General features: G+C 38.9%; 2 long non-coding RNA genes across 2 annotated transcripts; one reads left to right on the top strand and one right to left on the bottom strand.

Annotated features, from left to right (window-relative positions):
* Positions 1-37863: 37863 nt before the first annotated feature.
* Positions 37864-40441, top strand: LOC141543543 (uncharacterized). Its single transcript, XR_012482463.1, has 3 exons — positions 37864-38219; positions 38525-38696; positions 39757-40441. It is a non-coding gene; the product is annotated as an uncharacterized LOC141543543 (long non-coding RNA).
* On the bottom strand, positions 38557-52319 carry LOC141543544 (uncharacterized). The gene is made up of 3 exons (XR_012482464.1): positions 52137-52319; positions 49795-50032; positions 38557-38638 (listed from the first exon to the last, which is right to left on the bottom strand). It is a non-coding gene; the product is annotated as an uncharacterized LOC141543544 (long non-coding RNA).
* Between the last annotated feature and the right edge of the window lie 19770 nt (positions 52320-72089).

Genomic DNA, 72089 nt, shown 5'->3' with positions numbered 1-72089 from the left:
TAGAAGATAAAGAGATTCTTTGCTAGTCTTAAAAATGTTCTTTCTCCTAAATTTTGCCTCAGTTTTCCTCTCCTGCCTTCTTGGAGAGCTTCCCTTGGCCCTTCCTGCTAGTGATATTAAAGATTTTATCTCTAATTCTGCATTCCTTATCACATGGATATACTTCGTATGTCCTTGCTTGTTTGCTGTTTTCTCCATTAGAATATTATTGTTTTAAAACAGATTGTTTGGCTTTTCCTTTGAGAACTGAACATTTAGCACAGTGCTTTGCATGTAATATGTGTTTGATAGATGCTTGTGTATTAGTTAAGTGAAAAAATCAAGAGTGTATTATTGTTGCCTTCCCATTGTTGTCTTATTATGTTGTCTATTATTGCCTTATTTTTGATGTTGACAGAAATTCCCTTAAAATAAAGAGAGACTGGGGACCAGTAGAGTTAAGGGAAACAACTTCCCCTTCTTGATTCTAAATTAGGTCTGATGTTTCTTCATTTTCATACAAAGAGGACTTGAGCAGCTTCAAAAGTAACAAAGTTTGTAGTTGGGGTGTTCTGGTGGTAGCTTTGGCAGGACTCCACCAAAATGAGCTTGTGGTCATAGAAGATTCTCCCTAGGAGTGAAGTGGAGGAACAAAGAAGGTCAAACACTAAGTCAGAAAATCGCCTAGGATAATGGATCTGGAACCCACCATAGCTATAAATTTATGATAACTTAAATAATATTAGATTTGGTGATTATTGGCTTTACCCATCATGCAGCATGTCATTGCCTTGCTCAATAGCTGTCTCTCCTAATTTTATGTTTAAAACAAAAGCATAATAATGGAAAAGAGATAATATAAGCCAAGAGCTCAGTTTATGTAAGATTCTCCAAGTCTTTGCATCCCCATTACCTGGTGTAGTAGCATATACATAGTCACATCTTAATAAATACTTCTGGCTCATTGAAGTGAAGGGAAATAAAAAAAAAATTGGTTGCCAACTTACTGTGACCTTAGGCAACATACACTCCTCTGGCTTCCATTTTGTCATCTTATAAATAGGGTAATGAAAGCATCTGCCCCACTCCCTCCTCCATTAAATGGGATATTGTGATTATTGTAGAGCCATTCAACCACATCCAACTCTTCAAGACTCTTTCTTGGCAGAGGTACTGGAGTGGTTTGGCATTTCTTTCTCCAGCTCATTTTACAGATGAGGAAACTGAGGAAAATAGAGTTAAGTGACTTGCTTAGGATCATATAGCTAGGAAGTGTCTGAGGCCAGGAAGATGAGTCTTATTGATTCTAAGCATAGTACTTTTTCCACTGCACCACCTAGTACCCATTAAATGAGATAGCATTGGTAAAATACTTTGCAAACCATCAAATTCTAGGAGAAAGTGATTTATGATTATACTTTTTGGCTAAGACCTTTATGGAAATTTCCTTGACAATTCTCAGAATCTTTGACAAAGGGCATTTTGGAAAGTGTTTCTGGGCTCCCTGAACTCAGATACCTCAAGAAAATTCTCTGGGGAATTTTTTTTGCCTACAAAAAAATATATTTCTGCTGATGTATTTAGTATGGTTTCATGATATATTTGTTTATTTCATAAATTATTTTTTTCAATTAATTTTATTTTCTTTCTATTCTTTCACGGGGGGAAAAGAAAAACAAAACAATACTCATATGTATATGTAGTTATTCAAAACAATTTTCCTCTATGATCATGACCCAAAATGAAAATCTCATTCTATATATTCATTCCGTCACCTTTCTCTCCTATCAATCATTTAATCAATTAACATTTTGAAAGTACTTACTACGTGTTAGGTACTATATTAAGCAATGAGGATCTAATAAGAGGCAAAGACAGTCTCTGACCTTGAAGCTGTAGGTGGAAGAAAAAAAAAAGCATATAGATTCAAATTAAATAGTGAGTCTTTTCATTTTCTGGAACATCATAAACTGAAGATTTTGGTTTCCTGAAACCAGTGATTTTTTTTTTAGGACATTTGATGTCAAATGGTCCATCTGGCACTTAAAATTTAGGGAGAAAAATGTCTTCTTGGCAAAGGAAGAGATTTTTTCCAGGTGGCAAGTTGAGCACATGTCATTTCTATAGTGAGTATTCAGAGCAGGCTGGGTCCAACAATCAGTGTGGAAGGAAGTGTTTACATGACCAGGATCTTCAAAAGAGAACTATTACTAGAATAGACCAGATGATGACCATGACTACTGTTGCTACTGCTACTGTCATTACTAGAAGTGTAGCATTAGTGGTGGTAGAAATAGTAATGTAGGAGCAATGGCAGCAGTAGTAGTAGTCATAGGAATCATAGTAGTAGTTGTAGTATTATTGTTGATTAATTTCTATAATGGTCCTTTTTAATTTATTATTTGAATATATTCCAACCCTTTAACGAGAAACCTTTTTGCCAACTTAACTATCTTGATACAAGTTCTCTTATCAAACACAATTTTAGTTAAAAGAAAAAAATAACAGTGAAGGAGGCGAATGGCCAAAATGATTTCTGGTGTGAAATTTCTTTGGAAATAGCAAGTTTAAAATTTTCAATGTTGGAGTTGTGGTATTTTATAGTTAACATTAACAAAAGGAAAATAAAGAAATAGATGCACGAATGAAAACTAAATTCATTTGAAAAACTAGAAAAAAGTGAAGACAAATGTATAGATAGTGTATGCAGTAGGCACTTATTTTTGCCAGGGACTGAGTAAATCATGAGGACATAAAGACAAGCCAGACAATCCTGCCCACAGGAAGTTATACTCTAGTGTGGGAAAAGAAAATCAAGGTGAGCTGGTAAGAAAAGGAGGTATATTTGCAGTCACATGGAGCGGCAAAGAGGTCTAATGCTACATAAGTTAATGGCAAAGCTAACCTATTAGCCAAAGGTATTTCTTTCCTTTCACAGTTTCTCCTTCATTATCAGAAATCAGCTGACAGCTTTGGGATTCCCAGGGATCCTTCCAGGAACTGGGTAATATTGGCTAATTACCTGATGGTGGGGGCAATTTCTTCCCCTGGCATTATTATACAACAAAGACTGGGACCTCCTCTCATCCATTGGCTTCCTTCCCTGAATGGTTCAAGAAACTCCCACACTGCTAACTTATTGAGTTTACAATCCACTAAAACCCTCAGATCTTTTTCAAAGACTGTCTTTCCTCTTGCATTTTAGACTTATTATGATCATTATCATTTATTATTATGTGTTTATTTGTAATCTATTGTTATTTATTTATTTTCATGTTATTTCTTTATTTCAATTCATCATTTCACTTATTTTCATAGTAAAATGCAACTTTAATTCCTATCTAATTTCTCCTTTTTCTATTCAGGTTAATGTTATATAGATTGAGGCTTAATTTGCTCATGTAGTATGTTACCTATCGCTTCCAGTTCTGCATCTTCTGTAGATTGGAGGAGCACATTATCTTTGTCCTTCCAGTCACTGATAAAAATCTTCCACATCATGGGACCAAGACCAGATTTTCTCCTCGGGTTTTCTCCTGTAACTCTCCAACCACGTTGCTACAAAACCATTCGAACTAGCCTCAATCTGAACATCCAAGAAGTTCTGAGATGCTGGTCCCAGGCCTGGTGAGCAGAACATCTGTAAAGCACTCTGCTGCCCTTGATGCAGCAAATGTCTGTGGGCCTTTTCTCAAAGCGGTCAGTGGCCTGAATTACCACAGCCACCTTATTCTGCATGACTATTAATTAGGTCTTTTTAACTTAAAATGTGCAATGTAGATTATATGCAACATTTAATTCCTCTTCATCAATTCCCAGGCAGGCAGTCAAGTCATATTCCACATTTTGCTTAATGCAACCTAGCAGGGAGTTGGCAATTCTGGAGGCTGAAGCCAGCTCCCCTCCATCTCCAGTTTGTATTCTTGCTGTCTCATCCTGCCTCACTATGGCTTAGAATGACAGTGGAGAGATCCAGAATGTCTTTTCCAAAGACAGCCAAGAGAGTCTTTCCACAGGTGGTGGTCAGGACTAATGTGCCTTTGCATCACTAGCCTAGCGTCCCACTCTCTTAATTAGTTTTGTCTGTTTATGGTTCGGTAATTAAGCAAATTGTTCTAAGTAACTAAAAAATAAAAGCCAAGAAACACATTTCCACAGCTGGCAGCCTGCTACGGAAGTTTAATAGCTGAAATGCTCTGTCAGGGGCCAAATGCTTTATTATCTTTTGCCTAACAATTACAAATGAGCAGGGGGGAAGTGGCATTTGGGGCTCAATGGAAATTCGGTTACGACTGAAAGGTTTTCATTTTTCTTTGTTCCTAGAGATGTGCTTTGTAGTGACTTAGATAGAAAGTGGGTGTCCTATCGCATCTTCACAGGTTCATATGGAGCTGGGCCCTGATAAGGTTTCTGCCACAAAGTGGGGTTCAACCCGCAAGTAGTGTGCATTAGAGGCATTTCATTTTCTCCAAGGACTCATCATGGAGAGAGATCAAGGTTGCTCTAATCTCTGCAAAATTATTCTCTAGTCTCCCTGCTGGGAAGTGAGCAAGAAAGACAACCTTCCCTACAAGTGTTTGCCCTATTTTCTTCTGAAATGTTAGCAGATATTGCTTCCTTTCTGGTTTTCACTCACTCACCCAACAAACATCAACCCCCCAACATGTCGCTTCATTTCCATTCCGACTCTTGCAGCAAGGTATTTTTTGGAAATAGTTTACTATCAAGTGTCTAATTCTCTAATATTATTTACATCAAAGTTTAGTTTATTTTCTTCATTAGGTCCTAAAATCAAAGTTGCTTTTTAAATCTTCCTTAACAACATAAAGAAAACATTGCAGACTTTGATCGCTGCTTGCAATATGGTTTCCAGCAGTTCCAGACACTGCTATGAATTGCATTGACATTTGTAGAACCCTAACCCTAAAGTAAGCTTGAGTCTCCTGCAGGATCAGAGCCCTGGTATTTTTGGACTTCTTCGTGATCATATTGTTGTCAGCTGGTCATGGTGAACCCATAGTCACTGTAATCATTAGCCTGGCATTGACTTCAGTGTGTCATGTAACCAGATCAAGGGTGCTCATACATTTTCTCCCTTTTAAAAATTTTAAATAATATTTTATTTTCCCCAAATTACGTGTAATTTAAAAAAATAATATTCACAGTTTTTTTTGTTTCAAATTATTTTCCTCCAACCTCTCTCTCCTTCCTGAGATCATAAGTAATCTGATATAATTTATACATGTGCAATCACTTAAATCATTTCCAGATAAATCATTTTATGCAAGAAAACAAATGGAAAAGAAAGAAAGAAAGGATGAAAGAAAAGAAAGAAAGAAGGAAAGAAAGAAGGAAAGAAAGAAAGAAAGAAAGAAAGAAAGAAGGAAAGAAAGAAAGAAAGAAAGAAAGAAAGAAAGAAAGAAAGAGAAAAAGGGAAGAAAGAAAGAGAAAAAAGGAAGAAAGAAAGAAAAAAAGAAAGAAAAAGAAAGAAGAAAGAAAGAAAGAAAGATAGAAAGAAAAAAGAAAAAAGAAAGGAAGAAAGAAAGAATGAAAGAAAGAAACAAGAAAGAAAGAAAGAAAGAAAGAAAGAAAGAAAGAAAGAAAGAAAGAAAGAAAGAAAGAAAGAAAGAAAGAAAGAAAGAAAGAAAGAAAGAAAGAAAGAGAAAGAAAGAAAGAAAAGGAAGGAAGGAAGGAAGGAAGGGAGGAAGGAAGGAAGGAAGGAAGGAAGGAAGGAAGGAAGAAAGAAAGAAAGAAAGAAAGAGAAAGAAAGAAAGAAAGAAAGAGAAAGAAAGAAAGAAAGAAAGAAAGAAAGAAAGAAAGAAAGAAAGAAAGAAAGAAAGAAAGAAAGAAAGAAAGAAAGAAAGAAAGAAAGAAAGAAAGAAAGAAAGAAAGAAAGAAAGAAAGAAAGAAAGAAGATGAAAAAAATATGTCTTACTCTGCATTCAAAGGACATAATTTTTTTCTCTGGAGGCACCATTTTTCATCATGAGTCCTTTGAGATTGTCTTAGATTATTGTATTGATGAGAATAACTAAGTGATTTGAGTTGATCATCATATAGTATTGCTGTTACTATATGCAATGTTCCCTGGTTCTGCTAACTTCAATTTGTATCAATTCATGTTAAGTCTTTCCAATTTTCCCCCAAAAATCATTCTATTTGTCATTTCTTATAGCATAATAGTATTCAATTTCAATAACATATAACAATTTGTTCAGCCATTCCTCAATTGATGGGCATCCTCTCAATTTCCAAATCCAATTCCACAGAAAGAACTGCTATAAACACATTTTATACAAATTTCACTTTTTTATAACACAACCCTAGAAGTAGTATTGCTGAGTCAAAGAGGATTCAAGAATTTTACAGTCTTTTGGGAATCTTTTCAAATTATTCTCCCAAATGATTGGATCAGTTCACAACTCCATTAACAAAGTACATTATTGTCCTACTTTGTCCGCATCCTCTCCAACATTTATCATTTCCATTTTTGTCATCTTAGCCAACCTAATGGGTATGATGTGCTTACTTTAGAGTTGTTTCAGTTCATTAATTTTCACACCATGACTTGATAAGGGTTTGAATCTCCCAATATAAAGAAGTTTGAGAAGACAGATTTTAAAAAGAACATCTGCAATGATTATTTCTATGCATCTAAACCAAACATCAGTTTATGTTGACTTAGAATTAATTCTCATCCAGGTTCTCTCAGCCAGTATTTAAAAAGTACGATATATGTGCAAGCCATTATGCTTCAGAGCCATTTTCCCTTCATTGACTTCATTCCATCCCTCTATCATCCCTTCCCAAGGACCTCTTAGGTGATTCCATCTGTTGAGAGCCCTCATGAGATCTTCCACATAATTTAAAGTATATTTCATTGAGACAGATATGTGAACTCATTTGATATGTTACTTTAAAAATGGAAAACCAAAAAAAAACCTGTCAAGCTTCCCTCTATATTATTTCCATTTTTTGAACTCTACTTAAGCCTTCTTGGTCCTGAAATAAATTAAATTCATAAATGGAGGCAAATGGTATCTTTAATCAAAATAAAGAGGGTCAAGAATCTAGGGCACCCATATATTTTAGTACATGGCTATACACCAAGAAAACTTACAAAAAGTGTTTTACACTTTCAGAAGAAAATATGGGAAACCATTTGAGGAACCAGGTTTGGTCATGAAGTCTCAGCCCCCTATGACAATGCAAGTAAGAAAACCTATTTCCTTCTGGTTGTTTTACTCTTCATAATCTACCCACCCATAAATATCCATAAAAGAGGAAAGGTTATTTGGTAGCTGAGACTAGTCTAAGTGAGTTCTGTTAGCAGGATTAAAAAAAAATATATATATACATATATATATACATATATATTTATATATATATATATATATATATATATATATATATATATATATATATATATATATATATATATATATATATATATATATATATATATATATATCCAGGCTGGGGAACAATGAAACTTAATTTAAAGAAGTTCCCTCAAGAGCAAGCAGGAAACAACATAACTAAAATTGTTTAGAGAAGGCATTCCATACTGTCAGGATGATGTTTTAAACCGAGAAGGCAATACTACATTCAGTTTTGACAATAATAATAGTGAATGTCCCTGTAAGTCTGATTTTCTTCTCATTGACCAATAGCCTTGGTTCTGTAAGGAAATCACCCGATGGTCATGGGTCATGACCCTTTCCTGATCCTATTTATCCTCCTTTGACTTGTGCTAGATTATCTTGATGTAAAGATCAGGAGACCATGTGAAGGCAGGGCATGATGGGTAAATGGGACACTATGGTGAAAGGCATGGGGATTTCAGAGTACAATCCATACCTGAAGTAGATTTGAGGAATGGAGAGTGTTGAGGAGACCTAGCTCTCTCAGTGCTAAAATTGGCTTTAGTAATGACATCTTCAGGATACTTCTGCCCTAGGATTTCTTGAGTGAACTCTTTGACCAGGGATACCTATGTCTTCCAGAACTATTCATATTTCTGATCCTGAGCATAATGATGTTAAATTAAACAACAAAACAAATGTAGCCAAGATTAGAAGGAAAGCAGAAAATTGGAGGGGGAATTTTATAGACAGTTTTTCAGATAAAGGATTCATCTCTTAAATATATAGAGACTTTTGTCAAACCTTTTTTTTTCCCTTTGGATTGCTGGAAGTATGTTTCTCTTTTTTTCCCTACTCCCTTCAAAGTAACATCTATTTTTCAGTGTTCCACAAAGAACCTCTGATATGTATTATGCAGAAAATCAATTATCCAAACTACTAAACAAAAAGCAGTTTTTAAGTGCCTATAATACCTCAGGCACAGTGTTAAGTGCTTGATATACCAAGATCAAAACCTTTGCTATCCTTAAGGAGCTTAGGTTCTAATTAGGAAGACAAACTTCATATAGATTTTCCTGCTTTGTCCCCCAAGCTTAAGGTGTTTTGGTTTTGGTTTTAGTTTTGTTGTTTTGCCTCCCATAGAAGGGAAGCATACATCAGTGGCTTGGTGACCTCTCCCATGCAGACATCCCTATATGGACCATATTGAAGGTCAGACATGCTTGATTATCCATGGAATTCTAACATGTGATCTCCCAAACATCCTTCAGAGAGACCCCTTCCAAGGTCTTTTCCAACCATCCCTTAAGTATTCCAACATTTTATAAGCACTAACCAGTACTTTAGTGCCATTGTCCCAACTCAGTTTACTTCTCCAAACAAAGATTTAAGGCCAGCCATGTTATCTTAAAGTTTCCTTGATATCTTGACTTCCCCTTTAATATTAAATAATATGCCTTACAGATTTTTGCCCACCCACCCCTAAAATGAGTCTTCCTTGAAACATTTTATTTTTTCCTTTGGCTAATTTCACCTTATTCTTCCTTCAATTACAATCATATCTCAGACCCATTCTTCTCTCTCATTTTTATAGCCTAATCTAGTGGGATTCAGAATCACTTAGATGACCTTCAGTCATGAGTGTGGATAAATTCAGAGTTGAAGATGAATGTGATATTTGAGCTTTCCCTTTCCCTTTTCAAAGATTTCATTTGGAACTGATCAGATATTCAATGGTTTCAGTACCAGAACTCATGGACAGCTCTGTTTCAGTGGATTCATGGTCTGCTGCCCCATGATGGTTTGAAGGTGATCCTGAGTACAGTGGGATGGCCAGCAGGTCCTGTCAAGGATGAATCACTTTGGGTTTGGGCCCAGTGACAGATCGTGTATCCATGGTCCAAGGACCAGCACAACTAAGTTCGGAAAGCATACCACAAAAAGGTTGTCCAGAAGGTGGGCCATTCTTTGACGCCAAAATTTCTCTCCAAGGATAACTACTAAAGGGCAGAGTTGTGAGGGATTGTAAAGAGTTAGAGACCTAGGAGATTTGTTTTAAGGCTTACTCCCAACATTCCCTAGCTAGATGATTATGAGAAAGTAATTTAAGCTTTTGGGGACATAGTTTCCTCTATCTACAAAACGAGGGAAAATAATTGTCATTTGCATAATCTAATAAGTTTGCAAAACACTTTTTGTCACCTCCTCAAAAATGATGTGATCTTGATAAGAATCCCTGGAAATAGACACTAGAACTATTATCTCCATTTTACAGATGAGGACATCAAAGTTCAGAGAGGCTGTGACATGTCCTGGACACACAGCTAACAAAAGGCAGAAATGGGATTTTATCCAAGGTCTTTTTCATGCAAAGGTCCAAACTGCTTACCATGCTAAATTGCCTAGAGAATAATGGTTCTTACAACATTGAGAGGCATTAAGAGAAAAGTCCTCCGCAAACCTTCCAAGGCTACATAAATATTGAATTGGTGTTGGAGGCTCCCATACAAAAATAATAACACATAAAGTGACGTTTGCCCTTAGGTGGAAAGTATTGGAATGAGAGAGCAAACCTCAGGGGAAAAATCTCAAGCAAAAGCTGAGAGATTATGTAGTACAAGTAGGAAAGACTCCTAGGAATTCAGCAGTGAACTTTCAGGTCCACTTGCAAATCTCCAAAGATTCGGAAGCAGGAACTTCTCTCCCTGGACAGTTCCATTGCTCCTTTTGTGCAAGCAAAAAGTGTTTGATGCAAAACAAAGCAAAGATCCCTGACAGCTTGATGAGGAGCTTCATCTACTCAGCATTCGCTCCCTGGGATGTCAACTATTTGCCCTTCTGATCTGTGGGGAAATTGAATGTAAACCAACTAGACTGTTGATGCCTGCAATATTAACATGTAATTACATCACAAATGTCTTGAGAAGAAAGAGTTGCTTACTTGGGTGGAAAAGTTTCTGGATCAAGTTGCAGATTTATTAGTCATCGTCCAATACCTTGAGACCAATTCAATTTGTCAGAGCTGGATATCATTGCCATTTTCCACAGAATCTTAGGTTTTAAATCAAGGCCAATATAGCATCTAACCTTGGAGGGGGACTGGATTTATAGCCTTACTGGAAGGTCCATGTCTCAAAGGGATTTAAATCTTGTGAATAATCCATTCTGATTTTTTCCCCTAGAGGGGTAAAAAGAGGACAATTGCTACAACATTTAGCAGAATATTTTATAACATCCTATGAACAGCAAGTCGCCTCCAATAATGCTGACAAATCATCGGCTTATTTTTTCCTGCTTATTTTAAATTAGAATATTATGCAAGAAAAAATAAAACCAGACAGTTTTTCAAATGTTCGTTTTAAAATTTCTAACTGATTAAAATTAAATAGCTTCATTTTATTTTTCAGGAACTCAGAGATGACCACTGGTGGCCTGAGTATCAGATTCCCTGGACAGATCTGGATCATCTGTTAGAATACACAGGTGGGTGAGGGAAAGAGTCAAGGCAGAGGACAGGAATGTATCTGATGGATGTCCCATTTAAAGCCACAATGGAGGACTAATAGGGTCAGGGTTGGAATCAGGGGGACAAATTCCCCCAGTTTGACTCTATCAGCAGGGGCTGGGTGTACCCCACAATAGCTTGTTTGGACTAGGGTACAGATTTACCCTGAAGGAGGGAGAAGTGAAGACCTCATGCATTATTTTCATTTAGTCATCATACCAGGAGAGGTCCTAGGAGAGCAAGAGTCTGTGGTGTGTCTTTATTGACAGAATCAAACATGTATGCCATTGTTGTTCAGTCGAGTCCAAGTTTTCATGATTCCATGGGGGGTTTCTTGGCAAAGGTTTGCCATTTCCTTCTCTAATAAATCCTATCTATGGATTTATGTATGTTACTGTAGTCAGTCAGTCAACAAACATAAATAAGCGCTTATTATATGCCGGGTACTATTACTAATTTCTTATTGTCATGTTTATAATTTGTCTTGTTACTTTGAAAATAGATAAGATTAGTTCAGAAGGACTATGATTTTGTCAATGATTTTACCTTTACAATCTGCAATGTAAGTTTTTTTGTTGACTAACAGATTCCTAGATTCTCAGAGTTGGAAGGGACATTAGAGACATCTGACCCAAATTGGAGCAGACCAGAATTCCTTCCGCAGCCTCCCTGTGAGCTCAGTTTTTAGCATTTGCTCCAATAACAAGTAGCTCATTTTTTCCTGTGAGCAGCCCATCCCACCTTTGCCCTATTTAAATTGTTGGAACATTTTCCCTTGTGCCAAGCTGAACTCTGCTTCCCTGGTCCTCCCTACATTGTCCCAAGTTCTGCTCTCTGGGGTCAAGAACAGCACAAGTAACTCATCTTCTGCAACATAGCTTTTCAAAGCTCTGAAGTTTCCTAGCAGGCGTTTTTCCATCTTAGAAAAATTCTCTTAATATGTATGGGATTGCCTGTCATCTTGGGGAGGGAATGGAGGGAGGGAGGGGAAAATTTGGAAAAATGAATACAAGGGATAATGTTGTAAAAAAAAATCACAAATGCATATGTACTGTCAAAAATTATAATTATAAAAATTAATTAAAAAAAGAAAAAGAAAAAAGAAAAGAAAAATCCTCCCCGTTTCTCTGTCTCTCCCTCTCTCTGTCTGTCTTTGTCTCTCTATATCCCCCTCCATACACACCCATTATCTATCTATATCTATCTATCTATCTATCTATCTATCAATACTTCATCACTATTCTGGCTGCCTTTGTTCAAATTCACTTATGCCTATCAATGCCTTTTCAAAACTATAATTTTCTGATTTGAACAAAATGCTCCTAATTTGGTCCTCTCAGGGCAAGTACACTAAAGCTAATCCTCCAGATATCATCATCCTATTGATTGTGAGTCTCTGTTGTTTGCACCTCCCTCCCTCTGGAAGGTGTGGCTGGTTATTCCAACTGCCAACTTTCCTGGAAAGATGGAGTACAGCCCCTGTGCCGTGCCCAATTGTCTTTTATTGAGTATGAGAACATCTTAAGCTCTACTGATTGTGAATTATTTAACCGGCATGACTGCTTCGAACCTTTGAAAAAGACATTGTGGCAGACATTGTGCTGGACTTTTGTTTTTCCTTTCAGAAGATCCAGAAGAGATCAAAGCTAAGAGATGACATGAACACTGTGTCCAAAGAAGCAATGACACTCTGGTAGCTCGGGCCATTGACTGAGCTGGGGATTTTGATTTTGAGATTTGTTGTGCTTTTCACTTGCTCGTTTTCCTGCCAATCAAGAGCTCTCATTAGCAGCTCTTTCTTTTAGGCTTTTCAGGAGTGATCCTGCATTGATGGCCTTGCTCTCAGCTTCCAGAGCAGGATTTCACTTGTACCCAGTTGAATGGACTGAATCCCAACTGCTACTGTGAACATGCAAAATAGAATTATTGGAACAAGTAACCTGCAAATTGGATTGACTGTGCTCTTCACAAGACCTGATTTTCCCAGCGAAGTCAGAAAGCCGGTGTTATGAAGAGCACTTTCCTGTGGATACTATTATTTTAAAGCTGTTTATATGGAAAAATCATGTTCCACTCTTTGGGTTTGCAGAAATAGTTGATAGTAGTTTAAGTATTTCCCACTTTGGGGTTCCCATATGTTTTCCTTCACTGTTTTACCCTGATAGTTTATTGGGATGTATGGGAGGGGAAGGCATGGCTATGCAAGGACCATAGATTTAAGCTGGGAGAAATCTTAGAGGACAACTCAACCAACTTTTCATCTTCATAGAGCAGTTCATAGGGAATGTAAGTGATGGTATCGATGTCATACTCATGATAAGGGGAATCTAGATCCATTTATCCAATCTCAGAATCTAGGTCCATTTGTCCAATCTCAGAATCTAGATCCATTTGCCCAATCTCAGAATCTAGGTCCATTTGTCCAATCTCAGAATCTAGATCCATTTGTCCAATCTCAGAATCTAGATCCATTTGTCCAATCTCAGAATCTAGATCCATTTTTTTTCCACAGTGCTATGCCAAGGGCTAATTTTATGGACCACTAGTTCTTGTCAATCCTATTAATTTGGAAAGTTTTGCATTTTGGTTTAGTGATAGATTCTGTCAACAAATCAATAGCCTCAGTGCTAAGGAATGAGGATACAAAGAAGCAAACCAAAGCCACCGCCTTCTGCCTGGGGCTATTCTTTCCCTCAAATTGGAGAAGGGAGGGGGGATCTTGGACATTTAACCAACCACAAGAGTTAGCTCATCATTATGCACCAAATTGTAGGAATTTGTCCCCTATCCTTAGATTCTTTTCTATGTTTTTTCTTCCCTCCTTAAATCTTGATCTTGTAGGCCTGTTAATCCAATGGAGGAGATCTTGGCTTTGTACCTTCTGACTTTTGGTCTGACCTGGACAAGCCAGTGATGAGCACATTGTCTAATACAGTAGGTGCTTAATAAATGTTTGCTCAATGCAATTAAAATAACTTAGTCCATCTAGGCCTTATTTAAAAAAAAATATGTATAACTGTGGGACCACCCTTTCTGGCTCAAAATCTATAATCCTCTGAAAGATAAAAAAGAAGCATAAATGGATCTTTTATATACTTTTAAATTGATCACTTCGAGCCATGAGCACCAATGTAGTTAAGATGGCCATGAACAATTGGACAGCTACTATTTTCTTGCTGGTACTCAGCAAAATAATTTTCTTCATCAAATCTCCATTGCACAGCACATAGCACTTGCCCCAAACACTCTGCATGATTCCTAACAAAGTTCTGTGGCCCTCCTTTTGCTTTAGTAAGGGCAAGAGGACTTTTTCATCCATTTAGTCTTTTCTTTATAGATTGTTACTTTAATGTTCTAGGAAGGATTTCATGGAGTTGATCTTAGAATATTCAAGGCCTTGAAGCAACAAGAACTAATTCATGAGCAGAAGTATCCAGTATACTTTGCTTTTTAGGAGACATCTCCCCCTTCTTATGTTTCACCTGGTGGTGAGTTTAAAGGTGATACATTTAACCTGCAGAGGGCAGCTTGCTTTGTACAGATGCAATCAGGCAGGGTAGCAGATTGCCAGGGCAGTGAGGATCTGTATATCTGTAATAATTTTTCATGTTCAATCATTTCGGTTATGTCCCTGACCCCATTTGGGGTTTTCCTGGCAAAATGCTGGAGGGGTTTGCCATTTGTTTCTCTAGCTCATTTTGCTTATGAGGAAAACTGAGGTAAACAGGGTAACGTGATTTGCAGGGGATCACACTGGTAGAGTTTGAAGTCAGATTGAAGGCAGAAAGATGAGTTTTCCTGAATTTTAAGTCTGACAATCTAACCACTGCACCACCTTGTTTCCCTGAGTATCTGCATATCTGTTCTTTTTTTCTTCCATTTTATCCTTTTCCTCCAACATGAATCATTTATTTTAATAGGTAGAAGTTGTAATTGCTGCTTAATCATTTAACAGTGAGAAAGCCTTAAACTGTTTCTTCAACTCAGGAAGCCTAAGCCTAAGTCAAAAATAAAGGGTATAATATGCTCCTGCCCTCAAGGAGCATGCATTCTAATGAGAGAGAATATGTGCAAATAGAGATCTAAAGCAAGTCCTTGAAAGTCACCAGAAAAAGAATATGTTATGAGCTCTAACCTTGGAAAATGGCCTCCAAGGGAAGGCAGAATCCCAGCTGAGACTTGGGGCAATCCAGGAAACCAACTAGTTTTGCTCAGCTGAGCATCCAAGCTTGAGTAGAGAGCAGGGAGAGCTAGCAAGTGTAAAGACAGGGAGAAAGCAGATATCTTCTGTGGAGTAGAGGCAAATAAAGGAAGCTTGGAAAGGCAGGGAAGGGCCAAGTAATCATGAGTGTTAGGGCTTTATATTTGCTGATATGAGTAGAAGTGGTCTTTGGAAAAACTGCCTGTAGCAGCTGAATGGAAGATGTCTAGAACAGGAAGGCGGAAAGGACGAGTACAATAGTTGAGGTGAGAAGTTAAGAGCCTGAACTCAAGTGGCTATAAGAGAGGAATCATATGGCACAGAAGTGTTGATGGTATAGATGATAATGCTGGGCAGTGGATTGCATATGTGGAATGAGGGAGATAGACATAGAAAAAAAAAAGAAAAAGAAATAAAGGAAGGAAGGAAGGAAGGAAGGAAGGAAGGAAGGAAGGAAGGAAGGAAGGAAGGAAGGAAGGAAGGAAGGAAGGAAGGAAGGAAGGAAGGAAGGAAGGAAGGAAGGAAGGAAGGAAAGAAAGAAAGAAAGAAAGAAAGAAAGAAAGAAAGAAAGAAAGAAAGAAAGAAAGAAAGAAAGAAAGAAAGAAAGAAAGAAAGAAAGAAAGAAAGAAAGAAAGAAAGAAAGAAAGAAAGAAAGAAAGAAAGCAATTATTTATTAAGTACCTACTATGTGCCAGGGACTTTATTAAGCACTTTAAAAGGCTCAGTTTTTTTTTTTTTTGATCTTCATAACAGATAGATGGCATTATTATCCCAATTTTACACTGGTGAAATTGTTTAGGGTCATACACACACTGTCTTAGACTAGTTTGAACTCAGGTATTGGCAACCCCAGGCCCAGGGCTCTGTGTAACTTAGCTGCCTCTTATATTAAGAAAACATTTCAAGCTGGAGTGCTTAGGAGAACGGTAGTGTTCTCTATGCTAATATTCAGAAGTAGGCAGGGATTGGGAGAGAGGGAGAAATTAATTCTATCATAAACTTTTTGAATGTGAAATGCCATCCACTTGGAAATATTTTTAAGAAGCAATAAGCAATATATTATTATAACTTAGCAAACACATAAAAGCTTTACATAGAGATCTAGGGATTATTTGCACAAAAATTATAATTAAATCTGTAAAAGCTGACAAGACCACTAGGAGCATCAGTCTAGAGTAAAGAGCAAAGAGGTCCAAGTCAGAGCCTTAAGAAGCCCAGGATTAATGGTTATATTATGGATAACAAAGACGATGTGAAAAGGTCAGTTGGAAAAACAGGAGAACCAGGAGAAAATAGTTTCAAAAATACCGAGTGAGGAAAAAGTATCTAGAAGGAGAAACATCAAAAACTGTAGCAGTCAAAAACTGGAAAACTGGAACCGAGCAGTCATCAGGTGTGTCACTCATGTTCAGTGACTTTGGAGGTTGATTTTGACTTTCTCTCTGATTATATACTAATCTGATTCTCCACTTCTGAGATGACTGGGAAATGACTCCCACATCAGGATTCATATGTTCTCCTGCATGATGGATGTTTGATCTCTCTGTGGCATATTGCTTCTCCCCTTCCACAATTATTTCTGACTCTTGAAAGTATTCAAGATGTATATGTGGGAGGCCCCTGAGGGTTTATGATCTTGACTACATGGGTCTTAAAACTGAATCACAGCTGAATCACATTTTTCATTATCATTTTTTCCACTTTTGTGTTTTCTAGTCATCATGTATCAAGGAAAATATGATGTTTCCTTGGAGGGTTGCATCAAAATGTTCTTTATCACAGTGGAAGATATATAACACCCATGGTTTATAAGATGGAATTATATTCATGGTGGTCATTAAATAGCTAGTTATCATGAGAATAGCAATGTTATAGAGCACCATGGTCCATATAAGGCTATCAGGTGCTACCTTGGTAGGGTCGCACCAAGGTAGATTCTGTTCTTCTTCATGGGGAGACTCTAAATCAACCAGGCATTTCCATGCAGTCCTTTTGATGGTCTCCTATGTATAGATTATTCATTTAAAATAATCAAATCCATGTGACTGAAATGTATTGGGCATTCAATTCACATTACCGAGAATAAGTTAATGTTCATAAATTATCTAAAAGTGGGGTGATTCTTAAAACCATTAATATTATTTCATAGCTCTTTAACCAGAACTGCAGCATTTGAAGGAGGTCACTCAATCTTAAGGTCCATTTTTGATGAATCTGTGTCATGGTTTCTTAGACTCCCATAAGCTCCTGAATAACCTTAATGCACTATTCCTCACTTAACTAGCTTGGTGCTCACATACCAAACTCAGAACTTGTCTAGAAGCATCTTTGAGCCCTCTCCAAAGTAGAAGAGTCTTCCATGGCTTACTCCCCAATGGCATAATTGTGAAAATCAGTGGCCATTTTCCCAGGAGTACCAGCAAACAACATTGAGGTAGAAGAACCTAAAACATCTAAATCATATATATTTGATACTACCTTCCCCCCATCATTTTCCAAGCTTAGGAAATATTTTTTTCAGCTTAGATAGAATTTAATTTAATTTTATTTTATTATTTTATTTTTTTTTTATTCTTAATTTCTTAGGAAAGATTAAGTCAGGTTCTTATGATATTCACAGTAACTTTCTAAAGTTGTCATAAATTTTAAAATGTCTGAACTGCACAACTGATTTATTGCATAATTTAAAGAGATGATCTCATGACACCTGTCTTAATAGGGTGGTAGCAAAGCCACTTGGAGGATTTGCAATTGAAATTGGTGACTGTTAATCCTTGTGGTCTGGGACATATCTCAGAAGTTTATCTATAAAATGAATGGATTAGTCTAAACAAAATCTGTTTCCTTTCATCTCTAAATTATACGATGTTATTTGCTCTCATATGATTTAGTTCTAAATCCTAAAATCCTGTAAATGTAGTGTTTGCTTCCACTACTTACCAATTGTGTGGTCTTAGATGAGTCATTTCCTTTCTTCATGTTATTTTCTTAGTTCTAAAATATAAATAATAATGCTTCCAGTGCATTACTCATTCAACAAATCCAGTTTCAACAAATATATATTTTATTATGTGAATAAAATAAAATAATATCTTTATTTTTTTTTCCTAAGGCAATTGGGGTTAAATGACTTTCCCCAAGATCACACAGCTAGGAAATGTTAAATGTGTGAGAACAGATTTGAACTCAATTTCTCCTGACTTCAGGGCTGTTGCTCTATCCACTGAATCACTTAGCTGTCCCTTTTATATCTTTTATAATCATAAAAAACTATATAATAATGTATTGTTATTGTTGTTTTATTGTTATCATGATTATCTTCAGGAGTTATTGAACAAGCACTTTTTTATTAATGTAACCAAGCACTCAAATAATTCCTTTCTCAAGTATTTTATATACCACAAATTTACATATTTTATGAATATCACTTAATGCACAATTCTTATATAATAAGGTAAAATGTCTTCCTCTCTTAAAAATAGAGAAATTAGCAAGATGAATGGAAGGAAAGAAGGAAGGAAGGAAGGAAGGAAGGAAGGAAGGAAGGAAGGAAGGAAGGAAGGAAGGAAGGAAGGAAGGAAGGAAAGAAGGAAAGATTAGCATGGGTATCCAACATTCTACCCTACCCCCTTAAGATATATATATATATATATATATATATATATATATATATATATGTATATGTATTTCCTGCTTCTAGATTCCCAGTTTTTAATATGAACACCAGAAACCTTCCTTCAGTCTGGGACACTTCCAAGGTTATAGAATATGATTGCATGTCAATCCCTCCTTTTTTTGATTGAGAAATACCAAAAATGCATATTTGAGTCTCTATTCAGCCAAAGAGCCAGAGTATCAGACACAGGGAATTAGAGACAAGTAATATTCTCAGGCATTGGAGCACTTAAAAATCAAGGAAAGAAGATGTGTTCTATCCTCACAATCTCTGGCAGCAATATCAAAGTGTATTATCACCCATTTAATGTTGTACATAAAATCCCATGTTACTTGCTGGCAGTACGTAGTAGAAGGGAACGTTTTCCGAGTTAAAGTAATGTTCAGCATTCCTTAGCAAAAGGACGTTAAAAGAAATCACCACAGACCCTTTCCCACCACTTGTTTCAAATGTACACACGGGGCTTGTTTGAGACAAAAAACTCTTTAAGTGTATCTGGAATAGCTTATGATATATTGATTTTGCCACTAAATTATTCAGGTCATTTATTGATCATAAAGTTGCTCTACCCCATTGTTACAGAAACAAATAAGCAGTTTCAACCAAAAAGCACTGGGTTTCCCAAGTTACTCGTTCTCTGAAATGCCAACCTTGTGGATACGTAAGGGGAAAAAACAACAACCATCCAATACAAGCAGCCATACGATAAATGAGAAATAACAAAGTATTGATGAATATAAGACTTGACTTACTACAGAAAATATAGTTCAACTCCAATCAATAATGTCATTTAATTACAAAACCTCTATAGGTTTGTACACTCAAAAATGAAATGAAGAAATGATGAAAATAAAATCTGTAGAACATTAACACACACATATTGCACAGACATGCACACACACACATTCACATACACACACACACATACACACACACACACACACACACACACACACACACACACACACCCCCCAAGATAAGTTCTTCCATTGGTTCTGGAATGTGTAAGTCTTTCTGCATGAAGAGAGTTTAGGACAGAGTTCTATGAGTTAATACTAGGAATGCTCAGGTCTAGAACCCATCTGGTTACTTTGGGAAAACATCTGATTATAAAAAAGACAATAAATAATATTTACATAGTGCTTAATATGGGACAAATACTGTGTTTTTACCTCATGATCCTATTTAATCTTCTCAAAAGGTTGGTACTATTATTACTTCATTTTACAGATAAGAAAATAGAGGCACACAGAAATAAGTGACTTGTCCAGGATCACTCTGTTAAATGCATTAAACATATTTGAATTCAAGTCTTCCTGAGTCCAGCCCAGCTTTAGGAGTCCCTTTGATATTCTTGACTTTTTGTTCTTCCAAATGAATTTTGTTATATTTGAGCGATGGCTGAACAAGTTGTATTTTGTGATCGTGATGAGCACTACTGTGCTATAAGAAATGATGAGCTCAATGATCTTAGAAAAATATGAAATAAACAAAACTGAAATGTCGAGAACCAAGAAAAAGTTGTATAGAGTGACAGCAATATTATTTTAAGAGCAACTTTGAGCATCTTAAACTATTTGAGCATTTTAACTATCATAAACATCCACATTGACTTTCAAAGGACTTATGTAGGAAGATGATGTCTGCAACCAGGGAAAGAATTATAAGTCAAAGTATGCATACAATAGTTTTGTGTGTATATATATATATATATATATATATATATATATATATATATATATATATATATATATATATATACATATATATATATATATATAAATACACACGCACATACACACATACACACACACACAAATGCACATGTGTGCCTAATGTAGCCAACATTAGGGTGGGGAAGAGGAAAGAAAAAGGGGGGAAAAAGAAAGTTCCATGATAAGTTTTTGTTAGGATTACTAAGTGAGAACTGAGGTTGTCTGGATAGTTACAAGGTGAGAACTCAGGTTGACTTGGTAGAAGGAGCAAGCCCATTGGCTGAAGTGGTTCTTCCCAGAAGCCCTTGCATTATCCCACGCCCATTCTCTGGGAGGATAAAGAGGACAGCAATCCAGGAAGAGGAGAAGACTCTGAATTGCATCAGGCCTGACGGGGCTCTCTGCAGGAAGGGAAGTCACTTCTAAGGACAAGAGTTAACAGCAACTGCCTGGAGACAACGGTTCGTTACAGGAAGAAGAATCTGTCAGAGAGATTTGAGTAGAAGACACAGCAGATCTCTTCCCAGAGAGCGATCCAGCAGCTTCTGGAGACGACAGCTCACTACAGTTGGCGCCCAACGTGGGGCAAGGACTTTTGCTTATCCTGACAAGAGGAGCTAGACCAGACTTTTGCAATTTGGCGCCCGAACAGGGACAGACATGGTCCTGATTCCAGTGGAAAAGCCTCCCATCCAGATCTCAGTCTCTCTGACCCAGAACCGTGAGTAACAAGGAAACTTTGTTAAAGATTAAGTGAGCATGCTAATAGATAAATAAGGAACTTAACTTGTTAAGGGCTAAACCAGGAATCTCTTATAGCTGAAATGGGGCAGATGTTAGCTATATTCAATCCCTGGACCTCAGCCGACTCAACCCCAGCCCCAGAAGCAACCTCAACTCCATTCAGGAGTGGTTCTATAGAGAGTATAATCAAGATAATTGAGGAGCAGAGTTTACTTGTAACCTGGGTACAGATTGCTAAACTCTTGGCTGCATTAAGACGTACATCCCCTTGGTTCTTAGAGGAAGAAAAGATAGATGTAGATAAATGGAAGCTAGTGGGATATGAAATGAAAGAATTTCAAGCAAAAAATGGGCCTCGTTCAATTTCTGCAGAAGTATTTTATATCTACAACATAGTTCAATTAGCCTTAAACTATCAAGCAAGTTGTAGGAGAAGGAAAAGTTCTAAAAATGAACAGAGGAGGAAGTGTGAGGAAAAAAGGAAAGATCAAGATCTTTCCCTAGACCAAGAGGATTTAAATGAGGAATTATGGTATGATTCTCTTGAAGAAGCTTCAACCCTGCCTAGAGAACAGATTATTGACAGGCCCACATCAACCCCACCTTCAGAGATGGAGGAAGAAAGAGGGGAAGAGGCAGAAACACAAAAAGAATTGCCTGTGAAGCAGCCTAAGCCTATGACAAGATTAGAAAAAGCATTGGTTAAAGCTAAGAGAGAAGGACAGGATATAAGTGATTTTATACATGCATATCCTGTGATTGAAAATACTGACTCTGTAGGTAAAAAAAGGAGAAGATATGCACCTTTAGATTTGAATAAAATTAAGGATTTGAAAAAAGGTTGTACCCTTTATGGGGCTACATCAGCTTATGTCAAAATGTTACTAGATGGTTTGTCTTATGAAGTCCTAACCCCGAATGATTGGAAATCCATAGCAAGGATATGCCTGGAACCTGGAGAAAATTTATTATGGCTTTCAGAATTTCATGAATTATGTAAAATTCAAGTCAGATGCAATTTGGAAATAGGAGTTAACACACAATTCACTTTTGAGCACTTGGCTGGTGAAGGTCGGTATGGAGAGAATTCAGAACAGACTGATTATACCATGACAATATATGAACAAATTGCTAAGGCTGCAATAAAAGCTTGGGGTGTCCTTCCTGGACAGAAAGATCGTGGAGAGGTTTTCACTAAAATACAGCAAGGTCCCAATGAACGTTTTGCAGATTTTGTGGGACGTTTGCAAACTGCTGTCAAAAGAACTATTGGAGAAAATTCAGCTACAGAAATAATGACCAGACATCTGGCTAAGGAAAATGCCAATGAGATTTGCAAAAGAATTATATGGGGATTAGACAAAGATGCTCCTTTACCGGAGATCATAAGACGCTGTGCTACAGTGGGAACAAATGCTTTTTACACCGGGACAATGATGAATGTGGAAAGGCAGGGTCCCTCCTGGCAAGGGACTTCTAGAGAAACTCGGCGATGTTTTCAATGTGGAAAAATTGGGCATCTAAGAGCTCAGTGTAGGTATGGAGATACAGTGAGAAGACAGGGTGAAAGAAGACCTAAAACCCCATGTCCAAAATGCAACAGAGGACTCCATTGGGTATCAGAGTGTAAACTAATTCAGGGAAACGGGATGAGGGGCCCAGGTCCAGGGCCCCAGGCAAAAAAGACTTGGGGCATGATGGCAGCTGATGTTACACCTAAAGAGCCTTTAGAAGGCCAGGACTCTGATTTAATCAATCAGCAGAGAAGCAATCACATGGCAGAAAGGGATTACCTGATAAGTCAGTCAAAAGGCAATCAGATTGCAAAAATGGATTACACTTGGGGAGAATACAGGCCTTTTAAACCAACAGGGCTGTGCCCAGTGCGAACAACTCCAATGTAATTGTCAGATGATGAGAAGAGATTTAGAAAGTGGTAAATAGAAGGAAATTAGATAGGTTAACTGCCTGGGAGAGAGGGTTTGCTTGTATTTCTTCAGCAGGAGAAGGAATCAGATGAGTGCCAACGAGTCATATTCGCCTTGTCCATCAGAGAGAGACAGAAAAAGAGAAAGATCTCAAAATAAAGGAGAAGATCTAAGAAACATCTGACACTGAAAGAGCATGGATAATAAGAAGACTGTTAAAGAACTTTAAAAACCAGCAGGAATCATTGGACTTCCTCACACAAGATGAGACTAATGGACAATGGACTTATGGACATTTATAAATTTTCAATTTATGATTATTTGATTATGATTATGTTATATACTTCTAGCATGTGTTATGTTACTATGTTACTATGTGCTTATGTAATTTATGTAATTATCTGTAATACTTCCCATATTGATGGATTTATGTTTCAAGGTCATGACTGTCCTATGTTCTAAATCAAAAGAAAGGGGGAGATGTTAGGATTACTAAGTGAGAACTGAGGTTGTCTGGATAGTTACAAGGTGAGAACTCAGGTTGACTTGGTAGAAGGAGCAAGCCCATTGGCTGAAGTGGTTCTTCCCAGAAGCCCTTGCATTATCCCACGCCCATTCTCTGGGAGGATAAAGAGGACAGCAATCCAGGAAGAGGAGAAGACTCTGAATTGCATCAGGCCTGACGGGGCTCTCTGCAGGAAGGGAAGTCACTTCTAAGGACAAGAGTTAACAGCAACTGCCTGGAGACAACGGTTCGTTACAGGAAGAAGAATCTGTCTGAGAGATTTGAGTAGACACAGCAGATCTCTTCCCAGAGAGCGATCCAGCAGCTTCTGGAGACGACAGCTCACTACAAGTTTTTATATATATAAAAGGACTGGCAACTTGTACATAATAGATTAGTTATTTCATTGTAATATTTTGTTATTCTTTTATGTTATGGAAATACTTGTTTTATTTTACAAAAGTAAATTAAAAAAAAAAAAAAAGATCTGTCCTTCCTGGTGGGAGATGGAAGGGGGGAGGAAAAGAAGAGGTGTAGGGACAACTTATAAAGTGGCAAAGTAACTTGGGTATCAGTCCTGAGTCAGAAGATCTGAGTTCAAGTATGACCTCAAATACTATGATCTTGGGAAGGTCACAATCCTTATTGCCTCAAAAAAAGAAAAAAAAAAGAGGTATAACTCAACTCCAGAGCTTTCAATATTCTATTCACTATACGTTATTATATAGACTTATCTAGCTGACATTAAATAATTGGGATTATTTTTATGCCTCCATTTAAAAAATATTGATTTAACTTAAGCAAATTCCCAATTGCAATCTCCACATAAGAAATTATCAGTTCTCTACCAAGATGAAGCACAGTTCCTATAAATACCCTGATGATTCTGAACCATTCTGAGCCACGAATGAAAGAACAAACATTTAAGCTTTCTTCCTTTACATTCTTTACCTTTCAGAGTCACGGGAAATTCACCTGCAGGTCCATTCTGGTCTGCATTGTGCAAAGTGTTCCCATCATGATTCAGTCAGAAGTCCAGGCTATAGTGACATATGCAAATATATTATTTACTCCAATCACTTCCCCAGCTTATCATGTCAATGAATTGAAATGAATATTTTCAGCACAAATATTAATTATTATTACTATAATAATTATTAATTTCTAAAAACTTTTTGAAGCAATAGTATATTGTAAATCACTGTAGAGTCTGCCAAGCACGAATGAAAAGGGATGTCTTATGTCTCTATCACTAGACTAATTTTAATGCAAGGGAGCAAATAAAAGGCATTGAAAGGAATAAGGCACAATTGATTTGAAAAAAAATACTTGTCCTGCTGAACAGTGAAACTCAAGGGAAAAAATCAATTTATAAAAAGTGTCATATCTTTGTCTTACATTATCTCTTGTATTTAAACCTTCATGGTCTGATTTCCAGAGCAGCTTGGGTCTGTCCACTGGGATGCTCACTGATCCACAGCGTAGAACCAAAGATATAACTTTCGAGAGCCATTTTTGTTCAAAACAAATATCAATAAAAATTAATCATTAAAATTATTGAAATGTTTAAGAGCAGAGATACCACTTTAAAACAAGATAGAATAGAAACAAAACTTCCTTCATATTTGAAGCTGCTCTTATGTCCCTCTGTTCTTCTCCCTGTTTATGATTTGTTTTGATGTTGTGTTAACTTATTGAAATTTAGGTTCCTTTTCAAAGCACCTCCTTAAGACAACCTAAAACATCATCCACATGTAAATTACAACAAGGATTAATTCCAGTAATATATGGAGGCAGTCAGGCTAAGAAAAATCAGTGGTACACAATCTTATTTTCTGAATATGCACTTGAGGACTCTCCATCAGACTGAGAGCTTAGTCAACAGTCTTGGAAGTGTGGGCCATGCAGACCTTTGCCCCTTCCTGCCTGGGCAGCCCGAGGCCTCATGGTCTTACCTAAGAAGTTGAGAGATGGTTATTATTATGTGAAAGAAAGCATGTTTTACAATCTGTAAAGTCAAAAAAAAATGTGTGGTTCCCAACTGTGATGGCTGGTGCAAGATTCTGAGAAGAGGGAGCTTCCAAAGATGCTTGATAGATGGGAGTGGGGAGGTTAGAGCGGGAGGCGCATTTAGGGTTAGGGTTAAAGTTTGGTGGTGGAAGGAGCAGCAGCAATAGGAGTATTAGCGTGTTTGTACTGCATACTCTCCATCTTATTCCCAGATCTCTCTTCAATCCATCCCAGTGCTCACACTGAATGTCTGCAACCAAAACTAGGGGCTCTAGAATCAGGTTGGTCACCTTGGCCATTCCTTTTTGGTTAATGTAGAGGGCCAGGTGGTAAGATTCCATTCCAAGTTACTGTAAGACGGTGATTGAGCCTCGTTCTCACTCTCACAGTCCATGGTTCTATGAAATCAGCTCTTCAAGGTTTGTTAGCTGCACATTAAACAGAGAGTGAGAAATGTTTACATAACTTTTGTTTTGGCTTTGTTTGGTTTTATCTAAGAGTGATACCCAGTTACAGCATTTATTAAGGGCTTATTCTATGCCGGGGTCAGTATTAGACTTGGGATTCAAAAATTAAAAAAAAAAGTGTTGGAAAAATGATTCAATTGGACTTGCATTTTTGCTATATTTATAGAGAAGAATTCAAAGTCTGGGAACTGGTTTTTTGAACAGAACACTTCTCTGAAATACTCCAGTACTCCCAGCATCCCCTGTTTCCCCTCTGTGGCTCCACTGATTCTAAGTGCTCCACACTTTCAGAAAATGTTCCTCTCCTCTTCCCCTATCACCTTCCATTTTGGAACTCTCCAGTCACACCGGACTCCAACCACAACAAATGTGGGCTGTTGACCCACAGTGATTCGAGCCCTTCCTGCCGACCTAGAATGTTGGAACACTCCATCAGTGAAGCATCATCCCTCGGAGCTCCAGCTAAGCCAAGCAGGCTGTGAGGCTGGGTCCAGCAGATGCTCTAGAGCATGGCCAGCAGGGACAGAATGAGTCCTCTCTGTCATTATTCCGGCTTTTGTCTATGCTCAGAGATTACAAAAATGTCCATTTGTACAGTTCAGTCATTTCTGTTGTATCCCCCTCTTCATGACCCCCTTTGGAGTTTTCTTGTCAGAGACACTGGAGGGGTTTGCCATTTCCTTCTCCATCTCCTTTACAGATGAGGAAACTGAGGCAAACAGGGTGACTTGATTTGCTCCCTTGCTAAATCACATAGCTGGTAAGTGACTGAGGCAGGACCGAATCCAGATATTCCTGACAGCAGCCCCCGTGATATCTGCTCTTCCTCAACAGCCTGGCCATAGTGAAAACAAATAATTTTGTGTGGGAGGAATCAAGGAAACCCCAAAGCTGTGAGAAGGGCACACAGTTCTCCCGAATCTCTCAAATAAGCCCCCATGTTATTCAGTAGCATGGTGTGGATGGAGATGCTGTCCTATGCTTCACAACCCAGAATCATCCCTATCTCCTTGCTGTGTCTCACCCCCTTCCTTTCCCCCATATCCAATGTGGCGCCAAAGCCTGTCAAGTTCTTCTTGGCCCCATCCCTTACCTCGGCCCATTCTCTCCTCTGACACCCCAGCCCCCCATGGGCTTTCCTCATCTCACCCTTGAATAGCTTTCCAGTCTCTCCTTACTCGAGTCCATCCTGCACTCAGCCAACAAAGTGATTTTCTTAGAGAACAGGTCTGATTGTGTGACTGTCCTACTCAATAAATGGCAAAGATCCCTGTTATCTCCACCAGCACCCAGAAAATGCTCCATCTGGCAATCTGAGCCCTCAGTTCCCCCTCCCCATCCCTTTCCACTCTTCTTCACTATCACATCCTCATCAATCCAACGATGCTCTTCTCTCGGCCTTGCTGCGTCTTGCTCTGGGCAAGCTCTCTGACTCTGACTCTGAGTGCCCCGCTTGGTCTTCCCTGCCCAATGGTCTCCCAGCTTCCCAGAAGTTGCAAGCTAACGCTCAGCCTTCTGTGGCTTCCCTTTGCTCACTGTTTCCTCTTGATCTTGTGTGTAGCTTTGACACTAGTCAGGTTACGCCATCAGCCCAGGAACCGTGTAACCCAGGTGCAAATGAGATTTCAAGAATTCCCAGGTGACTTTGGTGATTTCTACTTCCAATTCCATACTGAAGGCAAAAAAAAAAAAAAAAATTAAGAAGTGTCTCTCTCTTACCCTTAGACAACCCCACCTAAATTAGGCAGAGAAACCCACTTTGGGAGAGAAGAAGCCGCCTCACTGTATGGACACGTGGAAAGATCTTTCCATGTTGGAGCTGTTTCAGAGGATTTGAAAATCTGAAACTGAAGTTTCATAACTCTAAGGGGAGAAGCCAAGAGCTTCGGCTGGCTCCCGATGTGCATTTTCTGTTTATTTGCTGGGTAATCACTTCTCACATAGCCCTGTTGTTTTCCTGGAGATACTAATCCCCAAAATGCAATCTGCACAGGACCGCGCATTTAGTGATCACCAAATTCCCTGGAGCATCTGGCGCACTGGAGGATTCAGACAGGGCTGCCCACCCACGTCTCCATTTCCTGAGAACATTATTTCTGGCCTAACTCGGATCAATTCTTAGGGGACAGACAGAGGCTGAGTTTCTCACAAATCCTTTGCCTTTTTTCTTGGGTGTTTGTTTTCTATGAAAAATATCCCATATAATGGTTCAAAAAATCACAAACTTCCCATTTTAAGTTACAAAATATTCCTTCTAGAATTACAACATTCTGTACTCCAAAAATCAGCTTTTTGGAAATAGAGAAATATTTCCTTTTCTGCCCTTTTGCATCTGTGTAAATATAATGTTGATTGACAGCCATGATGGTTATTAGAATAGGAATGAAAAATTGAACTTAAATAAATCATACTAAAACCAACTATGCTTAACTTGTAATATCATTTCCCAGTAATTTCTTACCCTGAGTTACATTAAATATTTTATGCTTCATCATCAATCCCCTTTTCAATGCCTAGAAAATTCTAATGTATCTAATTACATTAATTTTATTGGAAAACTGTTGAAATGAAGAAGGCATTTTAATAATCTGCTGCAGACTTTCAGAACCGTAATCATGAAAGTGAAAATAATTTGAAATCCAATTTTGCAAATTTAGACTTGGGTGCTTAGCTAGTATTTGGGAAAGTCATTTAAATATTTTTAAAATTACTTAAAGTTTTCATTTCAAATATAATCACATGTTTATGATTAGAGATAGCTCTGTTTACTTTTCACTGATATTCTCAAATCTCCAAAATTTCCTATTTGTTGAATTTTACTCAGATGATGACCTTCTGGTCCTGAGTCCATTTCTGATCATCTGAACTTAGAGGCAAGCAACACTAAAGGACGAGTTTTATTCTACTTCTGCTTGTCTCTTTCTCCTCTCTGTCTCTTTCTGTCTTTCTCTGTTTCTGTCTCTCTCTCTCCCTTTGTTTTTCTCTCTCTCTCTCTCTCTCTCTCTCTCTCTCTCTCTCTCTCTCTGTCTCTCTCTGTCTCTCTCTGTCTCTCTCTGTCTCTCTCTCTCTCTCTCTCTCTCTCTCTCTCTCTCTCTCTCTCTCTCTCTCTCTCTCTCTCTCTCTCTCTCTCTCTGTCTCTCTCTCTTTCTTTCCCCTGCCTCTCCCTCCCTCCTTCCTCACTCTCTGTCTGTCTCTCTCTCTCCCTTTGTTTTTTTCTCTCTCTCTCTCTCTCTCTCTCTCTCTCTCTCTCTCTCTCTCTCTCTCTCTTTCTCTCTCTTCTCCCTCTCCTCTCCCCCCTCCCTCCTTCCTCACTCTCTGTCTGTCTCTCTCTCATGCTTTGGATTTCTGGCCTAGCTTCTTGAACTTGAAAGAATTCTTTCATCTCTAATGAGTCTGTCTTCAAACTTTTACTAAATACCTGCCATGTATAATGTATTGTATCAGCTTTAGGAACTCAAAGAAAGTTAAGTCCCCTGGGAGAGGGAAAAGGAGCACAGTCTCTCCGTGGCCCAGTATAGCAGCACACAGGACATTGGCTCTCGAAACCAAGGTTTCAACCCTGCCTTTGGTACCAGCTGTAGGAGTGACTAGTGGTTCCTTGTGTTACATTTTGCAGTTTTGGATTTTTCCCCTGTGGAAATGGGAACCATACTGGTTGTGTTGTTCAGTGTTATCTGATCCTTTCTGGCCCCATTTGGGTTTGGGGGGGGCAGAAATCATGAAGTGGTTGGCCTTTTTCTTCTCCAGCACAGTTTATAGATGAGGAAACGGAGGCAAACAGAGTTAAGAGATTTGTTCAGGGTCACCCACTTAGTGTCTAGAGCCAGATTTGAACTCTTTCTGACTTCAGGCTCCACACTCTATCCACTGGCCACCTAACTAACCCAAGCAATGCTTGTACTCTACCATTAAAAGAGCTTTTGTAAGGAAAGAGCATTGTAAGCTAGCACATCGTTTGGGGCAGATTTCTAAGGCCTTCTCTTATTCTGCTGTGGCTGTGATGACAGGTGGCACTCAGTGATTCCACCCCTATAGCCGCCTTATAAGTAGCTAAAATGGAACGGGGCGTGTGGGGCCCTATTATGGAGACAAACTGATTCTGCCTGAGCTGTAGTTACTCATTCCAGGAAAGAGCCAAAGCCCTGGGGAAAATAGCAGGAAAAACACCACCATTCTCAGACCAATTCATAAGAAGATGAAGACAGTTTAGAGACCCAAAGCTCCATGACAGGAGGATCTGTGAGCTGCCCCATGGGACCGCCAGCCGGTCACCCAGAAGGCTGGGGACCAGCTAAGGCTCAGTCTGGACAGGACCAGGCCTGGAGAGTTGCATTCTATTTTCACTAACGCTTCTTCCTAACGAGGCACTAAGCTCATTTGCTTTTCTGTGACAAGGAAGACAAATACGGTTGCACGCTCTAAATCCCAGCACCTTGGGACGCAGCCCTTGTCATCGCATTTTAGCGGCACCTCTGATGGATGGTAGCAGGGCTCTCTGGGGGTCCCATTCCTGGAACTGGTGAAAGTTGGTCCTTTACAAAATACTCGATATTGAGGAGAAACGGCTTCCATAAAATGGCCCTCTCCAGCTGAATTGTTAAAATCTGCAGCTCCTGAAACACCGGCATAATGGGATTCAGGTAAGCCGGTAGCATGAGGGACGTGCCACCCGGACGGCCTCCAATGGGCTGCTCTTTGCTGCCAGGCCTGTCCTTGGAACAATTGCCAGGCTTTGAAAATAGCTTCTGTTGCCTGGATGGAAGTGACTGGGAGGGAAATCAAGTGTCCTTCCTGGTGTCTGTGGGGACTGATCCCAGCCCTGGGTATAAATAAGCATCTGGGAGTCTACAGAGCCTTGTCACAAGTCCACCATCCCAAGTTATTGGCTAATCAGCAAAGAATTGGAATCTTTATTGGCTCTATTTGTTGGCTGATTGAAACAGTGAGATAGGAAGTAGTGGACAGATTAATTAATTTGTGCTGGGGGAGCTGGAGTTAATCTAAAGAACCCTGTCACTTTGATTGATGTCTGTGCGGGAGAAGAAGTGTTTAAAAAACCACCAGGAATTGTCTCTCTGAGGCACATAAACTCAGGGCTTTGTCTGCTTAACTGATTGAGTTCTGAGGCCTCGGCCGGAATACTAATGCCGGTGGGTGTGTGGAAGCCGCCTCCGTGACATGGCGGAAAGGGGCAGCACAGTCAGTGGCCTTTCCAGTGACCAAAGCCAGAGACCCGAGGGAAGCCACTGCCTATTGGCAGCATAGTCAATGTTTACATGATGGAAGACAAAATGAAGGAGAGCTCGGGACCTTGCTGACCTTGCCGAGAGCTTGCGTGCTGCTCGTGGGAAGAGAAATTCTCCGGCGGTCAGTGACAGGCCTGGGCACCTTGGCTTTCGATATGACTGAGGGTTTACAGGAAAGGAATTACCGCAACGTCTTAGCTCTGCAATTATCGGCATTTATCCTCAGGAATGCCTCCGACAGAGAGGGAAACAGAAGCTTTTGGGTGGGCAGGGGGAATCGGGGTGGAGGTTGTCCAGAAGGGATCTCATATATCCCCCTATTCTAGAAAGCTAATTTCACAAAAGAAAGGGTTGTGTCAACACATACATCGTGGTCATGGTGAGACTAGAACCCACATCTCCGGAGTTACTTTCATTATATATCATGCATATCACACAAATCATAGAAATCTGCTTTCCAAAAAGCATCAGAGAGGAGCGGGAGAAAGGTGGGTGTTGCTCTGTTCTCGCAGGCCTGCCGTTGGTACGGCCAGTGGAAAGCAGGAGATCTTGGTTCTCTTCCTAGGGAAGCTTTGTCACCTGCACACCTATGAAAGCAGAGCCTTTAGGTGTCCCTTGCTAAGCAGAGGGGGAGCTCTAAACCCTTGAAGCTCAGAACAAAGAACGATGTGGTCCATCTCTCATCCTAGTGGACAAATGCCCTGAGGACTGAGTGATGCTCGCTAAGAGTTCTAAGCCAGACCTTAGAGAAGACCTGACAGATGAAGGAACTGAGGCTCACACAGGGGCTTGCTTCAGATCCCCAGCAACTAGCAGATGGGGGATTTAAATCCAGGTCCTCTGACTTTAAAGTAAGCAAAACCCTTTCCCAGCCTTTGGTGACATGTAAGTTCCAGCAGACAATAATGAGTATGGGCCCCCGGGAATGGGCAGGGATGGATGTGGGCTAGTGTGTCCACAATGCAGGGCCGGGGTCTTTCCAAGTCACAGGAGCCACTGTGTGCCAGAGGGAAGGCTTGAAGCCAGGGCTCCCGGAGTCAAGGATTCTCCATTGGTGGATACTTGTGTTCTATGGGAATCAGTGACAAAGCTCAAACAAGGGATGAAGCAGCTTAGACATCACTTCTGGTGCTGTTGGGGGGCTGGGGGAGACGTCACCCTGCCCCTCCCTCTCCTCTCTTCCCCTTCTCCCCTCCACCCCTCTCTCCTTGCTCTTGGATGAAGGGAATAAATGGAAGCCTCACAACCCAGAGCCATCACAGAGAGATCAAGGCAACAACACTTTTTTTTTTTTTTTTTTTTTCCCCTGAGACTGGGGTTAAGTGACTTGCCCAGGGTCACACAGCTAGGAAGTGTTAAGTGTCTGAGATCAGATTTGAACTCGGGTCCTCCTGAATTCAAGGCCAGTGCTCTATCCACTGCGCCATCTAGCTGCCCCCACAACAACACTTTCTGCTACAAAGCAACTCACCTTGAAGGAGAACTCATCGGCAAGGAAGCCTGTCAGTCAGTCACAAAGCACCGATCAAGCACTAACGATGGACGGGCACTGTCCCCAAGACTGGTGATCCAATGAAAGGGTACCCAGGCCCTGCCCTCAAGGACCTCACGTTCCAACGGGGAGACATCCTGCAAATACAGTTCCATCCCGAGGGGGAGGAAGATCAGCTTAGAGGAGACGGCACCAGCAGCTTAGAGTCCTGGAAAGTCCTCGTGCAGAGGAGCGCATTGCATCTCAGTCTGGGAACAAGTCACAGAAGTGGGCTTTCTTCATATATGCGTGCCTGTATAAGCAAGAACATGCATGTGTGTGGGCGTGTGCCTCCGTACTTATCTTCACACAGGTGTCGACATGCCCATGCACATGTATGTGGACACATTTTAAGGAAACATTTAGGACAGCGGTTCTCAAACTACGGCCCCTGGGCCAGATGCGGCCGCTGAGGACGTTTATGCACCCGCTGGGTTATGGCAAATGGGCTGAGGGGCGGAGACAGAGTGTGAGCTTTTGTTTTTACCATAGTCCGGCCCTCCCACAGGCTGAGGGACAGGGAACTAGCCCCCTGTTTAAAAAGTTTGAGGACCACTGATTTAGGAGATCTATTGTTTCACACACAAAGCATGGCTCGAGTGTGGCCTTCAATGGGCATGCTTTGCATGTGTGAAAGTTGATTTGGATGTTAAAGTTCAGAATATTTGTTACAAGTCTAGCTTTTTACATATGTGCGGATGTACACACATGTACATATACATCCACACATATACACACACACGGAAGCAATGGTCTCTGTGGTTCCCTTTCCTGGGAAATGGGACCCACTGGGCTCCAAATGTCTAAAGCTGAATCCTTTAGGGAAAGAATCAAACACTTCCCCATCTCAATATGGCTTGGACCTTCCACCATCCTGTTTTAGAGTCTGTATGTGGTCAACGCACAGGAGGATCTCCCTCTTGTCCAGCTCCGGCAACCACTAAGACATGCACGACGCCAGCCATCTGGTCAGCAGTCCTGTGGATGCCCAGTGGTGTCCAGAGGTGACACGCTCTACCGGGGACCAGTCTGGGGTTAGACAAATGGCTCAATTAATCCAGTTAGGCCGATGACGTTTCCTTTCACTTTTGGATTTTCTAGTCATTTGTAATGCAGTAAATGTGCATGAAAGTCCTGCTTGGTGCCCTCAGCCTGGGTTCTGGATTTGAGGTCCTAAAGGCCCTTTTTGGGTACCACCAAACAGCCACTGGCTCACTGCTCCATCAGTGCCAGCTGTGGCTCTCGGGACCCTTCCTATCAGGGCTGGCCCAGCCAGGGGGTGCTTTGTAGGGCTCTGCTTTATCTCTTTTGGGATCGAGCTCCTTTGAAGGGATCACAAAGTGAACAAGGAGATGCTCCTGCACTCCGGTCCAGGAGCACAAGGCTCGGGGCAGGCCCACCGACTTTGGGGCCACAGAAAGGAAGCCTGAGCAATCTTGTGAATATATATCCCAAGTCCCTGCCATGGAGTTCACAGCACACACATCCTGGCGTGGGCCCATGGACACATGCAGATTAAAACAAGTATTCACTGCTTTGCTTTGGAAGTTGAGGCACCAGGAATTCCCTATGGCATTTGATGTACAACTTGTGCACGGCCAGTTACAAACAGGGATGTCTTGTCAAGTGTAGTTCTCCTAAACACTGGGGATCTCAGTGGTGAGGATGGGCCCTTCATTGAGCCCCACATGGAACGTCGCTTAAGGCATTCAGGTCCTCAAGTAAAGAAAGGCTGAGCATTCGTGTGTCTCGGTCCATTAGATAGAACCTCCTTGAGAGCACGTGCTGTTTACCCCTCATTCCGCATTCTTTGTATCCCTAGCATTTAGCCCAGTGCCTGGAGTGTAGGAGATGCAGTCAGCCAGCTGACTGGCCAGTCCCCTTTGAGATCCCATGAGCTTATAACATTCACCTTTGCCCTTAGGACATTTGTCCCACTGACCAGGCAGAGTTCAGCTTCTCTCACAGCTCCCAAGTCAGGCCCCCCTCTGTTAGGTTCTTACTAAGTGCTAAGTTGGTAGTTAACAATTCTCTCGCTCAGAATTCACACCTTTAAAAGCAGCAAGTTCATTGTTGTAAGTAATTCCCACAAGCCCCTGGGAGTACCCACAAGCCCATTCTCTGGGAGGATAAAAAGAGGCAACATTGAGCCTGGAGAGCCGTCCTGGATTAGGGAAGGACAAGACTTTCCGAGGGAACTTCAGGGAAGCTCGAGGAGATTCAGAGCCAGGATTCAGGAAGAAGAGGATTCGAGATTCTGCCTTTGCTCTGGCTGGAGGCTCCAGAAGCTTCCCAAGAAACCTGCTCATAGAGGAAAGGATTCACAGAAAAGAAACCTAACACCCCTCCAATCTCTTTTATGATGAAAATCTCACAGAGCAATGGGTTCTTGTCATGATGAGAGAAGCACTGCCTGCTGGGGTTCCACCAACCTCTCTGGCCTTTTCTTGCCTTACTCTCCTTCATGTTTTTCCTGCCAGTCAGACCCCAGATGACAGTCCAGCTCCTACCCATGGGCCTTTGCATATATTGTCCTCCACACATGGAATGTCCCGGCTCCTGGAAGTCTCAGGTCAGACATCTCCTCCAATCAGAGGCTTTTCCACTTCCCTTGCACTAGTGATTATGATCTTAAAATTAATTTCTATGATTCTGCATGGATTGGAAGTTATTTTGATTCCATCCACTAAGAATTTATTAAGCCCTTACCATGTGTAAGGCACTGTGCTTGACCTCTGAAATATAAAGACCAAAGACCAAAAAAAAAAAAAAAGAAAAAAAAAAATCATCGCTAGTTTCTGCTCTCTAGGTCCCGACCTTCTACTTCTCCTCCTATGCTTCCAGTAGCCTAGAAGTTTCTTGAGGGGAGGGGATTTTGTTTTAGTATTTTTATTCCCAGGCTCATCAAGATGTACAGCACGAAGCAGGTGCTTAATAAGTGATCAAATAAGCTGGGGCCTTGCAAATGCCCTTCTTTACTGGAATCATTGCACCATTCTTAGCTCGGACACTGAAGCCAGTCACAGAAGGGCAGGCCCCAGCTAGGAAGTGTCTGGGATTAGACGCAAGTTCCGTTCTTGGGGATTCCAAGACCAAGACTTCGGCCGCTCGGCCACCTAGAGAACTGCCATCAGAGAAGAGGAATGACACTGGCCCAATTTGCAACACAGTAAACACGCTCAGAGTTCATCACCTCAGAGCAAGAATTGAAGCCAAAGAGAATATGGGATAAAAGAAAACAACTTTTGTTTTTCCTGTATCTTCAATGAAGGAAAAGACATCACTAAATAGCCCCACATCTACTGTCTTTGAAACTGCGCTGAAACTTGGATCCCACCCTTGTTTGAACAAATGCATGAATATTGTTCTTTAAAAGGGATCTCCTCTGGTCATAGGAGGCACTTAAAGACACACACACACACACACACACACACACACACACACACACACACACACACACACACACACAAGAAAAAAGGGAGGGGAACCAAAGCCTCCCCTCCTACTGCACCACTGAGCTTGGAGATGGTTCTCCAGATAGGATGGTGAAAAAGACAGCCAGACACAAGATTATAATGTGCGGTAGGATGACGTAACTCTTTGCTCCCAGTTCCTGCTGCAAACTGGGTCCTCTCCCAAGCATTCCAGCCCCATCTCTTGATCCAAGGCTCTGAGTCCTCATTAAAGCAGCTGCTTCCCAAAGTACACAAAGCTGCTAAGTTGCAGTTGGGTGACTGTTAAGTGTTGAGGCAGGGAGCAGATGGCCGGGAAATGGGTTCACCAATGGCAGGCGGTGTTCCTCGAGCCAGCTAGAGATGTTCCTTTGTGTTGTGGCAGCCACAGGCTGCCGGGTGAGTAATGAAGGCTCCGTAATAATTGTGTAAATCCTCACATTATTAAATCGATCCAGCTGGGGTTTCTTAATATATGGGAAGCACTTGATGTACTCAGAGAGATACCTCCTCTTTTACTAAAGCTGTTCTCATTAACTCATACTGCTTTATTTGCTATGACCTCAGTGTTCCTGGTAAGTAATGAGTAGAATAAGAATTAGAAATCCACTTTCAATCTGAGTCTGAGAAATCAGGGAAGTGTCAGTGCTGGAGAGTTCCAAGGAGGCTGGTCAGCTTTGGAATCCCCCCATTTCCCTTAGTTACACTCGTTATTGGAGGGGTTTTGCCTAAGGTGGCCAGTTGGGGTGGGGTGGGGAGAACAATTAGTCAAACGGGCCACTTGGCTGGGAAGAGAAAGACTTTTCCTTGAAAAAACAGCTGCCAATCATCTGAAATCTGTTTTGGCTTTTGATTTCTGGCCCCATTCAATCTGCCATCAAGCCTCTTTAGGGAGCAAATAAAGATCTCCAGAGGATAGCACCTTATTGTCATCCGTTGGTGGCTCCCAGAGCTCTCTCACTCCAGAGATTCTGTCTACAGTCATCCATCCAGAAGCATGTCTACAGTCATCCATAAATCCTTCTTTTAGCATGCCCTCAATTCACCAGAGGCATAGTAACCCATTCAAAAGCATAGAACAAAGCAAAGAAAATGAAAGGGAGGTAGTCGTGATTGAACCTTGTCCCTCCTTTACCAAAGGTCTCTGAAGAGACTCCATTGCATACTATGGGATTCAAATCAGCTTTCTTCTTCAAAAGATTTGCCCTTTCCGTATTCTAGTAGGAGCATCCTGGAGGAAGAAAGTAGATTATCTAGGGAAAGGAGAGAGACATTGGACATCAGGACCTTCTAATCTTATCCACCAACTTGGTGAAGGTTCAATAAAACTTGTTTGGTCATCTGCACAATTAGTATGACAACACTTGAATTAGCTACCTGGGGGGCAGGAGGTGGGGTAGAAGAGACAAAGGCATTGACATAACTTCAAGTGATCTAGACGCTGACACCAGAAATGTCACAATGGACAAATGTCACAAATGTAACCCTGGAGAAGCTTTGAACTCCTGTTTCTGGGGCGTGAATGATGGCAACTCTGAAACCTTGCTCTGTAACACAATATCACTGAGAAGGTGACCAAAGGAATCTCTGCATCTAAGAGAGAAAAGAAGTTCCTGCCTTGGGGGGAAGTCTTAAAATTGGGCTGTACCTAAATTAGCCAAAAAATCTGAATAGATTCTGCTTATCTTCAAGGGCAGATTTATAGAAGAGAGTTGAGACTTCTTCCAGTTGTTTCCAAATGGAAGAACCAAAAATAATAGAATGATATTTCATACAACAAAATTAACCTTACTATAAGGAATAACTAGAACCCTTTAAAGTTGGATGGGATGCTTGAGGAGTTTGGAAGTGAGTTACCTGTCACTGGCGATCTTCAGGGGAAGACTGGAGAGCTTGGTGAGCAAAGGGCGAGAAATACTAGAAGGCACATCCACATAAAGTATCTTTTATAAACTGGATCATACAATGGCTGATTTTTTTAAGCTCTGGGGTCTGACAGTATAGAACATTCCCTTCTTATAATGACACTTTAAACTTATTGACAAAGCTTTAAAATAGTAAACTTCTAAGGAAGGAAATGACAGAAATGGTCAGAAATCCAAGTAGAAAGCTTATCTTCTTTGGGATTAGAAAAGCAATACCTTCAAATAAGACTGTTATATACCATTTTAATGTGATATTTTTTGCTGTCTTTCCAAAAGGATAAAGATTGAGTCTGCTCCAGGGCAAGGCCTGTGGTTTCTGTGGTTTAACCTGAATGACAAGTTTCTTGTTCCCAGGACAGCCTTTGTCAGCAGCAGAAGGTTTAAGAGGAGCTAAAGCCAATAAAGAAAGAAAAGAAAATGAACAAACAAATGAGATGATGAAACCCAGGTTAGTGTGGTGAATAGGAATAATGCATTTAATAATTACATTATGAAAGAGAGAGAAAGAAATAGAGTGACAGAGAAAGAGAGAGAGACAAAGATAGAGACACAGACAGATGGAGGGAGGGAAGCAGGGAAGGAAGGAGGAATGGATGGAGGGAGAGGAAGGGAGGTAGAGAGGAAGGAAGGGAGGGAAAGAGGGAGATCATGAACAGAGGACAAAGGAAGAAGACATCCTTTTCTAAAAGGTGCCAATTATCCATTTGGTATAATATGCCATGCTACATATAAAATAGAGAAATAAGCCACTCTCAGCCAGACCTTTAAAAGGCTGGCTATTTTAATAATGATTATTCATGTACATTTGCTTTACAGGATATGATTTGAAGAACACATTCCTATTCATTATTAGGACAGGGATGCATGTGACCCACCTCCTAAAGTACAAAAATAAGCCATCCTTGGGTACCTACTTGAAGCTTCTCCAAACATAGTCATTCCTTGTCCCTTTCATACCTCCATGACCTAGTCTGGTCAGCACTAAGAATGAATACTGCAACTCTACTTTTCTTTTTTTAAATGATCTTTTTGATCCTTAGCAAAACAGAATATATTTTGGGCCTATAAATTCTGCTCCTACTCTCTAAGGTGTCTTAAAGGTAAAAAAATTGAGGTCTCAATGACCGAATACTCAGTCCTGTCTTTCAATATTAGAAATAAATCTCATCTTTCCCTTCTGAACATTTTTCCTTGTGAAAGAGCTTATAATTATAATGGGGAAATTATTTTAATGAAGGAAATGATTAAAATAATGCAGTGGATTAATCAAAAGTACTTCCAACTCATAAATCAATGGCCAAATTCAACAACTCACTGCTGTTATAAAAATACCTAAAGATTTTCTAAAATGGGAAATACCACATAAAACTGGGAAGCCCCAAATTGGTACAAGTCTTAAAGGTTTCAACTAGAAACAATACTAACTCAATAAAACTGCATTTAATTATGTCTTTTCATTATGCATTAAAATTAATCAGTGCTTCCTTTGTGTTTCTCCTCTTCTGCAGAACATGTGGGTCCAGATGGTTTTCAAAGACTGTAATTTCAGGGGATTTTAAACAACACATTCTTATTCTGTAATAGACGGCATTTGATCCTCATTTGATGTTGGTTCCTGGAAAATCCCTACCTTTCAAAATTCATGAGAGGATTTGAGTGGTAATCTAAACAGCTGGTCATTTTCCTGCTCAATTCATTTAAATCCAGCCAAGAAAAAAATAAAAGAAAGAAAGAACAAAGCCAGTTTTTAAATAGGGTTAGAACTTTGAGGCCTTCATAGAGATAATGGTATAAAATTCCAATTGGGCAACTTCTTGACACATCAACAATCTCAAGTCAAGAAAATCTACTTGTAAGGAACAAATGTCAATTACTGATAACACAAATAATGCAGCAAAATGTCAAGAATTCACAAGGTAAAATAGAAGCATTACTTTGTTGGGCTTCATGGCCTTTTGGGAATAAAAATAATATGTAGGATACTGGCACCGATGATGCCGGGGTATTAGGTGAAGAGTATACGGTGTCTCTGCACAATTCTAAGAGCTACATTTGAGGGAAGATATGTACCAAGGAGAAAAGATCTAGGTGAGTAGCTGGCAACACAAGGAGGTGTCTGATGTCCATCCAGTGTGTAGTTGCAGAAGCAATTGGGGGCTTTTTGCTCAGGAAATATAAGTACAGCAAAATATTTGAGGGACTATCATTTGGGAGAAGCAATAGACTTGGACTGATCTCTGTTCCTCGAGGAAGTGGAAACAATATGAGGTAAACAGACTGACATTCAGTAGAAAAGAAAGTTTCCAATGGGTACTGTCTGAAAACAGATGAGATTTCTGAGTCTTGGGCTCCCTAGCACAGGAAGTGTCCAAGCAAAAGCTGAGTGACATTGCCTTGCCTTGACTGGGTGTTGGTTATAGATAATCAGAACTTTTTTGCCAACTGTGTGTGATAGGGGTGGGAGCTGTTCTTATATTTCCTTTCTTCTGTATTGTTTTTTTTTTTTCTAACTTCTTCCCACATGTGATATTCTGTTTCTGCCCCTGTGCTATTCCCTCTGTATGGAACACATCCCTTCACCTCTGCCTTGTGGAAGACTTCCTGGAAAGCGTAAGCTAAGAGATACTTACTATGAATAAACCCTTTTTTGATATCTCAATAACAAGCATTATCTGACTAGGAAAGACTTGTTTCTTACATTTATTCACCTGGCCATTCCACTCTCTTCAAAATCTAAGTTTCCTGAGAGCAAAGCCCATTTTGTTAATGACTGTGTATTGCTAATATATAGTACAGTGTCTGGACCTAAGTAGGGGCTTAAGAAATGGGTTTTGATTGATTCTTTTTGGTACTTTGCACAAGATAATGTTAACTGGATAAAGGTAATTATCCAAATCAAAACAAGATATGAATTTCCAGGAGGCACACACTCTTAGGGTGCCTACCCACATATATATATATATATATATATGTATATGTATATGTATATGTATATGTATATGTATATGTATATATAAATATATATTTATATGTATATATATATACATATAAATATATATATGTATATATAAATATATATTTATATGTATATATATATACATATAAATATATATAAATATATATATGTATATATATACATATAAATATATATTTATATGTATATATATATTTATATATATAAATATATATATTTATATATATAAATATATATATATATTTATATTTATATATAAATATAAATATAAATATATATATAAATATAAATATATATATATATATATTTATATACATATATTTATATTTATGTTTATATATAAATACAAATATATATATATATATATATTTACAAGACATATGTATTGGTAATTTTACAGCATTGACAATTGCCAAGCCTTTTGTTCCAATTTCCCCCCTCCTTCCCCCCTCCCCCCTCCCCAAGATGGCAGGTTGACCCATACATGTTAAATATGTTAAAGTATAAATTAAATACAATATATGTAAACATGTCCAAACAGTTATTTTGCTCTACACAAAGAATCGGACTTTGAAATAGTGTACAACTGTGTACAGTACAAAATGCAGGCGGACAAAATTAGAGGGATTGGGAATCTTATGTAGTGGGTCATAGTCATCTCCCAGAGTTCTTTCTCTGGGTGTAGCTGGTTCAGTTCATTATGGCTCTATTGGAACTGATTTGGTGCATCTCATTGTGAAAATTGGTCATCATATAGTATTGTTGTTGAAATATATAATGATCTCCTGGTCCTGCTCATTTCACTCTGTATCAGTTCATGTAAGTCTCTCCAGGCTTTTCTGCCTACCTACTTTGTTGATATTTGAGATAAGAATGTTTGATCCTTATGGCCTTCCTTGTGGAAAGTTTCCAGTCAGTTACAATTACTGTAGAGGGCTAGAACTGAGCAGATGCAAGGTAATCTAGCACATGAGGCTAAACACCAATTGGACAATTCTCTATTGACACATGTTAGGAGGATGAACCTACTTAACTATTCTGTGCAGGCTCCATTGGTGGGTGGGGACAAAGAAGGGGAAGTGACATGAGTGGGTGGAGTAGGAGGAGGAGGAAATTGACGCATTCTCTTGGAGGTGGAAAGAGAGGAAAGAGGTGTGGAGATTGCTAGATCTAATCCCCTGACCACCACAGCAAAAGATCAAGAATAAAGACTTTTACTTATCCTGACTCTGGCTAATTCTAAGAGATCCAGGGTCCCAACAAATTACAATCACTACCAGGGATATATCAATTAATCCATTAATAGATAATCTATTATATAGGAACCTAAGGATAGGAATAATTGAAATAGAAACAACTCCTTTTCTAGAAAATATCTTCTCTTAATTGGGCTGGGGATGGAGGATAAAGAGATAGATGATAGCCATATAGACAAAATGAAAACAAGCAAACTCAAGTTCAAGGAAGTTTGAGAGGGAGAGTTGAGGAGAAGCAGTTCCAGGGAGAGCAAGGGCAGGGGGGTTAAAAAAGGCTTGTTTAAGAATATGGTCTTTGAATTTGGAACTATGCTCAAAAATTATCAAACTGTGCATACCCTTTGGTCCAGCAGTGTTTCCATTGGGCTTATATCCCAAAGAGATCTTAAAGGAGGGAAAGGAACCCACATGTGCAAAAATGTTCATGGCAGCCCTTTGTGTAGTGGGAAAAAAATGGAAACTGAGTCGATGCCCATCAATTGGAGAATGGTTGGGTAAATTATGGTATATGAAGGTTATGGAATATTATTGCTCTGTAAGAAATGACCAGCAGGAGGAATACAGAGAGACCTGGAGTGACTTACATGAACTGATGCTGAGTGAAATGAGCAGAAGCAGGAGATCATTATACACGGCAACAATAAGACTATATGATGATCAATTCTGATGGACATGGCTCTCTTCAACAATGAGAGGATTCAAACCATTTCTAGATGTTTAGTATTGAAGAGAGCCATCTACACCCAGAGAGAGAGGACCGTGCGAACTGAGTGTGGAACACAGCATTCTCACTCTTTCTGTTGTTTGCTTGCATTTTGGTTTTTTCCCAGTTTTTTTCTTCCTTCTTGATCCAATTTTTCTTGTGCAAGATAACTGTATAAATATGTATACATATATTAGATTTAACATATATTTTAACATATTTAACATGTATTGGACTACCTGCCATGTAGGGGAGAGGGTGGGGAAAAGGAGGGAATAATTTGGAACAGAAAGCTTTGCCAGGGTCAATGTTGAAAAAAATTATCCATGCATATGTTTTGTAAATAAAAAGTCTTAATAACAAATTAAAAAAAGAGAATATGATACTTAAAATGCAAAGCAAGAAGTTCTTTGTAGAGGAGATGGATAAAGAACCTGTTCCCAGAAAAGGGAATAGCCAGTACCCATTTTGGTTATGTGTTTGCAATGTCAAGTTTGAGGTTTCTCCAGGCCATCATCCACTGGGAGATGTCCAATAGGCTATTTGTAGTATGGATCGGAAACCCAGAAGTAGGACCCTAGATCTCAGAGTCATCAATATAACAAAAATAATCAAACCTCTGGGAGCACATAAGATCATCAAGAGAAGAGAAAGAGACAAGAGAAAGGCATGTTGGCATAAAAAATGTCAGATTAAATGGACTTCTTTTTTCCTGGTGAAAATCACGGATCAATGACAGCCGATATGGAAAGGGATCAAAGATTTGTTGCCTTAGAATCAATGCATTGGAGTCCAATAACATGGAACCATAAACACCAGGGGTCCCAAGAGACCCACGTGGACTTGAACTTGAAGTATTCGGGTTCTCAATCAAAGAAATGCTGTTCATTCATGAGTCTGGGTTTTTAGGCTGGACCCAATTTTTATGAACATGACTTTATGAAGTAAATGAAACTTATGAAGACATGGCTTCTTCTAAGCTTTGAGTATTAAAGAGACATTTAATAATAAGATTTTCTAGTGCATTGAAAACCCTAAGGGCAATAGTACTAAAACATAAAGTAATGAGAGCCACCATTTCTATAATGTTGTGAAGGCATCACATATAACATCCCACTAGATCTTAGCAACACCATTAAGAGTAGGTTCTATGGTCATTCCTATTTTGCAGAAGAAGAAACAGAGATAGAGGAGGGAATAATTTTCCCACTTGACATGTAATTTATAAGCACCTGAATCAGGATTCAACTAAGTTCTTCCTTAGTCCAGGTCAAGGTCTCTTTCTATCATGATAACTTATATACTATATTGACCAATAGGTGGGTTGAAAGGTAAACCAGTCAAATCTCCTCTGGAAAATAAAAGCAGCTCACATTTATGTAGCACTTCCTATATGCCAGCATTGGACTAAAATCTTTACAATTATTATCCCACTTGATTCTCACAATAATGTTGGGAAGGAGAGGCTATTCTTATCATAGTTTTACAGATGGGGAAACTGAGGCAAACAGCAGTGAAATGACTTGCCCAAGATCACACTACTAGTAAATGTCTAGATCCTGACTCTATTATTCAATATATTTACAACCTTGTCCCAGCTTTGTTTCAGTTACTAGCAATTAACAATCCTACTATACATGATTTTGTCTAAGTCCCTCCTCTTTAGTCTTGACTTGTAGCTTTTCCAAATTGAACAATTTATCATCAGTGCAATAACTGACTGGTGATATGTTTGTTCTCACTGAAAGTGTTTGATAACTTGGCTGAAAACATCATACTAAAAAGCATGGGAGCAAGCACACAGCCTTGTTCCACTGATGACTCAGAATTGCCTTGGGAAGATCCTGAAGATCACCTGGCAGATGAGATACCACATACTGACATTCTTTCTCAAACTAAACTGCCAAGCATTCAACTCTCCCACAGAGAGCACAACTCTGTTGGGCTGGCCACGTTGTCCAAATGCCAAATGCACGCTTGCCAAAACAACTGACAGAGAACTTACTCAGAGCAAGCAATACAAGAACACTCTTAAGGTCTCTCTTAAGAAGTTTAGAATTCATAGTCATGGAAGACACTGGCCCAGGACCACCCAGTCATGGTGTACCCTCCTTAGAGAAAGGGATGTGCTTTATAAGTAAAGCAGAATTAAAGAAGCTCAGAAAAACAAAACAAAACAAAAACAAAAAACAAACAACAACAAAAAAAACAAAAACAAAAAAAAAACAAGATGTGCAGTTAAAATATCACATGACCTATCTGCGCCCAACCTGTAGTAGAGCATTTTGATTTCATATTGATATCTGATCAAACAGACACAACCAACAGAAACACTGTAACTTGACTCTAACATAGCGATGTCATTTTGTTCCTCTTCAAGAAAGAAAGTACAACACCAAACTAACCAACCAGCCTAGAAGACACAATCCCTTTTCTTTGGACCCAAGGGGCACAACTAACAACAATGGATTTAAAATGAAAAAATAAAAATTGAATCTTAAGGCAAATAAAAATATGCCCAAATAATTAGAGCTGGATCCAATAAGTTGGCACTACCTGGGGACTGAGTTACCATCAGCGCAGGTCTTCAAAGGCTAGGTGATCATTTAATGGACATGGCATTTTTAAAATAATATGGACAGCAAGTTCTTTCTGGCTCTGAAATTCTTAAATTTTTTGCGAGTCTTAATCACTTCATTGTCTCCCTTGGGGTTCAATTACCATCTCTAAGCAGATGATGGTTTGGCCAAGGTCTTTGCTACTGTCAGCCATGAGGACTTTAAGGAAAAGTATATCAAATGTGGATGACTGAAGTATTTCATCTGTTTTGTATGTCAATTTCATGCCATCGTTCTGAATAATGAATGATGATTCCATTTTCCCAGTCACCAATGAAGGCATGATTTATTCCGGTGTAATGATTCCCATGTTTTTAACAGGATGTTTTCAGCAATGTTGTCAAATGTTTTCATTGAGGATGAACACAATATTAAGGTCAACTACAGCACTGATAGCAAATTATGTAACTTGAAAGCACTACAATCCAAGAGTAAAATGGAGAGTGGGTTGGAGCATGATCTTTCTTTGCACGTGATTTGCACCCAATGCAACCTGTGAAGCTGAGATGTAGCAATGTGTGGATTGATTCTCTGCTGCCTGCACTAATTTTGGCCTAATAATTATCATTAAGAAAACACAAGTCCATCAACCCCACACCATCTATATGTGAAACTATCAGTTACAGCAAATGGAGAAGTTTTGGAGAAGTTTTGAATGCTGTGCATAAGATCACTTATCTTAGCAATATGCTTTTCAGAGATGTACACATAGATGATGAAGCTGACACAAAGAGTGATAGAGCAAAAGCATGAGAAAGAAGAGGTGTTAGACTGCCCACCAGGCTGAAGGTCTACAGGGCTATTGGGCTGACCTCATTGTTGTATGTCTGTGAAACCTGGGAAATCAGCTACATGCCAGGAAACTTAATCACTTCCATTTGGGTTGTCTTTGAAAGATTCTGGAGATCACCTGACAGGATGAAGTTTGGGACACAGATCCTTTCTGTAGCTAAACTGCTAAGCATTCAAACTCTACTTCCCAGATTGCAACTCTGTTAGACTGACCATGTTGTTTGGATGCCAAACATAAATCTATCCAAAAGACTACTTTACAGAGAACTCACACTATCTATACAGGTGCTCACATGGTGGCCAGAAGAAGTGATTCAAGGATACTCTAAAGTGTCTCTGAAGAACTTTGGAATTATGTGACAAGGAATGCACAACACGGTGCACCCTCCTCAAAGAAGGTGCTGCACTCTATAAGTGATGCGGAACTTCAGAAACGTGAGATGCACAAATTCAGAACCATGTCCAGTCCAAATGTCCACACAGATGATTTGTAACTGAGCTGGAGTAGAAGGGTTCCAGCTCAATTACAGTAAGACACACTATACTTTGACTCCAATATAGTAATGTCACTTGGAGAACAAAGCAAGTACCAACCAGGCAAATGATGCCTAGATCTATCTCTTTATCCAGCTTTACACACTGTCCCTGTGCTCCATTGCCACCATAAACATGGTACAAGGGCATTTCCAACTTGATGATGTGTGGATAAACCAAATTCAGATTCATAGAACCATAGATTTAAAGCTACAAGGGAATATAGAAGTATGTTACATATAAACATTGATTCAATTGAAAGAAACCTTGGAAGCTGTTGAAGTTAAGTCTTTCCTGAAGAAAACCAAAGTCCCTCAAAATATCCCAAAACATCATTGCCCATTCCCTGCTTTACTGTATCAATATTGGGACATCCAACACACATCCTTTCCTGAGGCAATTCATTCCACTTTGAGAGAGGCTACATTAGCAGGAAATATTTCCTGCAAATGAAAAGATTTCATATAACTTCAACAACTTCTTTCCAATTAACTTGATCACAAGTTATTGGAAAGTTAGTTATGATTAGTCTAAACTTAGAAGCCTTAAATCCTAGGGAATTCCAAAATGTTGCTTTATTATCATGTTCCATTCAAATGAATAGCCAGGTTTTTTTAAAATATCCCAAGCTACATGAATTGAGTCTCAGAGTTCAATGAAAGAATTGCAAATCATTTCATTCAAAGTAAGAGGCTTGCTGGTAATTCCTCTTCAACATATATTCTCCTTCAGTTCCTTGTCATTGCTCAGATTTTTACAAGAACCACCATTATATTCAGCAAAGGAAAGGAAGGGAGGGGAAAAAAGGAGAGATTGAGGAGAGGAGTTGGAGAAGGAAAAGATGAGACAGAAACAGACACACAAAGAGATAGAGACAGAGACAGGCAGGTAGAGAAAAAGACAGAGAGGGAGGAAAGAAGGGAGGCAGATAGAAAGAGATAGAAACAGACACATAGAAGAAGAGAGAGACAGAGACAGGCAGAGAGAGAAAGACAGAGAGGGATGGAAAAATGAGACAGATAGAAAGAGACAGAAACAGAAACACACAGAGAAAAGAGAGAAAGAGAAAGAGGGAGAAATAGGCAGAGAGAAAGAGAGAGAGAGAGAGAGAGAGAGAGAGAGAGAGAGAGAGAGAGAGAGAGAGAGAGAGAGAGAGAGAGAGAGAGAGAGAGAGACAGACAGAGACAGAGAGAGAGAGAGAGAGAGAGTTTTGTTTTTCTTCAAGCTTAGGCAATGAAGTACATGTAGGAGTTTTTGCCTGTAATTTAATGACCAGGCAGCAGTGAAGTGCTCCTCTGAGGAAGTGAATTGTGACTGCTCTGGGAAAGAAAGCTGTTCTCTCTAGCAGTGATTATAGGGGGCTTTAGAGATATGTTGCTTAGTTGCTCAGACACATCTTGATCCTCGAAAGAGAAGCTGAACTAAATTGTTGCTGCTGTCCTGGGGGTGGAGGTGGGGAAGGATTCAAAAGAAAGCTTTTGAAAAGACGTACTTGGACTCCAGCAACTGATCAGACCATGGTTCCCTGATGAATGAGTTCTTTTTTCTGTAATTAAACATTAACAGGCTGAGGGTGATTGCTTTCTTTCGCTGCCATCTTCCCGTTAAAATCTCATCATCTGCTGCCTTTTCACCATGATGATCAGCTGTTTGTAAAGGCATCAGATGCAGAGGGTCTGGATATGGGACGGATTGAGGTGGAGAACGGCTCAGCCAGTAGGATTGTAAGGCCACCCAAGTGATTGACACTGAAGTTCACATTTGTTTTGCAGAACTGAAATGTTTGGCAGCCCTCGCCCAGTGGAAAACCATATGATTAAGTGATGAATTTAGTTGTGTTGCAAACTGGACTTTTACAACAAAATAAGATGTTTTCTCCTTGTGTTGACTCTAAGCCAGCTACATGTTGCAGAAATCATAACACAAACCAATCGGATGTGATTTTCAGAAGAAAGGGAGATGCTCAATGGGATACAAAAGACAGCTTCACCTTCTGGTTGCCATGATACCATGTAGGTACCCATTTTCTCCAGTCACTTAAATACCTTAAAGTAAATGAAAATCCCTCCCTTGGGATTTCTCAGCAGGAGTCCAGCTCCATTTTGATAGAGATCTTAGTTCAATCCAACACAACTTATAATGTCAATCCTGTGTAATTGGAATGAGTGGGAGAAAACTAAATGATCAGTTCTGTGGAGATGCAAAGGGAATGTTGTTCAAAAGGAGAAAAAAAGAGAAAAGAGGAAGAAAAAAAAGACTTATATGTTCTGTATCATACTGATTGTTTCCTGATCCAAGTCATTTTTATGAGAAGCTCTGGGTGGTTTGTGATGGTTCCTTTGCAATAATTAAGGGGTGATGGGGAGTAAAAGAAAGATTGTTTTCAATCTGTTGCAATATGATTTCATAAAGTAGGAAGGAAATATATGAAAAATAAGATAAAGGAAATTCTAACTTTTATTATTGGGCCATCAAATCCATTATTGTGAAAGATACAGTTGATTTTCCTTTGTTGATTTAGCCTAATATGCTGCTCTACTTTATGAAATCATGGAACAACAAGGCAAAAAAAATATTTTGTCCTAAAAAGATTTAAATACAGATATAAGCACACATATACCTTCTACAGGTGGATGCAACTTTAAAAAACAAACTTAATTGAAACTTACTGGAATTTTGTGGCTTAGAATAAGCCACAATTGGTCCCCAAGGTTCCATGGAATTCTGATCTCCCCTCCTTTCTTGTTCATCCATCTTACTTGTAAAAAAAATGCTCTCAAGTGAGAAGTAGTCATAGAAAGAGACTCTGGATCCATAATTCATTCTCTTCTTATCTTTCATCCACCCTTTCTCCATCATTCAAGCAGATCTGCTTGTCACATTTTTGCTGAAAGATGACATCTATTTCTATGGCATAAGTTGGAAAGGAAATATAAGGTGTGTCAAATTATCTCCTTCACAGGAAGTTATCCCCCATTTTAGAAAATGTTCCACTATTGTTTAGATTCAACCTAGAAAGCATATGTGTACATTTGAACCTATTCAAATGAATATTTTCTTGTTTTCTTCTAGTTTTTCAGGATACCGTTCTCTCTTCATTCTCTTCATATTTATCTGACCATTCTTCAATCTCCTTTGTTGGATCACCATCTGGATTGTGTTTTCTAACCAAAGGCATCCCACAGGGCTCTGTCCTGGATCCCCTTTACTTTTCCTCCTATCCTACTTCACTTGGTGATATCATCACTCCCACTGATTAAATTGCCATCTTCATGTTGCGGATCCTCAAATCAACCTATATTGCCCAAAACTCTGCTGATTCCCAGTCTCATCTTTCAGACTGGATCATAGGGAAAACTTAATGTTTATTAACAAACCACTTGACAGATCTTGTCGAGATATGTCAAGCAAAGCCCTGTATATGATGTGACTCATGAGAATGACTAAAGCGTTAGATTTGGAAGGAGCTCTATATGAAATATCTACCAATTCAGGTTGATACTTTACAATTTAAAATTGTGTAAAGTTACTTAGATTATTGAGAGATGTGATTTGCCCAGGCTTATGCTGTCAGTTCATGTGTAAGCTAGGATTTGGACCCATGTTTTTCAGGTTCCAAGGCAGCTCTATATAAAACATCCCACATCCTCTTACTTAATGTTTATTGAATTCTCAAAATAAATTAGGTTCCAATCAAACTACTTTCTAGTTATTAATCCAATATGTGAATTAAACTAAATAGCACCTAATCCAAGAATCCTCATTCTTCCACCCACAACTATTCATTGTGTAAAAGGGATGCCCTATTAAAATGATGTGGAATAGAAAGAGATAAGGTGAAGAACTTATAGGCATGTATGAATTCTTTTTCTGTATTTATTTTCATTATTTCTGTGTTTCCCCTGTGACCTGTATAATATGTGCAGGCCCATATTTAGCTGAGCCTTGGCCAGCTATAAACCTATTTACTTAACCTTAGCTGATGACATTTATCAGGATTTGACATTTATCAATATTTAGTCTATTAGCTTGACCACGATCTGCTTGATTAAGCCTGAAGGCCCGAGTTTCTGTTTCCTAGAAATCGGGAGATTTCAGGGAAACAGAAACCTTCCATTCCACTCCCTCCAAATAGCAACAACCAATTAGGTGCCTCCCCTTCCCTTCTCAATGCTCTCTTATGTGGATCTTTATTACTTCTTTAGCCCTCCTATCATGAGATTTCTCTTTCTTATCTCATGATAGAACGGCTCCTCCTCCTGAGGTTTTAATAAATGATCTTTCTGCTTTCGATTTTGAGTAGTCATTTTGGGTAAGGGTCTTCTTCATCCCTCACAAAACCTTTGAAAGAACTTAAGATCTACAGAAGTTAAAAGATCAAGATGGTGAAAAGAAAAGTGGAAAACCTTTTGACAGAAAAGGGAAAGTCTCTGCCTCTCCTCCCAAGGCTGGGAAGTATGAATGCCTTAACTGAACATAATGGAGTCAAAAAGTTAGTGAATATGTCTCTGGGGCAGGGACTGCTTTCATCCCTAGATCTCCAGTCAGTGATTTACAGAGGATTCTCAAAGGAATATTGAAAATTATATCTGCAATCTGGAGTAAGGTGATAAGGGAATGGACTTTTGAATAAAGAGTAACAAGAAAATGAAAAGTTAACCTCTCATCTCCAACTCCAGAGATGTCACTCTGTGGAAAGTCCAAGGGTTGGGGTTATTCAAAGAGAAGTTTCTACCCACTTTAAATTAAGGGGAGTCAGTAACTAAAGTCAAACCAATGAACATTTATTAAATTTCATCGGAGGTGCCATTCCTGTGTTCAAACTCCATTTTAAAAGAATTTAGTTTGTGTCCTGTGGCCTTCCTGCCCAGAAGTGGTGGTTAGTTCAAATTTAGCTACATACCTAAAAAGAATATGCTCTGTGTCCAGTTATATTTCTGACAGCGAGAGCTAAGAAGAGGATATAAGCAAATGTTTAGGGAGAAAGCATCAGCCTTCCTACTTAATTTACCTTTTACCCCTTCTTTTGAGTCTCCCCATACACCTGTTATCAGAGAAGCAAATTAATTGGAAATTGAAATTCTCAATGTTCTCATTTAAATTTTCTGTTTGAAGATCAAAGCGGAAAAGCTGGCTCTCACAAAGATCTCTTGATTTCTCACCTTGATGGACTTCATATTGATTAGAGGCTGATCCTTACAAGCTTACAAATAGCTGAGCATAGAATTATCCTTATTACCCTGCATTCCACAGCTTGGCATAGTCAGTGTTTGATGTCACAGCTGTTGTGGTTCTCTGCGAGGTCAGGGGCCATTCTGTCTAATGCTGAGCTGGACAGATCAAAGCCTGGAGAGGCCCTAGGCCTTGCTCTGACTATCCATTGCCCAGCCCTGCCTACAGCCTTCCCTTCTCCAAGCCAGAGCAACAGCCAGCACTTACAGGAATATTAGCTCTGAGAATGGAAAGACAGAAAGGAAACAGAGAGAGGCAGAAGGAGAGACAGAAACAGAGAGAGACAGAGAAAGAGACAAGTACAGAGAGGTTGGAGGGAGACGGAAGGGAGAGAGATAAAAAGTGAGCATCTTTTTGTTCCAACTCTTCCTGAGCTGGGCCGAGGTATCCCATGGTAGAGGGGTGGGATCCCTCCTCTGCTCTCCTTGTACTCACTCTTGTGTCAGGGGATACAGAGCAGCTCAAAGGAATGAACTCTTCTCATTCGCCTTTTTTCCATTAATTGAGGAAGAAAATAACTAAATTCTATCCTCCATAGCAAGACTGGGACAGCTTTTATAAGTGGTTTAGTGGAGAGCACAAGATTTGCAGATAAGAAAACCTGGTTTCAAATCCTGCCTCTGAGACTTACTTTATGACAAAGAACAAGTCACTCAATTTCTTTGATGTTAATGATTCTGCCTCAAAATTATGTGGTTGTTCAGTAGTTTCAATCATGCCCAACTTTCTGAGCCCATTTGGATTTCCTTGGCAAAAATGCCGGAATGGTTTCCCATTTCTTTTTTCATCTCATTTTACATATGAGGAAACTGAGGCAAATGGGGTGACATGATTTTCCCAGGGTCACTTCACTTGTAAGTGTCTGTATAGGATGGGTGCTAGATCCCCTTTCCCAAATGAACTAATCAGAGACATCTTCAAGTATAAATAAAAAACATTTATTTATTCCCTGCAGAGAGAGGCCCAAGCACCTCTGGGAGGCATTCTGCTCCCAACATGTGCTCCTCAAGCTGACAAGCTGGAAGCAGACACCAGGTTCAATAGCAAAAGACCAGAGCCTTTTCATTGGATAGACTGCAAGGAAGTAACCATCACTGAACAATGGTCACCAATGTTGTCTGCTTCCTGTGGGTCATGTCACTTCCTGTCACTGCCCTTGGGTCTTGGCCTTTAGAGACTTTTAGGCCTAGAGATCATGTGACTTCCTGCAACCTGAGGACTAAGGCCTGATCTTCAGGCTCTGCAGACCTCTGGGAACAAGGATCCCTTGACTTAGGCCTAGTGTCACAGACTTCTTGAGAAAGCTTCCCCCAGTCAGTCCCAGTCATGTCTGAGGCCAGTTTGAGGCTGCCTAATCCCAAGCCCAGGGCTCTATCACCCCACTTCTCTGCTTTCTGAATCATTAACATCTCCATTTCTCTAACTTTATTTGATCTAATGAAAGTGCCCTCTCAATTAAGCTACCCAGCTGGAAACACAGAGACAGATGGCTAGACAGTTGGCAGGATTAATTGTCAGATGGAACTATGGAAGGTCAGAGGTCGAGAGCCAAACCTGTGCGTGCACACATGACCTCTGATCAGCTTCCACAAGGCAGTCCTTTGAGCTCTGATTCCAAGTCAGGTTGTTGGGGTAGGAGGCCCTGTGGAAGGTCCCACCAGGGGATCCTCAGCAGCACCATAAACTTTCAGAAGAGGGCTTCACTGACGGCAAGTTTCTGGAAGTTCTAAATACTTTTGAGAACTACAGACTTTCCACCAATGGGCTACCATTGTGCATATTACCTTAATAGTTCCAAAGATTGTGTTTTATGAATATTAACCTCATAATATAATTTGCTTGAGGGCAAGGAACAGTGACTTGACTATTGCAGATGCCCAATAAATTCTTGTTGACTGAATAAATTAGGGATATAAAATGTAGTCAATCAACTCTGTATTATTAGCGATGAGATTATTGTCTCATAAAGCCCTGCATTGACCTATTCTGGAATATGGATATAACTTCTAACTTGGGGACTTCAAAAATGACCAGACCTGTATCAGGCCATAAATTGTGAACGCCTTTACCAAGACCTCAAAAAGAGTTCCTCCAATCCCATAGAAGAGGTAAAGCCAGATTGTTTGATAGAAGCACAGCAGCGAGGCAAATGGGAAGGGTAAAAGCTCTAATGAAGGACAGATCTTGTCTAGAGAAAGCAAAGAGGACCCTGGAGAAAGACGAGGGACATAGGGGAAAAGAAATGGAATATGGAAAAGAATTGTCCATTTCACAGTTGTGAACCATGAATTCACTTTCCTCCCTCCACTTTCATCCAGATATATAAACACACATGAACACAAGTACTCAGAGGCATATAGATACAAAAGGCTCCACAAGCACACAAATCAAGATTCCTGAAGATACATAAACATACGTACCTTAAATATCCACACATATACAGACCAGGAACGTTTCTGCAAATGTATGCAACACGTTCTCTTTGTTAATTGAACTACCAAAAATAGTTGCTGTTGGAGCAAAAGGTTCAAATTTAAGCAATTATGAAAATTTACCTCTACCTCCAGAAGACTCAAGTTAAAACATAGGACCTAGCTAGCTTTCTGGGCTAGACTTCTGAAGATCCTCTGGACAGGCCTTGGTTTTAGCAGAATAGACACAAAGATAGTTAGAGAATAGAGTCTAGAGTCTTTATTGTCTCCTTCACAGTCTGTGTCTGTCAAAGTCTGAACCAGTCTTGATGTTAGGAGGCTGGAGAGCCACCAGGAGGATGGTCAAGGATGAAATGTCTCATTTCCAGTCCTCTCAGCCCTTAAATACCTTATTATAATTACATCATTTCAGCACACTGAATATGTGTGAACAAGAGAACCATTACATCACCATAGTAAGTGAACTAGAGAAGCATTATCTCATCAATCACACTGAGTAAACACCTTGTTGTAAGTATCTTTGTTTCAAGTAGACTTCTCCTGAGTTCTGGCCCTCTACACTACTGCCCTACAAAGGTGATGCATGTACAATGGTGAATATATACATATATAAGACATATTAATATGTAATTTAACATCATAAAGTATAATAGTGACAATAGAATTATAATTAATATAATATTCAATTACAATAAATATATATGATACATTGAGCGTCATTCTTATGGCTTCAAAGTAGTCTGACTTTACAAAGCTGTTGTCATTCTCCAAATTGTGCTCCTAGTTCTATTCACTTCACTGTGCATCAGTTCATGTATGTTTTGCTCTGACTCTTTGGAATGATATTTTTCCATATCAGAACTATAATGGTGTGTGTGTGTGTGTGTGTGTGTGTGATGCAGAAATAAAAATAATTTGTTTGCTTAAGTATATACACCTGTTATAATTAATTTTCTTTTTTTTTTCTTTTTATTTTTCTTTTCCTACTGAGATGAGGGGTAGGAAGGGGAGAAATTCTTTTTCTTTTTCTTTTCATTTGTTATTATTTATATAAATGGAGGGATGGGGTAGTGCTTGAGTCAGATGTGACAGGCATCTTCAGATAAAGTCCTTGTGTTGCTCATTTTTCTTAACTATTTTCCTTTCATACAGGTTTTTCTCCTTTGTTCTCAGGAAAAAGAAAAGAAAAGAAAACATGATGTGCTTTATGATAAAATCATTTCCTTTCCCAGTCCTTTTGTTTTCTTGCTCTCCCTGAGATCCAAGTTTCTCCTGGATTTGCAGCCTCCTTCTTTCCCTTCACCCCATCTCATCTGCCTTTTTAGCCTTGGTTTCACCCACAGTCCCCAGCTCACTTGTCATCGTTGGGCAGTGGGAATCCTTATTGTTCCCCGTGGCCCCTTCCAGACTCTTTCACTACTTCCATCATTAAGTACCCTCTTTTTCCAAAAAGAGTGTTTTGTGCCATTAGTTTTGTTAGTACAAAAACTTTTTAACTTAATATAATCACAATTATCTATTTTGTGATCAATATTGATCTCTGCCTCTTCTTTGGTCACAAATTCCTTCCTTCTCCACAGATCTGAGAGGTAAACTAGCCTTTGTTCTTCTAATTTGTTTATAATATCATTCTTTATGTCTGTATCATGAACCCATTTTGATCTTATCTTGGCATATGGTGTTAGGTATGGGCCAATGCCTAATTTCTGCCATACTAGTTTCCACTTTTCCCAGCAATTTTTGTCAAATAGTGAGTTCTTATCCCAAAAGCTGAAGTCTTTGGGCTTTTGAAATACTAGATTGCTGTAGTTATTGACTATTTTGTTCTGTGGACCTAACCTATTCCACCGATCAACTTCTCTATTTCTTAGCCAATACCAACTGCTGCTTTATAATAGAGTTTTAGATCTGGTACAGATAGACCACCTTCATTTGCTTTTGCTTTTCATTAATTCCCTTGAAATTCTTGACCTTTTGTTCTTCCAGATGAATTTTGTTGTTATTTTTTCTAGGTCAGTAAAATAGTTTCTTGGGAGTTTGATTGGTATAGGGAGTTTTGTTTAGTTTAGTTTAGGGAGTATTGTCATCTTCATTATATTCACTCGATCTATCCAGGAGCACTTGGTATTTTTTTCCAATTGCTTACATCTGCCTTTGTTTGTGTGTAAAGTATTTTGTAGTTTTGTTCATACAGTTTCTGATTTTCCCTTGGCAGATAGATTCACAGATATTTTATACTATCGACACTTAATTTTGAATGGAATTTCTCTTTGTATCTCTTGCTGTTGGATTTTGTTAGCGATATATAAGAATGCTGATGACTTATGTGGATTTATTTTGTATCCTGTGGACATTTTTAAAGGGATTTTCTTCAGGATGATGTATGGAATCATTTAAAGACTTTCCAGCTTCCCTTCAGTAAACCTCATTGGTCTCCTGTTAAGTTCTCATCTGAGACCATTCTCTGTGCCATGCTTGTCGCAAAATGATACTCATTCAACTGTTTGTCACAGTTTACATAATATGCCTTCTTTTTCTCCCATTGTCTCCCCTCTTCCACTAACATATGAAGCCCAACTTCTTGCTTGAGTCTGGCTCTTATTTAGAAAGCTCTAAACTGTTCTATGGTTTGGTATAATTAGGATAAAGTTATCTTCCAAAGGAGCCTCTTGAAGAATGTACACTCGAGAAATCCTTTTTCATTTGGACTGTTTTCATTGCAATAACAAGCACTCCTCTCTTTGTTTTAAGCAAACTTCATATTAATGCAGAGTGTCATCTCGTCAGGTTTGACAGATGAATGAGAAACCCATTGTTGCCAGAAAGTCTTTTATTCTACTCAATCAAATATTTGTTTGTTTGGTTTAATTGTCATCAAACAGGCACAGTGAAGACTTATATTCTCTTCATAATTCCTTCAGCTGTGTGACTGTAAAGGTCTACCTACAAAAGGATGGGATTGTCAAAAGCACACATGCAATCTTCTCATATCCTCATCAAGAATGTTATCAGTATCAGCTCACAAAACATCTTGAAGAACAGTTATGATTTTACTATTAAACACAGTTGAAAACTGGGCATGGGGTCATAAAATTGTAATCCTGACTACTGAGGATGGATTATTTCTTGGGCTCAGTTCTGATGTGTAAGATATACATTGAATCTGGCACCAAGGTGGTGAAGGGAATTGGAAAACAAGGTGTTAAGATAATTTAAGAAGTGTCAGGTCCCTAGAAAATGTGTGAAGAGACAAGAGGCTTGACTATTGTTTTTTTAAATAATAAATAAAATTCTTTAGGAATATTGGCATCAGGGAACAAAATAGAACTAGAAAGAATATGTGGGTCCCTGTTAAATAGAATAGGTGTTCACACTAAGACATACAAATAGCTAGAGAGTAGATCACACATCAAGGAATCCCAAATATAATCATACTGAATTAGAAATTAGAAAAATTGGGAAGAAGGAATGATTACAGCTTAAAGCAAAGGAAAATAATGGTACCTCAAAATTATGCAACATGCAATATTGTGTATAAAATCTTTCTTTGAATCAAGTTATTCTTCAATTGATAAATGGCCAAAGGATATGAACAGACAATTCTCAGATGAAGAAATTGAAACTATTTCTAACCATATGAAAAGATGCTCCAAGTCATTATTAATCATGCAAATTAAGACAATTCTGAGATACCACTACACAACTGTCAGATTGGCTAGAATGACAGGGAAAGATAATGCGCAATGTTGGAGGGGATGTGGGAAAATAGGGACACTGATACATTGTTGGTGGAATTGTGAATACAACCAGACATTCTGGAGAGTAATTTGGAACTATGCCCAAAAAGTTATCAAACTGTTCATACCCTTTGACCCAGCAGTGTTACTACTGGGCTTAGATCCCAAAGAATTACTAAAGAAGGGAAAGGGACCTGTATGTGCAAGAATGTTTGTGGCAGCCCTTTTTGTAGTAGCCAGAAACTGGAAACTACATGGATGCCCATCAATTGGAGAATGGCTGAATAAATTGTGGTATATGAATAGTATGGAATATTATTATTCTGTAAGAAATGACCAACAGGATGATTTCAGAAAGGCCTGGAGAGACTTACATCAACTGATGCTGAGTGAAACGAGCAGAACCAGGAAATCGTTGTATACTTCAACAACAATACTATATGATGATCAATTCTGATAGATGTGGCCATTTTCAACAATAAGATGAACCAAATCAGTTCCAATGGAGCAGTAATGAACTGAACCAGCTACACCCAGCAAAAGAACTCTGGGAGACAACTATGAGCCACTACATAGAATTCCCAATCCCTCTATTTTTTTCTGGCTGCATTTCTGATTTCCTTTACAAGCTAATTGTACACTATTTCAAAGTCTGATTCTTTTTGTGCATCAAAAGAACTGTTTGGACATGGATACATATATTGGATTTAACTTATACTTTAAAATATTTAACATGTATGGATCAACCTGCCATCTGGGGGGGGGGGAAGCAGGGGAAAGATTAGAACAAAAGGTTTGACAATTGTCAGTGTTGTAAAATTACCCATGCATATATCTCGTAAATAAAAATTATTTATTTTTTTTTAATTTTTTTTTATTATATATATATATATATTTTATAATATTATCCCTTGTATTCATTTTTCCAATTTACCCCCCCTCCCTCTATTCCCTCCCCCCGACGACAGGCAATACCATACATTTTACATGTGTTACAATATAGTCTAGGTACAATACATGTGTGCGAATATCACTTTCTTTTTGCACAATAAACATTAGAATCCGAAGGTACATGCAACCTGGGCAGACAGATATTAGTGCTAACAATTTTCATTCCCCTCCCAGTGTTTCTTCTCTGGGTGCAGCTACCTCTGTCCATCATTGATCAACTGGAAGTGAGTTGGATCTTCTTTATGTTGAAGATTTCCACTTCCATCAGAATACATCCTCATACAGTATTGTTGTTGAAGTGTACAGTGATCTTCTGGTTCTGCTCATTTCACTCAGCATCAGTTGATTTAAGTCTCTCCAGGCCTCTCTGTATTCCTCCTGCTGGTCATTTCTTACCGAGCAATAATATTCCATAACCTTCATATACCACAATTTACCCAACCATTCTCCAACTGATGGACATCCATTCATCCTCCAGTTTCTAGCTACAACAAAAAGAGCTGCCACAAACATTTTGGCACATATATGTCTCTTTCCGCTCTTTAGTATTTCTTTGGGATATAATCCCAGTAGTAGCGCTGCTGGGTCAAAGGGTATGCACAGTTTGATAACTTTTTGGGCATAATTCCAGATTGCTCTCCAGAATGGCTGGATTCTTTCACAACTCCACCAGCAATGTATTAGTGTCCCAGTTTCCCCACATCCCCTCCAACATTTGTCATTATTTGTTCCTGTCATCTTAGCCAATCTGACAGGTGTGTAGTGGTATCTCAGAGTGGTCTTAATTTGCATTTCTCTGATCAGTAGTGATTTGGAACACTCTTTCATGTGAGTGGATATAGTTTCAATTTCTTCCTCTGAGAATTGTCTGTTCATATCCTTTGACCATTTATCAATTGGAGAATGGTTCGGTTTCTTATAAATTTGGGTCAGTTCTCTATATATTTTGGAAATGAGACCTTTGTCAGAACCTTTGTTTTTAAAAATATTTTCCCAATTTGTTACTTCCCTTCTAATCTTGTTTGCATTAGTATTATTTGTACAGAAACTTTTTAGTTTGATGTAATCAAAATCTTCTATTTTATGATCAATAATGATCTCTAGTTCTCCTCTGGTCATAAATTCCTTCCTCCTCCACAAGTCTGAGAGGTAGATTATCCTCTGTTCCTCTAATCTATTTATTATCTCCCTCTTTATGCCTAAATCATGGACCCATTTTGATCTTATCTTGGTATATGGTGTTAAGTGTGGATCCATATCTAATTTCTGCCATACTAATTTCCAGTTTTCCCAACAGTTTTTTCCGAATAATGAATTTTTATCCCTAATGTTGGGATCTTTGGGTTTGTCAAAGATTAGATTGCTATAGATGTACCCTTTTTTGTCCTTTGTATCTAATCTGTTCCACTGATCTACCGGTCTATTTCGTAGCCAATACCAAATGGTTTTGGTGACTGCTGCTATATAATATAGCTTTAGATCAGGTACACTTAGACCACCTTCCTCTGAGTTTTTTTTCATTAGTTCCCTTGCAATTCTTGACCTTTTATTCTTCCATATGAATTTTGTTGTTATTTTTTCTAGGTCATTAAAATAGTTTCTTGGGAGTCTGATTGGTATAGCACTAAATAAATAGATTAGTTTGGGGAGTATTGTCATCTTTATTATATTCGCTCGGCCTATCCAAGAGCACTGAATGTCTTTCCAATTATTTAAATCTGATTTTATTTTTGTGGCAAGTGTTTTGTAATTTTTCTCATATAATTCCTGACTTTTCTTTGGTAGATGGATTCCCAAATATTTTATACTCTCAACATTTGTTTGGAATGGAATTTCTCTTTGTATCTCTTGCTGTTGCATTTTGTTAGTGATATATAAAAATGCCGAGGATTTATGTGGATTTATTTTGTATCCTGCCACTTTGCTGAAATTTTGAATTATTTCTAGTAGCTTTTTAGCAGAGTCTTTGGGGTTCTCTAAGTATACCATCATGTCATCTGCAAAAAGTGATAGTTTGATTTCCTCATTTCCTACTCTAATTCCTTGAATCTCTTTCTCGGCTCTTATTGCCGAGGCTAGCGTTTCCAGTACTATATTGAATAGTAATGGTGATAGTGGGCAACCTTGTTTCACTCCTGATCTTACTGGGAAAGGTTGCAGTTTATTTCTATTGCATATTATGCTTACTGACGGTCTTAAATATATACTCCTGATTATTCTAAGGAATAATCCATTTATTCCTATACTCTCAAGAGTTTTTAGTAGGAATGGATGTTGGATTTTGTCAAATGCTTTTTCTGCATCTATTGAGATGATCATATGGTTCTTATTAATTTGATTATTAATATGGTCAATTATATTAATAGTTTTCCTAATATTAAACCAGCCCTGCATTCCTGGAATAAATCCTACTTGATCATAGTGTATTATCTTGGAGATGATTTTCTGAAGTCTTTTTGCTAATATCTTATTTAAGATTTTAGCATCAATATTCATTAAGGAGATTGGTCTATAATTTTCTTTCTCAGTTTTCGATCTACCAGGTTTAGGTATCAGTACCATGTCTGTGTCATAAAAGGAGTTTGGTAGGACTCCTTCATCCCCTATTTTTTCAAATAATTTATATAACATTGGGGCTAATTGTTCTTTAAATGTTTGGTAGAATTCACATGTGAATCCATCTGGCCCTGGGGATTTTTTCCTGGGGAGTTGATTAATAGCTTGTTCTATTTCTTTTTCTGAAATGGGACTATTTAAGCAATTTATCTCCTCCTCTGTTAATCTAGGGAGCCTATATTTTTGGAGAAAGTCATCCATTTCACTTAAGTTATCAAATTTATTGGCATAAAGTTGGGCAAAGTAACTCCTTATTATTTCTCTAATTTCCTCTTCATTGGTGGAAAGATCCCCCTTTTCATTTGTAAGACTATCAATTTGATTTTCCTCTTTCTTTTTTTTGATCAAATTTACCAAAGGTTTATCTATTTTATTGGCTTTTTCATAAAACCAACTCTTGGTTTTATTTATTAATTCAATAGTTTTTTTACTTTCAATTTTATTGATTTCTCCTTTTAATTTTTGTATTTCGAGTTTAATTTTTGGTTGGGGGTTTATAATTTGGTCTTTTTCTAGCCTTTTAAGTTGTAAGCCCAATTCGTTAATCTTCTCTTTCTCAATTTTCTTCAAATAAGCCTCTAAAGATATAAAATTTCCCCTTATTACTGCTTTAGCTGCATCCCAAAGATTTTGATATGATGTCTCATCATTATCATTATCTTGGGTGAAATTGTTAATTGTTTCTATAATTTGCTCTTTCACCCAGTCATTCTTTAAGATGAGATTATTCAGTTTCCAATTACTTTTTGGTCTATTTACCCCTAACTTTTTACTGAATGTAGCTTTTATTGCATTGTGATCTGAGAAGAAGGCATTTATTATTTCTGCCTTCCTACATTTAATTTTGAGATCTTTATGTCCTAATATATGGTCAATTTTTGTATAGGATCCATGAACTGCTGAGAAGAAAGTATATTCCTTCCTATTGCCATTCAGTTTTCTCCAAAGGTCTATCATACCTAGTTTTTCTAATGTTCTATTTACTTTTTTAATTTCTTTCTTGTTTGTTTTGTGGTTTGATTTGTCTAAATCTGAGAGTGCAAGGTTGAGATCTCCCACTATTATAGTTTTACTGTCTATTTCTTCTTGCAGTTCTCTTAACTTTTCCTTTAGAAAGTTAGATGCTATACCACTTGGTGCATATATGTTTAGTATTGATATGGCTTCATTATTTATGCTACCTTTCAGCAGGATATAGTTTCCTTCCTTATCTTTTTTAACGAGATCTACTTCTGCTTTTGCCTGATCTGAGATAAGGATAGCTACCCCTGCTTTTTTGGCTTTACCTGAAGCATAATAAGCTCTGTTCCAACCTTTTACCTTTACTCTGTATGTATCTCCCTGCTTTAAGTGTGTTTCCTGTAGACAACATATTGTAGGGTTCTGCTTTTTGATCCAATCTGCTATCCGTCTCCGTTTGATGGGATCATTCATCCCATTTACATTTACAGTTAAAATTACTAATTCTGTATTTCCTGCCATCGTATTATCCCCAGATTATACTTTTTTCCCTTGACCCCCCTGATCCCCCTCCCCGATATTTAATTTGCAGACCCCCCTTGTGACGCACAACCCTCCCTCTTTTTTTTTTTTTTTTTTTTTTTTAGGATCCCTCCCCCCTCCCTCCAAGTCCCTTCACTTATTCTCCTTTTCCTTTCCCCTTTTCCTCTCCCCCCTTTTAATGAGGTGAGAGAAAATTCTCTGAAAAACAAATATGTTAATTATTTACTCTTTGAGCCTCTTCTGATGAGAGTAAGATTCACACAATGATTCTCCCCCTCACTAAGTTCCCTCAGATATGGTGTATTTTCTATGTCTCTTCCTGGGATGTAATTTCCCTCTTTTTATCACTCCTTCCCCTTTTTCTGAACCGACCTCCTTCCCTTTACCACACCCCCCTTTTTTTCTTTTATATCAGTAAAATCAAATTATCCTTGAGTATTTTTTATATACCCACAACAAAGTTACAGTTCTCAAGGGTTCTGTGTACCTTTTTCTGTTTCTCTTCAGTCTTGTGGATGTAGATCAAATTTTTTGTTTAAGTCTGGTTTTTTTCTTAGAAACATATAGAATTCCTCTGTTTCATTGAATGACCATCTTCTTCCATGGAAAAAGATGCTAAACTTAGCTGGGTAGTTCATTCTTGGTTGCAGTCCTTGATCTTTTGCCTTTCGGAATATCAGGTTCCAGGCCCTTCTATCTTTTAATGTGGAGGCAGCCAGATCTTGGGTGACCCTTATTGTGGCACCTTGGTATTTAAATTGTTTTTTTCTAGCTGCTTGCAGGATTTTCTCCTTTGTGTGGTAATTCTGCAGCTTAGCCACAATATTCCGTGGTGTTCTTTTTTTAGGGTCTATTTCAGAAGGAGTTCGATGAATTCTTTCCACATCTACTTTCCCTTCTGTTTCTATTATCTCTGGACAGTTCTCTTTGATAATTTCCTGTAAAATAGAATCTAGGCTCTTTTTTTGGTCCTAGTTTTCTGGAAGTCCAATAATCCGCAGATTATCTCTCCTAGATCTATTTTCCAGGTCTATAGATTTTCCCAGTAAGTATTTGACGTTGTTCTCCAGCTTCTCATTTTTTTTGTTTTGTTTGACTGATTCTTGGGTTCTCTGTGAATCATTCATTTCTATTTGTTCCATCCTGACTTTTAAGGAGTTATTTTCTTCTTTCACAGTTTTTAGTTCTTTTTGTAAATGCCCAATTTCGTTTTTAAATGAATTATTTTGCTCTATTGAGTTTTTTTCCATTTCCCTAATTTTTTTTTTGAGAATTATTTTCTTTTTCCAATTCAGAAATTCTATTTTCTTGAGACTTTTTTATCTTTTCCAATTCAGAAATCCTACTTTCCTGTGTTTTTTTAACCTTTTCTAATTCACTAATTTTGTTTCCCTGCATCTCCTGTGAATTCTTTATTTTTTCCAACTCCAATTTCAGGACATTGTTATTTTCTATCATAACTTCCCTTTCTTTTCCCCATTTTTCTTCGATCTCCCTCAATTTCTTAAGAGCTTCTTCTAGGAGAGAGTTATGTGATGGGGGGCAGGAATCGTTCCCCTTTAGGTTGTTATCTGATTCTCTGCTGTCAACTTCCTCGGGGTTGGACACCCGCTCTTTCTCTGTATAGAAGGAATCTATGGTTTTTCTAGCTTTTTTGCTCATACTTAAAATAAATCTTTTGGGGTCTGTCTCTGGGGTAGAAAATTATTTACTTCTTTACCAGCTTCCTCCCAGACCGGATGGATGCAGCGGCCCCTGCGCCTGTGCTAAGAGAGAGCTCTGGGAGAGAGTTCCCCACCCCCTCCCTGGAAGCGCCTCAGAGGTGATTAGCACTACTGTGCTTCAAGGGCGTAGAATAGTGAAGACAGCAAGAAGCCCAGCCTATGTGTCCGGGTGGGGAGTGGGTATCTGCAGCAGGTGACGTAAGAAGCCCCTGCGCTCAAACTGGAAGTGTCTGCCAGAAACCGCGGTCCCTAGTTCAAAGGTTCCGCTTCTCTGGGACTTCCTGGAGCTGAGTTCCACTCCCTCCAGCTAAGCTAGGCAGTGTGTGTTGCCTTGGGCCGTATCCACCCACTTGTCAGTCTCTTAACTATTCTCAGGAGGTAGCTGAGGCCACACCCCCTGGTGCCTGAGTCACCCCCAGGGTCCGGGGAAAATCTAATCTGAGTTTTAAAATATTTTGGCTTTCTCTTCTGAACTGCTAAATAATTAGCAGAGAAGAGCTAACAGCCTGTGCCAGATTCCTTTACCTCAGTGGCTTCTCTGATCCCAGAGCCCTTCCCAGCGCAATGGGCGCAGTGTGCCCCTACCCCACCGTCTGTGCTGGTCTTTCTTATTCCTCCCCTGAGAACTGACCTTTCCTGTTGAAACTCCAGATTCTCTTCAGCTGGTAAGTCGTGCTTCCAGTCCTTGTGGTATCTATCAGTCCTGAGCTAATTTTGAGACTTAATTTATCTAATTGGTTGTGAGGGAGTGAGGACGTTCACTGAGTCGTGTGTTTCCTCTCCGCCATCTTGGCTCCGCCCCCCAAATAAAAATTATTTAAAAAATTTCTTTGAACAGAATGGATGATTCCCAAACCTTTCAAATGAGAAAAACAAGATGGGTTGGGATTCTGAATTATAAATGAAATGCATTATAGAATCAGAGAGGTAAATGAGTTTGAATACCATAAAAGGACAAAGTAATCATTAATTGTTTTTTATTATTATTTTTAAATAGTAGTTTTTAATTACATGTAAGAACAATTTAGAATTCTTGGCTTTAAATTGAGTTCCAAATTTCTCCCTCCCTTCCTAAAACAGTAAGGATTTTAATATGTAGTTATGATGTGTAATTATATATTTCCTTATTAGTCACCTTAGGAAAGAATCAACAAATCAAAAGGAAAAAAAAAACTATAAAAATGACAAAAGCAAAAATGAAGTATTATTCTCAGTTCCTTCTCTGTATTTTCCATCATGACGTCCTTGAAATTGTCTTGGATACTTGTCTTGGTGAAAACAGTTAAGGTAATCATAGCTGATATTGTGCAACATTGCTGTTATTTTGTACAATGTTCTCCTGGTCCTGCTCACTTTCCTTTGCATCAGTTCCTGTGAGTCTTTTCAGGTTCTCAGGTTTGTTCTTTCTTATAGCACAATAGTGTTCCATTATATTTATTTACCACAACTCAGTGATAATTGGTTCTATGGTGAAGGAAAATGGACTATTGTACCTTTACAGTTCCAAGGGCCATCTAGCCTTAATCATTGACTGGATTTGAGCACATTCAAACTGAGATTACTTAAAAAGGCCAAGGTCACCTATTGCTCCAGGGCCATCTCCCATGAGCATGCTCTATATCTGTCCACTGGATCCAGATGGTCATGGAGGAGAAAGTGAGGCTGGTGACTTTTCTGAGTCCTCTTTCACTCGAAATTCACTAGCATGTCATAACATCCCCTCTCTGATATCATAGTCTTCTTTGAGAAAGAAGGACAAATAGCAAGAACAAAAATATCAATAAAGGAAAACAAAAAGCAAATAACAGGTTTGGGCCTGGAATACCTAAAAAATTGAAAGGAAAAAGAAAGTCATTTGAATTTTTAGGATGAAATGAAGGGGATGGGATGGCTATAGAGATAGAGCTTACTCTTTTTTGTAGCTATGTCATAACAGGAGACATCCAGAATGAATAGGAAACGGGGTGGAGGAAGGCTGGCGATCTTTTACTGGCACTTGTATTTTGAAATAGCAGAAATATAATGAAGGAAGATAAGGATGCCTGAGGCCAGATGATAGAGAATAGGATTTTGAAATTGATGAGCTATGAGAAAAGGGAGGTTGCATGGCTCTGCTATAACGCAGGGCTTAATGTGATTTCTTTTTTTGTTTGTTTGCTTTCTTTTCAAAGCAGGGGGAGGATAATATTATAGTGGAACGAAGGTCAAAACAAAAGTTTATAACCATGAATGTGAACGAGATCAGTCTGCCCATAAAATGGAGGGGAAAAGAACAGAACAAATTTGGGTGAGGCAAAGTCTTATATAAGAAGGTTACTTAACCATAAATATTCCCAAGAGAAGGAAAATGACTGCTTGGGATAAAATTTATTATAGAAAATATAAAATACTTATGCATATATACTGTAAAATTTTTTATAATTATAAACTTAATAAAAAAATAAAAATAAACAACAACAAAAAAAAGAAAAGATAAAATACAAGAAGTAGGAAAAACATCAGAGCAATGAAATGGATGAGATCATTATAGGAAATAGGGCATTATTACATGCCAGGTACTGTGTGAAGGCTGGGCATGTGAATACAAGCAGAAAGAAGGGAAGTCCTTGTCTTTGAGCAGCTTTCATTCTAACAGGAGAAGGAACTGGAAAAGTGTAAAGGGCTGAAACTCTTGAGTCAATGCACTGAGGTCAGACAATGGAGCACTTGAGGCTAATTACTGATTGGACAATACTCTATAAGAATATGCTTGGAAAATGGCCCTTCCTACTATCCTGTGCTGGCCCAATCATTTGGTGTATACAAAGAATTGTGGGAAGGACTATGAGGTGCAGGGAAACTAGCCAGAGTTCCTTCTGCAAGAGAGATGAAGAGGTGAGGTCCAGAGATCCTATGCGTCCACTCTCTTCACTTCTACTGCTAAAGACCAAGAATAAAGACTTTTGCTTATCCTGCCTCTGGCTGAGTCTAAGGTACCCAGGGTGCTAATGAGGTCACCATAAAAAAGGAACTTAAACCTGGTGGGAAGAGAGAGGGGAAGGTTGCCTCCTGAAGTAAAATGGCCTAGATTTGGAAGGCTGAGCTGGATTCCACACATTATTTCCCCAAAGGGAGGGTCTAAGGCAGAGCTCACCAACCAGAGGAGACAGGTGTGGGAGCAGGGACATTGCCAGTGTGGCAAGGCCATGGTGAAGAGGGCAGGGAGTTGGCTAGATAGTCTAGAGTGGCAAGACTAGTTAGGGCAATCATGAAATCTAACAAATAGCAAAGGTAATGATGAGGTTACAAGGTGCATTCAGATTGTTCACATACAGGACCACAAATTGATTGGGTTACCTACCAAAATGATAGGGTATGAGTAATGTCCCCAAAGTAAACCATTACATCCAACATTGGGGTTACAGGCCAGTGTCACAGCTTATCTCAAAATAGATTTTATTTTGCAGCTAAAAGCAGGCTGATTCCATAAGGATTCTTAGCAAAGAAAAGGAGTTTTATCAATTAACAAAGGGCTCAAGATGCCATTAAGGAGGAAAAAACACCATTATGATAAAGAAGCCAAAGGGGAAAAAAAAGGTGATATGGAAGATTTGGATTATGTACTCTTGGGGCCTGGAGTCAAGAAGGCCTGAGTTCAAATTCAGCCTCAGACAATTCCTAGCTGTGTGACTCTGGACAAGGCACCTACCTCACAGGGTTATGGAGAAGCCTAAATGGAAAACCAGCTGCAAAGTCCTCTCCATAGAGCCTGTAAGTGCATTTCTTCCCCTTTCTCTTCTCTACAAACACATACACATTTTATGTCTGCTGCTTGTCTGGATCTTCATGTCCCCACTGGGACTTTCTTGGTAGAGAAACTGGAGGGATTTGCCATTTATTTCTCTGGCCCATTTTACAGATGAGGAAAATGAGGCAGACAAGGTCATGTGACTTGCCCAGAGACACACAACTAAAAAAGTCCAAGGCTGGTTCTGAACTCAGGGAGATGAATCTTTTGACTCCAGGCCCAGAGCTCTATCTGCTCTATATTAGCTACTATATATTAGCTAAATGGCATTACCACAGAACAGGAGATCATTAAGCAAAGCAATGTATAGGTCAGACTTTAACATGCTTCTATCTGGTTGTGGTCAAACATTCTTGTATCCCCACCTTGTGCCAGGTACTGTGCTATGCAATTTGGATACCTAAAAAGCTAAAAACACTCCCTAGAGGAGATCCTATTGGAATGCAAACAACTGGATAAGGGAAATAGTCCAAAGGGGAGACTTAAGCTCTAGGGAGGGCTGAGGAAGTGTGGAAGTGGAAAGAGGCTTTCAACTGAAAATCCAGGAAAGCCTGGGCTGGAGGCCACCCAGTAAAACGAATAAACAGACAGACAGACAGATAGATAGATAGATAGATGATAGATAGATAGATAGATAGATAGATAGATAGATAGATAGATAGATAGATAAATGAATGAATGGATAGATAAATAAACAAACAAATAAATAAAAATAAAATAAAATAAAAAAGTATGAGGAAGAACACTGGAAATCCACTGAGGGAACCAATGGAGGATTTTGTATTTGTTCCTGTGGGTGAAAGGAAAGCACTGGAGTTTATGGAGTCAGAGACAGAGTGAAGTAGGGAGAGACTGAGGCAGGAGACGTTTGAGCAGCTACTGTAATAGTCCAGGTGGGAAGGAAGTGACCCAGTGAGGGCAGAGCCAGAAGAGAGAAGGAGGAATGATTGACAGAAGAAAGATTTTGCAAACTATCGGAAATGAGAGAAACACGAAAACATAAGTGAGCACTTAGAATAAATAGGACATTGATACATTATACACAAATGATGCATGGTATTTCACACATTGTGTATAACACAATAGGCATATGTTTCTATTCACGTGCATTCCGTTTCCCCCTAAAATTGGGGAAACTATAATGTTGTGGTGCTAAGAAGTGGTACCTTATGGTACCTTGATTGATCAACATCAATTGAAATAATGAAATATAGGTCACTAATCTCTTCATGCTCTTTGGAAGCCAATAAACTCTACTGGGATTATATCCTAAGAATATTAAAGACAAAAAAGATCCCAGCTATGGACGTCTTCATGGGAGCAACAAAAACAAACAAAACCTGCCAATTCAGGGGCTGCTGTGCATTGTGATTTGGCTTCACAAAATATGATATATGATGACATAAATGATATGTCATCTGTTGGGCAGATGGTAACTGTTGGGCAACAGTATTAATTCTGTAAGAAATAGTCATTAAGGGCTATTCAGGGAAACATGACAAGACCTATATGACCTGATGTAAAGAAAAGAAAAGAAAAATAGGAGACACATATACAACAGCTAGAATCACATATAGAAAGGCAATCATCAAGGCCTCAGAATCTGGATCACATAGTGATAGTGGAGGTAGATCCCTGGATTTAGAGGCAGGACAGTATTCATTCACTGTAATATTCTCTCTAAAATGTAATGTTCTCTTGTTGGGTTTTTCTTGGGGTCTCTGGAGGCAGCATTCGAGAGCTTCTAGTGTCCTTGTCCCTTCTGGCCCTGAGAGTTTCTAGCTTATAACCTCTACACTGAGTATACATTAATCATTATATCACTAGGAAACCATTATTTGTTGTAGGGTTAAATCAATGCTGAATTAGATTTAGCCATTGTCTCCTCAATTCCACTTAGAACCTTATTTCAAGTTCTGGCCCATAACATCTCCTTGGAGGATTAAATCAATCATGCTGAACCACGCTAAATTAGATAACTATTGTTTCTATCAATTCCACTGACTTGGTCCCTTGTAAAAATCCTTTGTTTCACGTTCAAAGTTCTGGTCCATAACAATTTACAACCTATGTTTGACACTAGTCAGTTCTATGTAACCCGGACAATTCTAGGCTTTCTGGATCTCAGTTTCCTTATTTGTTTGTTTATTTGCTTATCATTTATTCATTTTTTTTCTGAGGCAATTGGGGTTAAGTGACTTGCCAGGGTCATACAGCTAGGAAGTGTTAAGTGTCTGAGGCCAGATTTGAACTCAGGTCCTCCTGACTTCAGGACTGGCAGTCTATCCACTGTACACCTACCTGCCCCTCCTTATTCATTTTTAGAGAGGTGATTTCCAATGTTTACTATCATGCAGGGCTGTAGGGATGATCTAATGGGATAACACATTTTAAAAGGCTAAATACACAGGTATTGTTATATCTCATTTTCAGAAGCCTGATGATCAAGCATTTTCTCTTTGTAAGCAGTGGGAGCAGTAGGGGACCTATGTATGCAGATTGTTAGAAATGACAGTAAATCATTTGCCCTGGTTTACCTTGCTTCATTCTTTCCACTGTTATATGTGAAGGTTTGGGGAGACGTGAAATATGAGTCTGCTAGTAGTATTACTCAAGTCAATCTGCATTTGTTTATTTCCTATGTGTCAGTCATGGTAAGAAACACTAAAGATCCAGAAAAAGACAAGAGATCCTGTGGAAAGAAGTTCCCATTCTACAGTAGAATAAAAACCACCAGCACACGTGCACCATTTACAAGGAAATGTGTCCTTCAGAATTGTTCCAAGGGACATCTTCATCCAGATAAATGATGCACTTGCTCACCACCATCAAGAAGCATTTATTAAGCACCTCATAGGTGTCAGGAACAGGACCCAAATTCATTTTGTTTCCAGATGGGTCGTCAGTATCGAACACTCCTGGTTGTATAGGTATTTAACTTCTTAACAAATGGGCATCTTCTCTTATGTCTGGGGGACATGT

This window comes from Sminthopsis crassicaudata, chromosome 5 (assembly GCF_048593235.1).
Source record: "Sminthopsis crassicaudata isolate SCR6 chromosome 5, ASM4859323v1, whole genome shotgun sequence".
In the NCBI taxonomy this organism is placed as follows: Eukaryota; Metazoa; Chordata; class Mammalia; order Dasyuromorphia; family Dasyuridae; genus Sminthopsis; species Sminthopsis crassicaudata.
The sequence above is the reverse complement of the archived record's forward strand: the minus strand, read 5'-3'. Positions and strand labels throughout refer to the sequence as shown.